General features: G+C 53.4%; 2 protein-coding genes across 3 annotated transcripts; both read right to left on the bottom strand.

Moving 5' to 3' along the window:
• Nucleotides 1–25,532: 25,532 nt before the first annotated feature.
• On the bottom strand, nt 25,533–50,445 carry ISG20 (interferon stimulated exonuclease gene 20). Its single transcript, XM_026510441.4, has 5 exons — nt 50,360–50,445; nt 36,534–36,646; nt 36,048–36,305; nt 27,090–27,290; nt 25,533–25,758 (listed from the first exon to the last, which is right to left on the bottom strand). The coding sequence occupies exons 3-5, from the start codon at nt 36,273–36,275 to the stop codon at nt 25,672–25,674; spliced, it is 516 nt and encodes a 171-aa protein (XP_026366226.1). The 5' UTR covers nt 36,276–36,305; nt 36,534–36,646; nt 50,360–50,445; the 3' UTR covers nt 25,533–25,671.
• Nucleotides 40,282–50,444, bottom strand: AEN (apoptosis enhancing nuclease). Of its 2 annotated transcripts, none has more exons than XM_026510439.4 (4): nt 50,360–50,444; nt 45,607–46,210; nt 42,441–42,641; nt 40,282–42,153 (listed from the first exon to the last, which is right to left on the bottom strand). In XM_026510439.4, the coding sequence occupies exons 2-4, from the start codon at nt 46,144–46,146 to the stop codon at nt 41,917–41,919; spliced, it is 978 nt and encodes a 325-aa protein (XP_026366224.2). In that variant the 5' UTR covers nt 46,147–46,210; nt 50,360–50,444; the 3' UTR covers nt 40,282–41,916. The 2 variants fall into 2 exon arrangements, with proteins under 2 accessions (XP_026366224.2, XP_057159706.1); XM_057303723.1 differs by lacking the exon at nt 50,360–50,444 and adding an exon at nt 46,453–47,469.
• Nucleotides 50,446–69,748: the final 19,303 nt, after the last annotated feature.

The following is a 69,748-nucleotide window of genomic DNA, read 5'->3' as shown; positions in this document are numbered from 1 at the left end:
CGTTTTACTGTGTGGTCATTCACTGGAATTGGCTCGCCTGGCCAAGAATTTTAATTTTTTGAAAAAATTCAAACCATCCTGAAACACACAGGCCAAGTGTCCCAGAGCAGGTAGGGGAAGGATGAATGTCTTCATTTGGGAGGCTTCCCAGGGAGACGGCAGAAGGCAGGAACCCACTCTGCCCCCTCTGAAGCCCTTTCAGACTTCCTACCCAAAGCACCCGGTGTATCAGTGCCCAGGGGATGGAGGTGGGGGGGGGTGGCGGGGGGGGGGAGCGCCCAGGAGGGGGTCCGAGGTGCTTAAGGGAGCAGGAGAGAGAGGGGAGGTCACGGCTGCCCTGGGGAGCATCAGACGTCTGGCATGCTTGGTCCCTACACATCATCAAGACTTGTTGAATGTTTGCTCCCTAAATATTTCATAAATCTGTCCCCACCCTCCACCTCTGAACAGCTTTTGCTCAAGGGCCATCATCACTCACCTGGGCTGGGGAATTTGGGTGCCTCCAAACTGGCCACCCAGCTTCTCGGCTGGCCTCCGTTCTGTTTTATTCCTAGCAGCCAGAGTGACAGTTCCAAAGTGGGCCTCTGATTGAGCGGCCCCTCCTTAGAACACGTCCCCGAGCCGCCATCTCTGACAGCTAAAATCCAAGTTCTTCCCTGGGGCTCAGGCCCTTCCATGCCTGATGCTGCTTGCTGTGTCCTGCCCATCTGCTTCTCCTGCCACACCTCCCTTGCCACTACCCTCTGTCTCATCTTAACACCTACCTGTAGGACCCAGGAGCTTGCAGGGTCCTGCCCACACCATGTTGCTTCACAGTAGGGCAAAGCCTCAGAGTGTCCTTCTGGGAGCAATGGCAGATGGAGCTGGTACAATCTGGGAAGGCTTCCTGGAGGAGGTGATTGGAAGCTAAGTCTTTAAGGGAAAGTTAGAGTTAACAAGACAAAGAAGAGGGGGAGGAGTTTAAGGATTCAATCCTTTGCTCCAGGATTTCATGGATCTTAAGTGGCAAAGTTGATGTTTCTGCTGCTTGGGTGAGTTTGGGGTGGGGGGGTGCGGAAAACGATGTGCAGAAATGGAAGGGAGAACAGAGCATGGCATGCTGGAGGCCAATCTTTTTGTCCACTAAGGTCGAGAAAGGAGGCTTTGGGCTGGCACAAGGGAAGGAGTTGGAGCCAAGACACTTCCATGAAGCCAGGACCGCATGGTCTGCAGCCTCAGAACAGGGGGAGGCGAGGGAAAACCGTGCCCACCAGCGAGAGGAAAGCACAAGATTGCGTATCTGCCTCCACATGAGTTTTGGATCTTTTTTTTTTTTAAGTCTCCACAGGAGAAATGAAAATGTCAAGTCTGCCCTTCTTGTGGCTTGAGGCCCAAAGATACGTGATCTCGGAGGTGCAGCTGCTCCTAGCCTAAGAAATCATCAGAATTAGTGCCCAGCAGTCGACTGGCCTGGAGGGCCTTCAGCAGTGGGGAACAGATGCAGTTATTCTAGGCAAATGCTCCCCCAACCCAGGCAGTCGGGGGTTCTCACGGGAAAAAGGAGGCCTGCCAAAACGGGGTTTGATGATAAGATACGATTCACCCTGAGTGACGCCAAGGGACCGGGGCCACAAGAACACCAACGAGCAGACACCAACCTGAAAGAGACAGCAAACAAATACACTTAGCAGATTTACACGCTGGATAAAGACACTGTTAAAAAAAAAAAAAAAAAAAAGGAAGATTTGGAAGAGAACCATTGTGGGTTGAAGAGCACCCCCCCAAATTCATACCTACTCTGAACCTCAAAAAGGGACCTTATTTGGAAAGAGGGCCTCTGCAGAGGTAAGGAGTTAAGGATCTCGAGATGGAAATCACCCTGGATTGAGGGTGGGCCCTAAATCCGACAGGGGCAGGGAGGAGAAATCTGGACGCACAGATGGAGGCAGAAACCGGGGTTCGGCAGCCACAAGCCAAGGGCTGCCAGGAGCTACAAGAGGCAAGGCAGGGCCCCCTACTGCCTGCAGAGAGAGCCCACCTTGCCATCTCCTTGATTCAGACCTGCAGTCCCAGAACTAGAAGAGAAGACGTTCTGGTTGTCTTAAACCACTGCGTTCATGGTAATTTGTGGCAGTTGCTTTAGGAAGCCGAGATGAAAAAGCAGAAAGGAAAAGTCTAGTCTTTATCGAATTTTTTAAAGTTTAGAGAAAAGTTCGCAGATCCCTGCTCTAGCGTATGGCGGTCACCTGGACCCGAGAGCCCCTCGTGCTAACCCGTAGTGCCCGGTGGGTGAGATCCACTGATCTAGAAAATGGAGAGTCAGTGGAGATGCCTACAGGAGCCGCTGAGGGAATGAAATTAGCAAAAGGCACTGAGGGACCGAGGCCAACTTGGGGGGACAGGCTGCACCTGTGGGGGGGACGGTCGAAAAGCTAGTTGCAGAAATGCCTCCATAACATAACCTCATATTTATGAAACGGGGAAAAAAATCTACAGATCCCCCCTACAGACCTGTGCGTCTATACGGACACGTAGGTCAAAACGTGACTTCAGAGCATGTGGAATGGGATGAAGGCTGCGTAGTAGGTGCATGGCGGGGGCGTTACCTGGATGGAGGCGGGCGGGCGCTCCTGCGAGCGGGCGGGAAGGCGAGCCCGCCGAAGGGGAAACGGAGCATATGTGATATGATCATATTCCTGTTTTATGCCCAATTATGCATGTGAAGAAGGAAAATACAGAAAAACAAGCCAAGATGAAGAATGGCAAGCAACATAAGGTAAAGGCACAGAGAAGCTGCTCGGCTCCAGCCAGCCGCCGTCCTAAGGGAATGCGGGCCCGTGTTAGCCAATCTCCCGATGCTGCAAAAGAGGCTGGAAATTGGGATTTGCGTGTGAAATTGAAGCATTGAGCAGCTACCAAACACTTAAGGAGAAAATAACGCCAACGCTACATCATCTGTTCTGCAGAACACCGTGGAGGAGAACCAGACACATCTGGGGCCACCCCCAGCACACATAGGTTTGCACCCCCTGACCTGGAGCAGAGCCAGCCTGCACGTGCCTTGGACCAGAGCGGGGCCGGGGCCTTCTGATTCGTCTTTGAGAAGTGAGGGGGAGCAGGAGGGACATGTACTAAGTGCGCCATATGCTAGGCTCTCCGATAAGCCCTTTACATGCTTTAATTGATGTAATTGACACCAAGTAGGTATTAAGCCCATTGCACAGATGGGGAAACTGAGGTTCTGTTGAGTAACTTGCCCCGGATCATTCAGGTAGTAAGTGTCTCCTCCATGCCCCATGGTCTCCTTGTAACTCAGAGTGTCCCACCTCACCTTCCCCCTCTCCTTGCACCTCTTCTGTTCTCCCCCCCCCCCCATTAGGTCCCAGCTCACTTCTTCCAGATCCAACAGGCAGGGCAGCTGGCAGGCAGGGCTTAGCCAAACCCAGGATGTGCCTTGATGGGGGCGCCATTCACCGACTCATAGATAAGCATGGACAAGGGGCTGCTCTGGAAACTCAGGCAAACCTCTTGCTTTTTGGTTGGGAGAGTTAAAGCCCAGAGGGGGCGCATGCCTTGCCCAGGGTCACACAGCTGGAAATCCCATGCCTCTCCTTCCCCAAGCCCTCCCTCTGGGGCATTATTAAATGGATCCAGAGCTGTCTTTAAGCCTCAGCTGGAAGTCACAGGGTGAATCCAGGGACGTTGGTAGGGAAGAGACTGGGGGACAGACAGGGTGACCACCCCCCACCTCTGTCACAGATAGCCCCCTGCACGCCACCCCTGCCAGTGCCCACTAGAAGGCCAGGCGGCTCTAGGCCTCCACTAGCAACTGGGGGCTGAAGGAAATCTGTGAGGCCCAGGCAGATTCTCAGGATTTGTTCTGTGTTTCTCTTTCCAGCCGCAGCTTTTCCCCAGGGTTTATTATTAGCAAAAATGACAAAGCCCCAAATGGCTGGAGGCTGGCTGCTGGCTTGGAGTGCTGGCCCTTAAGCCCTGCAGGCGCCTCTCGGCAAATAGTTCCCTTGGAACCGGGCAGCTCTTCCTGAGGAGGGAGCAGGGCTGGGGGAGGTGCTCCCGTCCCCCCGCCCCTTGGAGAAGGTCCCCTGTGTGAGGCCCAGCTCCACCCCGGGCTGGTGGACTTTCTTGGGCAAATGGTCTCAGCAATGCCATGGAGTCTCCTGTCATGACTTAGAAACCCGGCAGGCCCCTGGTTCTTCTCTCAGTTACGTTCCAGGCCCACTCAGAGCACTGGGGAAGTTGGCTACATTCCTGCATCATAAGGACGATATGCATTCATTCCTGCACCATCCCTCCTGGATGATGAGACTGATCTGCTGGGCTGACTCAGGGCCACTAGGACCCCAGAATCTACCCAGCCATCTCCACTCTGCTGCCCCCTCCTAGCCCCGTCCTGGCTACATCCTCGGGGCTACCACCTCGTGGAGGTCCAGCTACAGGTGTCCTCCTCTTTCAGATCCTGCCCTTAAAGGTGTGTGTGGGGGGGGCTATGGTCACTCCATGCACTCCCCATTTCCTGGGATGCCCTGGAAGGGCCTCCCACATCAGCATCTGGGCACCACCTCATTTTTCACGTCCATCCCCCTCCTTCTCCCTGGATTGGAAGCTACTCATCAGTCTCCTGGGCCAGAAAAATCTTCACCCACATGAGCACCGCTCCTAGCCCTTTCCAGACTAGCACCCAGATGACAGCTTTGAAACTTAACATCAAGCATTTATAGTCTTTTATCCTGTGCTTCCTCCATGACACTCCCCCCGGGGGTAACGCTGGCTTTGTGTCTCCCTCCCCAGAGGAGTCAAGGTCATAAGGCAAAATGAGGGGGAAGTTTTCGGGTTACTACTTCACATAGCATCTTGTCACCGCTGGGTTGCTTTCACTTGGTGGCGTAACCCCGCTCACCCTTGAGCCTGTCCTCCTCCAGGTGGGGCTGTATCACCTCAGATGGCTGCTTTTTCTGCTGCTGGCTGTAGGGAGGAAAGGCTCAGACACACGTGTCTTCAGATCGATGTGGAAGAAGGCCGTGGGCTGAAGGCCGTGGGCTCTGCAGCGTGTCCTGGGTCCCCACGCACCGGGCCTGCTGAAATGCTGGGTTCAGGGCCACAGCTCTGAGCTTGTTGTCTGGTGTTCCCACATCCTAGCCGTGCACTCTCAGGGAAGGCACTTACATTCCCCGAGCCTTCGTTTTCTCATCTGTAAAATGGAGCTAGCAGTACAATCCCCGTTTCTGAAACCCCTCGAGGTCAGATGTGTTTCAAAAATCCGAATGTTCCAGCTCCACACAGGGAGTACGGTGCACGTGCTCTATATTATGTTAACGCCCGACAGGGTCTGAAAGCACTTTCTCATCAAACACTTAAGTATTTCTTCAGCTGAACGTTTGAACATTCGCACTAAGTGAGATAAAGAAAGACTCTACGTTGCCCTGCATCCGTTCAGGTCACATTTTGTTACCAAATGAATGTGTTCAAAGTTCATTTTCAGCTTTCAGAGCCTTGCAGGTTTGGGGTTGTCGATAAGGATCGTACCACGCCGTGTCTCCGGGGATAGTGGCACACAGCATAAAGAGATAAAACACGTCCGTGGCTTTGAGGCCACGACGGACCCAGCTGTGAGGTTTGGGATAAAATAAGTCTCTTGAGAAGGCCGAGGGCAATGAGTGGGGAGCCTAATTCAGGAACGGCTGCGCCATTCGCCCAGTGTCTAAGCCATTGATTCAAAATCAACGGATCCTGATTGCCCCAAATTTGCCTTGAGCTCGGAAGCTGCCAAGCAGATGTTCGGCATTTCTGTTCCTCACCCACACTGGCATCTCCGTGAGCCCCTGCCGCACCAATCGCACCTGCCCCACCAGCCCACACCCAACATCCTGTCCCTGGGCTCTGAAAGGGCCCTGCCAGCCCCCGTAGCCTCCCTTTAAAGGTGTCTGCCTCGGGGCGCCTGGGTGGCTCAGGCAGTTGGGCATCCAACTCTTGATTTTGGATCAGATCATGATCTCGGGGTCGTAAGGGGGAGCCCCCCACGTGGGGCTCTGCGCTCAGCATGGAGTCAGCTTGAGATTCTCTCTCTCCCTCTGCCCCTCCCCTGCCTCTCCCTCTCTAAAAAAAAAATAGATAAGTACAATAAAGATGTGTGCTTGCATGCATGCACAGTGTGTGTGTGTGTGTGTGTGTGTGCATTGCCGTGAGACCAAAGTCCCTGTACAGTAACTGGTAGCCAGGAAAGAACCACAAGCCTCTTCCTCTCTAACTCCCAGCCACAAAGCCTCAGAGCACAGCGTCCTTAACGTCACCAGGGGCAAAGGGGCCCAGCAAGCAGAGCCGTGGGTGAGGGGCCAGGGACGGACCCACGCACTGCCACTCATCTCCATACTGGGATGAGGCATGCGTTCTTCATGTGGGGGCAGGCTGGGCAGATGGGGTGGGGTGGGCAAATTTTTTTAATTTAATTGTTTCTAAAGATTTTATTTATTTGAGAGATAGCATGAGAGAGAGAGCACGAACAAGGGGGAGGAGCAGAGGGAGAGGGAAAAGCAGACTCCCTGCTGAGCAAGGAGCCCAATGCGGGACTCAATCCCAGGACCCCGGGATCATGACCTGGGCGGAAGGTAGACACTTCACCGACTGAGCCACCCAGGCGCCCCATGGTGGGCAAATCTTAAGCAAGACTGTACTGCTTTTTACTACACATTTCGTTCCACAAGTCTGGGAGCAAGCAATCTCACATTCTTCTATTTTCCTAAATCACATTGACTGCAACCCTGGGTCTGGCTTCCCAGGATGATGAGGAATTTCATCTCAGGCCATCCCCGGGTTCAGCAAGAGCACTGTGGAGGAATGCGCTCACGGGAGGTGCTCCCTGTCCAAGGGCTCGTGCTTCGTGGAGGTGGCTCTCCCTCCCTCCCGGGCTGATGGGGATTAAGGGCCATTTGGCACAACTCCAAGGTGAGGTCCAGCCCCCCACTTTGGAGCTCAAAAGAAAGTTTAAAGTTTAAAAAAGCCGCCCCCGTTCAGTCCAACCCTCTGGCCATAGAGAAGATACCACTGGACCCCAGGGAGGTGGCATGGCTTGCCTAGAGTCACCCGGTGTGTGGCAGAGTCAAAGAGAGGACCCGGATTTCCTGGCTCCTAGGCTGGCTCCGTTTCCACGTCCACACCTGCTTACGACAAGGGTGGCAGCAGCATCCTCGGGGCTGGGACTAGGCCACATCCTCCCCAGTTCTGCCACAAACCAGTGCTGGCTGAGTCCGTTTCCTCATCTCCAGGATGGGGGGGGGCTGGTGCCAGAGACCCCCTGGTCCTCTCCAAACCCTGCCTCTTTCCCCGTGTCCTTAGGCTGTGCCCATCTTGGAGACTCAGCCTGGCAGGTGTGACCTGGCCTCCCTCTGCTTCTGTCTACCCTCTCTGCTTGTTTTCCTCTTGGCTTGCTAGGCTCCTGTTGATTGGTTGAATCCTTCCTGGTTCGACAGACCCTCCCTCCCCTCAACATTTGCCTGGCAGTAAATCTATTTCTCTTTCATAAAATATGTTTTCTCGGTCACTTACCAGTAGTCAAACTCTCCAGTGATTCTTTTCAAAGACACAAATTGCTTACATGTGCCTCGGAAGTCGGAAGCCTCCCAGACTTCCTCGCTCAGGCTCTCTCCTGACTTTCCAGTTCAGGGTCCGGGTCAGTAGCCCTGATTCCCTCGTTCTGTTTGGGTAGCTCCTCTTTCGTTTAGCACGTCCAGAGCCCCTTCTGCTGGGGGTGTGAGGGGCTGACCCCAAGCAGTGGGAAAGACAATGGAAAGCGAGGGTAAGAGAGAGGCAGGCCTGGGGTCCACGACTGGGCCCACAGTCGCATCTGCTTCTGACTCCAGTCATGTGGCCCCAGAGCCCTGGTCCATTATCCCTGGAAAAGAAATAGGGCTGGTGTGAATGGCAGAACCCCAGAAACCTGGTTTCGATTTCCAGGTCTGCCGCAGGGTAACTTGTGACCATGGGTCAGCCTCGTCCTAGCGCTGAGCCTGTTTCTCATTTATAAAATAAGCAGATTAGGGGCGCCTGGGTGGCTCCGTCGGTGAAGCACCTGCCTTGGCTCGGGTCATGATCCTGGGGTCCTGGGATCGAGCCCCGCATTGGACTCCCTGCTCAGTGGGGAGTCTGCTTCTCCCTCTACCCTTCTCCCCTGCTCGTGATCTCATACTCTCTCAAATGAATAAATAAAAATCTTTTTTAAAAATAAAAAATGTAAGCAGATTGGGATTCTGAAGCTGTGGTTCTTACGTGGTGTTCCCTCGAGTGCTGGGTCCTGGTGAGGTTCTCCTAAGGCCTGGCGGGGGTCGTGGAGGTTGCCAGGAGGGTGTTAGCCTCACCTACCCCTTCTCCAGCCAGAGCAGCCTGGCGTGAATCAAGCTCCCACCCAAGATCTCCTTTGAAAATAAGGTTGGAAAGACTGGGAACAACCCCTGTGCTCCTCTTTACGAGGCTGGTTAAGGAACTACGGAAGAGCCACGAGATGGAATACGACACAGCTGGACAAAATGAGGACACCGGCAGAAGATCTCCAGGATACATCAAGTAAAACCAGGAAGATACAGAAGGATATAGAGTATGCTGGGTTTTTTTTTAAGATTTTATTTATTTATTTGATAGACAGCTAGCCAGAGAGGGAACACAAGCAGGGGGAGTGGGAGAGGAAGAAGCAGGCTCCCAGCAGAGCAGGGAGCCCGATGTGGGAACGCTGGGATCACGCCCTGAGCCGAAGGCAGACGCTTAACAACTGAGCCACCCAGGCGCCCTGAGTATGCTGTTTTTAATATCATTAAAGGAGGAGGAAAGAAGTAGATCTGCATATGCTTGATTTGCATAAAGAAGCACCAGTAGGACTCACGTGGATCAAATGGAACAGTCACCTGGTGTTGAGGAGGAAGGGGAGGGGGAGAGTAGATGCAGCCACAGGTAGAAGTGATATTCTTTTTTGTTTTTTTTTAAGATTTATTTATTTCAGAGAGAAAGAGAGTGGGGGAGGGGCGGAGGGAGAGGGAGAACTCAACCAGACTCCCTGCTGAGCGTGGAGCCCAAGGTGGGGCTCACCTCACGACCCAGAGATCACGACCCGAGCCGAAATCAAGAGTCAGACGCTTGACCGACTGAGCCCCGCAGGCACCCTGGAGAAGTGATTTTCTTCAAGCATGGGTACGATCCTCTCTCCTGATGCTGGGCAGCAGCGACCCGCAGCTCCCAGCCAGCCGCGCAGCCGCAAGGGTGAGCAGCCGATACACTGAGAACCCTTCAATGCCCATACAGCCATGCTGGTTTTCACTCTTAGGACACTGTTCAGTAAACTGCATGAGCTCGTCCACACTTCATTATAAAATAGGCTTTGTGTTAGATGACCTTGCCTAACTGTAGACTGATAATGTAAGCGTTCTGAGCATGTGTAAGGTAGGCAAGGCTAAGCTATGGTGTTCAGTGGGTTAAGTGTATTAAATGCATTTTCGTTATATGGTATTTTCAATTTATGATGGGTTTATCAGAATGTAACTCCATTGAAAGTTGGGGAAGATCTGCATAGCTTTTTATAGCATTTTGACTTTGAGCCATGTAAATATATTACATTTTCAAGAAAATATCATTTAAATTTTAAAAATATACCAAGTGAGAAAAAAGAGTTAGAAGAAGATTCAGTTGGCCAGATAATTTCTACACTTCCTTGCAGCCTTGACTGAGTGGGCGGATGGAAGAGCTAAGAGGTGCCCACAAATGCCTGTCTCGAAAGGCAAAGGGGGAAGGGAGGGGCCTTGGGTCTAGAGGCCTGGGGAGGAGCCGTGGCCCCAGGTCCACCTGCTAGAATGCCATGGCCTCCCCCCAGCCCTTTTGCACAAACAGTCAGTGGAGAAGGCCCCTGACACCCAAGCCTTCCGCCCTATCCTTGCTCGCCTGCCTGGCCTGGGCTCCCTGTCTCCCGGGGTGGAGGCCAGCGGCTGCCCTCATCAGCTGGCCAGCCAGACCGGCCCCACCCGCCGGCCAGCAAGCCAGAAGCTCCTCCATGCAGGGCTGTCTCCAGCTGAGGCCAGCCCCAGACTGCGGCCTGAGCCGCGTCCAGAACAGAGAGCAGGGCACAGATGTTCCCATTCTCTGGCTCTGGACGAGCTTCTTGGAAAAATCACGGAGCCAGCCTTCCTCAATCCACCTTTGAGTGGCGAGAAGAGGGGCCCTTCTCTCCTGCGGCTGTGGGCACCTGGCTGCCCGCCCTGGGGGCCGGCCGCCGGCTGCCGATCCATGCGGCCCTTGTGTGCGGCTGGCTCCTGTCCGAAGGTCCCTGTAAGGAGGCGGGTGGGCTGAGAGGGGGCAGCAGAGGCTCCAATCAGCCCCTGTCTAAGGTCTGCGTTCCTTCTGGCTTTTTCTGGCTGGCTCACCGACAGGAAGTGGTCTGGCTGAGATGGGGCCGCTGTGCAGGACCCCTGGGTGGGGCACTGCAGCGAGACTGGGACAGACATGGGTCCGGGACAGACTCCTGGACTCAGAGAAGAGGGGAGGGGCTCAGCGTTTATTGAGGCGCTATTATGTGTGGAGATTTGCAGTGAGACAGACTTGTGTTCAGATCCCTAATTTGTCAGGGTGTAACCGTATGACCCTGAGCAAGTTCCATGATATACCCTCTGAGCCTCAGTTTCATCATCTATAAATGCGGGTGACAATAGTGATACCCCTGAAGATAAAATGAATGGGGTAATAAATCACCTAGTCAGATAGTTAGTGCCCTCTTCCTCTTGAGAAAAAGTGCAAGACCAATGCCAGGCAAGGTTTAAGCTCCTGAACCCAACTGCCTGGGTTCAAAGCCCAACTCTGCCCACCTACTACTAGCTCTGTGATCTTGGGCCAGTTACTTAACCTCTCTGTGCCTGTGAAAACGGGGACAATGCATATGCCATCCAGAGGACTGCGGGGAGGAACAATGAGTCCCCAGGAGTGCCTGGCGTGCCGTGAACACGGTACATGTTACCTCCCGTCGCTCTTTTGTCCACAACTGCCACACCGTGGCAAGTCCACGGGGACGCTGTTTTCGCTCTGGAGCTCTGACCTGAGGGTCTCTCCTGGAGCCAGGCTGGGCTGGTGAGGGTTCACCCCAGTTGGTCTTTCGTGGGTCTGCTACTCACCTGGGGTGGGAGGGGAGGGAAAGCTCAGTTCAACCCCAATCCCCTCACCCCGCGCCAACCACCATCTGTTTTTCATAAATCTCTCCAGTGGTTTGTCTGGGAAGGGCAGTGAGTTTCCTTAGGCCACAAAGCCCTCCAAAACCACCCATCTGGGCAACCAGGCTGCTCGTGGGGTGGGCGGGTCCCTCTGGGCCTCCTTCCCACCCTCCATCTGGCCCTGACAAACCTTAGGGCCACCGCCACTCTCTTCGCACTCCTGCCAAGGGAGGTCACTCCCCTTGTCTTGGCTGTAGCCTGCCCGCCCCTCGGGCTCCGGGCTGCCCACTGCTGCCCACAGCCCACCATCCCCCGGGGCCGCCTGATGACCGCGGTGGTCCAAGTCCATGCTGATCCAGGGGCCAGCAGCCCGTCAGCCCCGAACCACTGGCCCACAAGAGCACTCTCGTTGCCAGCCTGGGACTGTTCTTTATGTGAACCCCTTACAAGGAAAAGTGTGTGGTTCTTTCTGGTGCCTCAGGCAGACGGAGGGGCTTCCAGATGATTTTTGGACCCCGGCAGAGGCTGGCGAGGCCCCAGATCCCTCGAGCATCTCTCTCACCCTCTGCCCCACTCCAATGGGGCGTGGGCTCCCCGGCTTCCCTTCCCTCCCCCCCACAAACTTGGTTTAAGCTTTGTTCTTGGTATCAACCAGAACTTACCCAAACACAGGCACATAAAGACACAGTTTTCTGTATCTTCAAGCAAATAGCAGGGCCGCCACCATTACTATATTTCTATATTGAAATAAGCCCTGTATGTTATGCGTGTATTATTATGGTCCCGTTACAAAACAGAATGCAAAAGTCTGCGCTCACTTTCAAGTAAGATACAAGGCTTCAAAGACAAACACTAAAATATAGATCCACTAAGTAAGAGTTTTGTCTCTTCTGTTCAGTGATGTGTTTCCCATAACTGAGAAGAGGGCCCAGCTCCACGGCAAGTGTTTGTTGAATGAATATAACACAAGCAGGCAGCCCGAGGCTCCAGGCTGGACCTCCTGACCAGGACACCTTCCATCCCTTCTGCCTTTAGGGGAAATATTGGAGAATCACTGGGTCATGCATTATCTCATTTAATCCTCCTTACAACCCTCTGGCATTGTGCAATGGACATCTTGATTGAGGGAAAACCTGGAGCACCTGAACTGCCCCGCCCCCATATTTGAGGATGTCCCCACTATGTGAGTCTTGGTGGGAAACGGGGCCTCACTCTCCATCAGAAGCTAAAAACCCAGGTCAGTGTTTGAGTTGCCCCCAAAAGTGGGACTGGACACACCTAAGCGGCAGGTGGCACGCAAATACAAGATCAGAGCAGAACGCCCTCTGCTGGGACCTGCCGTAGCGTCCAGCGTGAGCCGGTACCCCGGTGCCTGGACCAGCCTGCCCTTGGTTGAGCCCTGGCTGCCCCTCCTTCCCGGTCGGAGCCCGAGCTGAGCCTGGTCCCTCCCTGGCAATTCTCCAAGCTACCCAGCATCCTTCTAGCATCCATGCTTAAGAGATGTCTTCTGCAGGTTGTAAGCAAGAATCTTGGTGTCAGGGCGCCTGGGTGTCTCAGTCGGTTACGCATCTGCCTTTGGCTCAGGACATGATTTCAGGGTCCTGGGATCAAGTCTGGAGTCAGGCTCCCTGCTCAAGGGGAAGTCTGCTTCTCCCTCTCCCTCTGCCCCTGCCCCCCGTCCCGATTGTGCTCTCTCTCTCTCAAAATCTCTTTTAAAATCTAAAAAAAAAACCAAAAAACCTTGGTGTCATTATCCCCATTTGGGGGATGAGGAGCCAGGCTTAGAGGGGCACTGACTGAGCATAGTACTTACTGTGTGCCAGGCTGTGCTTAGTCCCACTTTGGAGGGCTAGACACATAAGGGAGCAGTTTCAGTAAAACGTGATGGGGGGTACCAGCCCCCCCCCCACCGGAAGGTGGAGTGCCTGGGGCAGCAGGGGAGGCTTCACGGAGGAAGTGGCAAAGTTGAGACTCAAAGGGGGAGAAGAGGAGGAAATTTTCTAGGTGTGGGGTGTTCGGGGTATGGCATGTTACTCTGCAGGCTGGAGCAAACGGTGCAGGGGGACCGTGGCAGAAGGGGAAGCAGGGGAAGGTGGAGGCCACTCACTGCCTTATGAATGAGTCTGGATTTTAGAGCCATCTTCCCAGTTCTAAGTAACAGAAATAGATTTGGGCTAATTTTAACAGAAAAGGGACTCCTTTGAAGAATATCAGGTAACTCACAGACCTGAAAGAAAAAAAAAAAGAGAAAAAAGAAAAAGCCTTATGAATGAGATCTGGAAAAGAACAGGAACTAGGAAGTGCCAGGAGTCTAGGTAGTGAGAGCTTCCGGGTCATCAGGGGCTACCGCTGTTGCTGTTGCTGGAACCTGTGAGCAGTACCCCTGCAGCCTTGAGTCAAGCCACACGAGATTCAAAGCTTTTGGAGTGGGGCGGCTGGGTGGCTCATTGGTTTAGTGTCTGACTTCTGCTCCAGTCATGATCCCGGAGTTCTGGGATCAAGCTCCGTGTCGGGCTCTACACTCAGCGGGGAGTCTGCTTGTCCCTCTGCCTCTGCCCTTCCCCTCCCCTCTACTCCTGCTCTCTTTCTCCCTCCTTCTCTCAAATATATACATAAAATCTTAAAAAAAAAAAAAGTAGAAAGGAGTGAAGCTAAGTGAGACTATGGGGAAGGGCCCAGTGGAAGAAAATTTACATAGCCCAGGAGAGTGATGGTGTGGTCACGAGCTAAGGCAATGAAGATGCCAGTGAATGCAGGAGATGTTTGGAAAATGGAATCTTTAGGATTTGGAGAATGTTTGGACGTGGAAGTGAAAGAGAGAAGGAGGGGCCAAGGTAAGCCCTGGTTTCTGGCTTACGCGACTGGATGGATGGATGGATGGATGGAATCATGAAGCCAAGATAAAAATACACGAGAAAGGTAAAAGTAAAATCACCCAGGGAGTCTAAGGAGAGTGAGAAGTGGGCATGGCTGAGGAGGGAGAGCTGAAGGAAACACGGCTGTTGAAAGGGTGGGCAGAGAAAGAACCTCAGAGAAGTAGGTAGCAGGCTGGAAAGAATCAGGAGAGGCTCGTGTCCTAAAAAATCAGAGTTCCAGGATGGGATGGCCAACACTGTCAAATGTTGCAGAGGATAAGCCCTGAAAATCAATCAGTCCATTGGATTTGACCATTTGAAGGCCATAGAGAGAGTTGGTTAGAGCTCTTCCAGCAAAGTCCTTAGGACAGAAGCCAGTGCTTTGGAGAGGGAGAAGGAGAAGACAGTAAATCACGCTTCTCTGGGGGTAAGTCCTGGCTGGGAGGGGAAGGTGGGGTGTGGCAGTAGCTGGAGAGAAGCCCAGGGTCAAGGGACCATAGATGATGAGTGTGCAGGGGCCCTTTACTACGTCTTGCCTTCTATCCAATGGATCACCCAAATATTGACCCTGAGTTCCAAAGGTGAGAAATGGTTTTTAACACCCAACACAGGAATCATGATGACAGGGGATGACATCAGTCAGGTACATCGTAGAATATGTCTATTTGTTATCAGACAGTGTGAACAATCCAACTTGGGGGGGGGCTCAAAACAAGAAATAGAGACAAAAATGGTAAAGGGTCTTACGACCACCTGCACTCCCTGCGGCTTCATCAGCCCATGGCCGAGAGGAATACATTCATAGTCCAACTATTGCCATAGCTTGACTGGTTTCTCCTCCTCATTCTTTCAGTGGTTTTTTAATTTTATCTGCGTTGTCTGCTGCAGGAGCTGTAGTCGGGAAACACGAGTGGCTCTCTCATTTTTAACAAATTAAACCTAAATAGAATTTAACAACTCAGTCCCTCAGGCCCACGGGCCACATTCCAAGTACTCGGACGCAGCATGCCGTGAGCGGGAACTGTATCAGATGGTGCAGAACGTTCCCATCACTGCAGGAATGAACTGGAGACGCGCAACACGCGGGTGAATCTCTAAAATACTGAGCTGCGCGAAGGGCCGTCTCCTGTTTGCTTCCAGTTACAGGACATTCTAGAACCGGCAAAACTACTCACGGAGGTAGACGTTAGCACAGTGGTTGCTGGAGAGGGGGTCTTCCTGGGGAGGGAGGATGAGGGAATTTTCTGGAACACTGAAAACGTTCACATGTCCAGAGGAGTGGGTTATCTGGATATATATGGGTATACGGGCGTTTGTCAAAACTTCAGAGTAGAGTATTCCTGTGGAGAAGTCAGAGAGAAAAAAGGCAAATACTGGATGATCTCACTTCTCTGTGGAATCTAAAAAAAAAGCCAAACTCACAGAATCAGAGACAGAAACGGTGGGGACCAGAGACCGAGGTGGGGAGGAGGTAGGAGGGAGGGAGGAGATGTTGGTCAAAGGGAGAAGGAAGGAAACACCTCCGGTGATAAGTAAGTTCTGCAGATCCACCGTATAGCATGGCGGCTATTGGTCATGACACTGTATTAAATACTGGATAGCTGCTCAGAGAGCGAGTCTGAAATGTTCTTGCCACAAAAGGTAACTATGGGAGGTGATGGATGTGTGTTAACTCGCCTTCTTGTGGTAATCACTTTGCAACACGCACCTGTATCAAATCATCACGTTGTACACTTTACAACTTACACAATGTCGTGTGCTAATTAGATCTCAGTAAGGCTGGGAAAAATAACATAAAATATTGTTCTTTACTTTGGGGATGCAATGCCTTCTCTTAGTTTTCTGAGAATGTTAATTACTTTTTTTTTTAAGTTTCCTTCTTGTATTGTGGTCTTTTTGTTTTGTGTTTTAAAAAATTTATTTTTAAGTCCTCTCTACACCCAACATGGGACTCGAACTCACACCCCTGAGATCAAGAGTCACGTGCTCTTGAGCCAGCCAGGCGTCCCTCCTTGGGTTGTGGTTTATTCCTTCTTGCTTCTCACCTTCTGTTCGTTTGGGCAACTTTCAGGTAGACACCCTTTGTTCAAAGGCCTAGTGACCCGTCCTTTGCGGGCTCCTCAGATTGCTGAGCGAGACGCTAAAGGCCTCACTGGGATTGCTTTCTGGGAGTGGGAAGGGCTTGTTTGCTGACTGTGGGCCTCACTGTGGGGTAACGAGTCAGGGATCCAGCTGGGTCACTGCGAGCCCCGACGGTAATATCCGTAGGTCTTTGCCATTGGCTCGGTCAGTTTCCTCAGAGAGAAATCCTGACTGAAAGCATTTTGGGGGTGGAGTACGGAAAGATGGACAGACGTGAGCGGTGTCACTCTTCAGAATCTTCCCAGTCCAGAGCGTCTCTGGGTGCGCCTCCCTGGAGCCGAAGCCTCCCGTTTTCCACTGGGGCGAGTGCCTCGGGCAGGTGCTAGGGATTTCACTGCTCCGTGCTCAGATTTCCAGGCTACTCTCCAATTTGCCACATCCTGTTCCCTCCTGCCCATTGCTTCTCTACTCTTGTTCTCTTTTTTCCCTAACAGCTCTGTTGGGGTACACGACAAACTTCGGCATAAAGGGTGCGATTTGATCAAGTTGGGCATATCTGTTGCTATGGACTGAGTGTTTGTGTCTCCCAGAATTCCTGGCTGGAAACCTCCCATCCCCAATATGACAGTATCTGGAGGTGCGGCTTTCGGGAGGGGATTAGGTCATGAATGGGGAGCCCACCAGAATGGGGTTAGCGCCCTCATAAGATAGGCCACAGAGAGCAGGCTCACCCCTTCTGCCACGTGAGGATACCGTGAGAACACTGCTGTCCCCGAACCAGAGCCTGAATCTGCTGGCGTCTTCATCTTGGGCTTCCCAGCCTCCCGAACCATGAGACACAGATTTCGGTTGTTACAAGCCGCTCCATAGACTAGAACCTGTATCAGTGAGACCCTCACCACAGCTGAGATAATGAACATATCTATCACCCCTAGAAGCTCCTCCATGTCCCTTTTAATTCCTGCTTGTCACTTCTGCTTCCTCCTGTGCCCCGTCCTTAGGTGACCCCTGCTGTGTTGCTGTTACCATCAATTTAGTTTGCGCTTTCTAGAACTTTATGTGATCAGAACCATGCAGTGTGGACTCTTTCCTCGTCTGACTTCATCTGTTCAACATACTCATTCTGAGATTTATTTCGGTCCTGTGTCCTCACAGTTCGTTCATGTTTCTTGTAGCTGTAAACCACACTTCGTTCACCCACTCACACGCTGATGGACATTTGGGTTGTTTCCAGGTTGGGGCTGTTACAAATAAAGCTGCTATGAATGTTTGCGTACAAGTGTTTATTTTTCTTTTAAAGATTTTATTTATTTATTTGAGAGAGAGAGCAAAGCAGGGGGAGCAGCAGAGGGAGAAGCAGACTCCCTGCTGAGCAGGGAGCCGGATGTGGGGCTCTGGGACCAGGACCCTGGGATCATGACCTGAGCCGAAGGCAGACACTTCACTGATGGAGCCACCCAGGCACCCCTGCATTCAAGTCTTTATATGGACAGAGACTTTCACTTCTCCCGGGTAAAGTCCTAGAAGGAGAATGACTGGGTCAAATGGTAGACGTGCACCTCTCAAAAGAACTTGCCAGACTGTTTTCCTCAAGGGGTCGTACCACTTGGTTTCCCCATCAGTAGAGTACGAGACTTTGTGCTGCATCCTCTCCAACACTTGGGACGGTCAGACTTTTACATCTCAGGCATTTTAATGGCTGTGTCGTGGTATCCTGTGTTTTTAATTTGCATTTCCCTGCTGACTGATAACATTGTATGCTTCATGGTCTCATTGGCCATTTTTGTATCTTGGTGGGGAAAGGGGAAAGCATTCATTCCAATCTTGCCCGTTTTAAAATTGGGCTTTTAATAAGAATAAAATTCTGGGGTGCCTGGCTGGCTCAGTCAGTGGAGTGTGCAACTCTTCATCTCGGGGTTGCGAGTTTGAACCCCATGTTGGGTGTAGAGAGGACTTAAAAGTAAAATCTTTAAAAGAAATAAAATTCTTCTTGAGTTGCAAACGTTCTTTATATATTCTAGATACAAGTCCTTCGTCTGATATGTGTGTTGTTATTGTCTCTGGTAGATCTTTATTATGATTAAAGTTCCTGTTTGGTCTTTTCCCATTAGGTGAGTTTTGCAGCCTTTGGCACAGGAGTGAATTTCCTCGGGTATCTCCGTGTTCTTCCCTGCAAGCTCACGGTTGTCTTTCTTGGGAGCCATCAGCTGCCCTGGCCAGCTCTGTCTTTCTGGGGACAGGACACCAGTCCCCCTCACATACTCCTTCAGGTGAGCCGAGAGGGGGGCCCACCTCGGAATGGAGTTTGCAGCAGCGCTGGGGTCATTACTCGCTGTCCCCTTGGGTCTACCCACCTCCCTGCAACCCTGAGCCCTTACGGTTACGTTTCTATCTGATGAGCGGCAACCATCCTCTTTCATAAAAAGCCCCTCCCCAGCTGGGGTTGGGGTGATACCCCTGGCTCATTCTGTTCTCCTGCCTTCTAACAATGATGGGATGAGCAATACTCCACCTCCGATCTGTGAGAGAAGGAAGACACAGCTAAAAAATCCTCTCTTGGCCCATGTGAGGCCACCATCTTATCTGAAACTTAAGCCCCTCCATGTTATTAATCCGCCCCCATCTCTTCAACAGTGTATGTAAGTGAAGTTATCGCCGGCTGACATGATATTATATATTTATTTGCATTTTATCCATTTCCTGTACTAGAATGTAAGTTCCAGGAGGGCAGGAACCAAATGTTTTGTTTTTTCTTCTCTCCAGTGCCTAGAACAGTGCCTGGCACATACCAGGTACATACTAAATAATTGTTGACTGGAGTCTTAAAGCCGTCAGACTGACCGAGAGAGAGAAAGTGCACGGGGACAAGATGGTCGAGGCCCACGCCCTGAGGAACCGCAGAGGAGGAGAGAGGAAACTCGCTCTAGAGAAGTTGAATTATGTGGAGAGATCTAATACGATGAGAACCTAAAGGTATCCTGCAGTCGCCGATATGGAGCTCACTGGTGACCTGTTGAGAACAGTTTCCAGGGAGAGGTGGGAAGAGACGGCAGACTTGGGGTTTAGAGCAAATGAGAGGGGAGAAAAAGGAAAGAGGGGGTGGGGTACCGATGGTGTTCAAGATGCTTGCGGCAGGAAGCGTGCCTAGGACGATAGCTGGGAAGGCACAGAAGCAAGGGTTTCCTTTTGTTGGCTTTTAAACTGAGGGATGCTACAGCGAGGCGTGAAAATGCAAGTAATATTAGTTAAATTCCATTTTCCACTGCCTGGCGCTGAAGGCCAGGACCCCTGAGGCCTGACCCCGCTCTCCCCTTGGCCTGGGACACTCTTGCTCTCCACATCAGCACAGGGCTTGTGCTGCCCCAGAAGGAGAAGAGATCGGGTGTGTCGTTCCCCTCCACGGGTGATGAATCCCAAGCATCTTTTCCCCTAAGATGAATTCAAGTCTCGAACCTAGTCCTGCATCCCTGCATGACTCTGGCCAAGTACCTTCACATCCCTGTGCCTCAGCTTCCTCGTCAGGGCCCTTCACCTCATCCCCAGTGCCAAGGCGTTTGGAGGTGGGGCCTGTAGGAGGGAGTCAGGTCATGAGTGTGGCGCCTCAGGAAGCGGATCTGTGTCCTTAAAAGAGACACCAGAGAGGTGGCCTCGGTCTCCACCATGCGAGGACGCAACAAGAAGATGGCTGTCTGCACACCGGAAGAGAGCCCTCACCAGATGTGAGATCGGCTGCCACCTGGAGCTTGGGCTTCCCAGCCTGAAGACCCGTGAGAAATAAAAGTCTGCTGTTTCAGCCACCTGGTCTGCGGGGTTCTGTCACAGCGGCCCAGACTGCGAAGACCCTGGAAGGACCCCACGAGGCTCCGTGGATTGCGTTGGAACTTTTCATAGCTTAGGGGGCAGACCCCACAGGGCTGGACAGAAGGTGCCTCGTTCTTGGAGGACTCAGAGCCCCCCACACACCCTCGCCAGCACCCCCAGCCCCGCTCAGAGCCCTAGTGCCTCTTTGTTCGAGGCGATCTTTCATGGAGCACCTGTCTGTGCTCGGCACTTGGCGTCCTTGACTCTGACCCTCACACTAGGCCCAGGGACAGATCGGGAACCAGACCCTCGGAGGGGCCCGGAAACAGGCGAGCCGGGACTGGCCTCCAGCCCGCTGCCCGCCAGGTCCTGCCCTTCCGGTGGCTGCACTGCGGTCCAGGCTCCTGGGCTTTCCTCACTGCAGAACAGTGCCAGCCTTGGTCTCTTGCTTCCAGCCTTTTCCCGTCCCTTAGAGGAAAGATGCTAGCTCACATCGAAAGAATTTTTATTTTAATTCTGCCCCTGCTTTCTTTAGACTCCAGCTCATCCTGAGTGCGATGAGATCTGAACAGCCAGGCCCTACTGCTCCCGCTTGGCCTGAGCTCTTCCTTCAGACCGAGGGTCTCGGGCGGGGGTCAGCCAAGCAAAGCTGCTGTAGCCCCCATTGGAGGACACAGTGGCAGGCAGCCGGTCGCTGAGCTGGAACTGGCTGGCAGAGCTGAGGCTGTGTCCCACTCCCTCTGTCTGAGCCCTAAACCCTGGAGGACAGAACAAGAAAAATGATGAGGACATCCAGCCCTGAGCAAGGGACTAGCTCAGGGTCCTAAAACCGAGGTCCCGACCCGCATCCCCTGGGCCTCCTCCCCTTGCACCCGGGAACAGAGGCCAAGGGGTTCTGCCACCGAACACACAGCACATGGCTCGAAATCAGGGTGCTGGGGCCAGGCCAACGTTTGCCTGTTCCTACACGTCTCGGCAAAGCTACTCCAAACCCTCTCTTTCCCCAGCAGGAAAAGCATATGTTCTTTCCATATAGAGGAGAAATTGTTCCACGAGTGAGTAAGCCTCTTGGCGGCCGAGCCCGGCCCAGCTCACAGCACGCCCGGCAGGAAGCGGGCAGCCTTCTTACTGCTCTTGGAACCAGACCGGGCTGGCTCCTGACCCCCCAAGACAGCAGGCCTTTGGACGGGGCTGTGGTGGGGAGCAGAGGCTGGGCAAGTGCCCGAAGACAGCAGGCCAGGCCAGAGAAGCCTTTCCCTGAACAGAAGCACTTTCCTCCATCAGGCTGGGCCGGGCCAGGCTGGACGAAGGAGGGCAGGAAGGCTAGGGGTCTGAGAAGGGCCGGAGAGCTCTCCAATCCCTTCAGTCCAGCAGCAAACAGGCCTGAGTCGAGGTGACTCAGGTATGCCCAGTGAGCGGGGCTTTCCGAGACCGTCTTTCCCAGCCACCTCCAAAATGCTCCTTGATGCCTCGGGGTTAGGTGGCAAGAAGTGACCCCATCCTCGGTGTCTCTGTGCATTCTGCCAGATCTGTGTGAACGTACAGGTCTTTCCCAAGTCAGCCCTGGGCTGGAGGATGCCACTTGTTCCCTTGTCCCAGTGGAGCCCTGGTTCCCTTCCCACATTTTCCCCATCTAAGAATCCACTGAGAATGGGGCTGAGGGGAGTGGGCAGAGAAGGGATAGGCAGGCTGGGGGGTGGGTGCGTGGGAGGTACAGAGGGGAAATAGGAGGGGCTCCACAGAAGGGAAACCATTGAAGAGATTGGGGGTGTATAACCTGGAAAGTCAAAGACTCGGGGTAGAGGTGAGAAACATAGCAATAATGTGAAGGTGGGTGACAGGTCACCACGTACAAGCAAGATTGGCTTTATTCTGGGTGGGAGTTTGTGGGGCAAGCCTGCACTTATAAATCAGGCGCCCCACCCCACCGAGCAGTGCTTTCGAGACAGTGAAGTCTCTGTCTTGGGACGTATCCAGGGCCCTGGTTGAAAGGAGTCGGGTGGGAGGTGGACTAGAGCTTAGGTCTCAAACTGGTGGCCCGTGGGCCAGACACAGTCCTGAAGATGCTGGCACTGGGCAGCATTTCTGCATGGCCACAATCAGCTGATGCCGAGTGTCACCTGCCCCGTGCAGCTGGGCATGCGTTTCCAGTACTGCACGGCCCATCAGGCCCGAGTCAGTCCTTTATTTCCTGCACTGGTCCCTTAGGCATTTAGGCCTGTGAGCTTTGGAGAAGATGCCCTGCCCACACTCACCCTTCTTCTTCTCTAGGCTCACCCTATAAGCCCACCTGGGGCAGGAGGAGGCAGCAGGACCTTCCCGTGGGCTCAGGTGAGACTACATGTCATGGGCCAGGTAGCGCTTTCACCTGCTAGAAACCGCCACCACTCCAAGCTCCTTGTCTGCCCTCCTCGAGCGGCCATTATGCTGGGATCTATCATGGTCTCTGGGGACTGGACCTTCCCACCCAGGACAGCGGAGTCCCTCTCCTGGCCTTCCTGCCCTGCAGCACAGATAACACCCCCCCCCCGAGTATTTAGGGTCTGGGAAGGGCACCCAGGGCAGGTGCACTGTGAACTGAGAAGGGACAAAGTGAGGAAGGGTGCCCCCCAACCCCCAGCCCAGGAGGGCAGCGCAGGAGACAATGCCAGCAGCAGTGGGTCTGAAGGAAGGTGGGGCAGGGTTGGGGAGGTGGGGATTGGAAACTAACGGGGGGAGCAAAGCAGGGCAGCCAAAGGGCTCCAGAAGGAGAGAACAGAAGACAAGGCGATGCTAAGCCCAGCTCTGCCTTCTCCCTGTGTGCCTGGGGTGGAGTCCGACCTGCCCTTGCCAGGACTGAGGGCCGGAAAGCAGGAGGGAGAGGCCTCCCCGGGCAAGGAGATTCCATCTGAAGCCTGTATAGGCTGGGGCAGATTGCCGGGCGGTTTCACTTGCCTGGCCCAATCTGCTCCCACGGTAGCTATGGGAATTGGGACCAATATTCCCATTTGACAGATGAGGAGACTGAGGCAGAAGTTGTGCAAGGCCGAGTCTAGCCCCTGGGTAAGAGCGGGGCTCCTGGGCATTCACCAGGCCCAGGCTGCTGGGAGAGGGTCTGCTGTGGACGACAGAACTCGTCTGTCCCAAAGCAGCCGCTCAGCAAACATTACCTTCCTCTCCTCCGTGCTTTACAAACTCATCGAATGACACCAACACTTGCAGGCACAACTCCAGTTGCACTGGGACCCAGGGGGGTTGGGAGTCCAGTGGTGCAGCCCAGGGGCGGGCCTTTATTTTTATTATGATCAGTAGTTGGTGGGTCCCTACCCCCGACCAGCTGGGGCTGGGCATCTCTACCCTCTTCTCTGCCCACTTGAAGGAAGGGGCACCTGCTCTCTCAGAGGTGAGACCTGTGAGCCAAGTCAGCCTGACTCTGAAGCTGGTGCTCTCTACTGGCTGTGCAGAAGGTGGGGGGTCTCGCCAGTGGGGCCAGGGCGCACAGCACACGCCCCCCCCCCGACCTGACCCACACCTCACCGCCCACCCGGGAGGTGGGGTGGGTGCCTCCCCACTGGCAGCATCCGTGCACCCAGAGCCAGGAGGAAGCCGAAAGCTGGGTTAGAGCCTTCCTTGGGGGACTCCTTTGCTCTGGGAATCCTGGAATCACCCCTCCTTTTCAACGTGGAAGAGCCCTTGGCCTGGGAGTCCGAGAGTCGGACCTCACCTTCCAGGCCGGTCTGGAATTCACTCTAGCTCAGTGGCTGAGGGAGGGTGGCCTACAGGGTCCCTGCTGCAGCGCCCTGGCCATTTTTAAGGACACAGCCCCTCACACCTCATGCCCCCTAAATGTTCCCCGGGCGGGCTCTGCCTTCGAGGCCCCCCGGGACAGACAGACGGCCCAAGGGCACCACCTGGTGGCCAGTCTAAGCCAAGCAAGCAGCCGCGGAGGGCCAGGTCACAGCTCGGCAAGTCCAACGCCGGCAATGGGGCAGGAGAGAACTGAGGGAGCACCTCTCCACTCTCCCAGAAGTGGGAGGGAGTCCCCCGGGGTTCCCAGAGGTCAGTGTGCAAATGGGAGGCCCTGCCATTATAATGCAGTTTGAGTGAACAGCTCTCGAGTTTAGGGTCAGAGGGGCCTGGACTTGAATCCCTTGGGTCCTTAACCTCACCTCGAGTCCCTCATCTATGTAGTGGGGCTATTTAGAACCCGTTTTCCGGGGCTGTGGACATCTCTCTGCATGAGCAGGCAGCCCGGGGAGATGGCAGGGGGCAAGGCTGGACCGGCAGCAGGAGTCTACCCTGGCAGTACTCGGACCGTAAGCCAGGGGCTCTCAACTGTGGCCGCACCTTATAATGCCCTGATGCTTCGCTGTGGCTCTCTGAGCCTGGTCCTGGACCAGCAGCAGCAGGATCCCGGGGAACCTGTGAGAAATGCAGATTCTGGGGCTCCAGCCCAGACCTGCTGAGCTGGCAATTCTGGGGGTGGGGTCCAGCACCCTCAAGGTGATGTTGATGCTCCGAGTGCGAGAACACTGTGCTTAGGGACGGGGGTTGCTTAAAAAGCATCTCAGGTGATCCCAATGTCCAGGCGCCGGAATCACTTGCGGAGGTCCCGACTGGAATCCGCTGCCTCCCCCTCGTGTAACTCTGGTTTAGAGGTACCCGGGCCCGGATTAACATGACTACACTACAGCTGAGACTAATGAGCAGTCACTGCTCTAATGTGGACCCCTCCCCACACTCGACTCCTGCCCCCCCTCGGAGGCCGGGCTCCCGCAGCGGAGTGCTCTCCCCGGGCCTCCTCGTCAGGGCCTCCTCGTCAGTGAGCGATGCAGACAGTAACCACGCGTTACTGGCATCGGCTGGGGGCTTGCGCTCTGACAGGCGTGGTGCTGCGGGCTTTGTGTGCGACATCTCGCAAGAACCCTATAAATTGTTAGAATTCCCCCATTTTAGGGGACGTCTGGGTGGCTCAGTAGGTTAAGCGTCTGCCTTCGGCTCAGGTCATGACCCCAGGGTCCTGGGTTGGAGCCCCACTTCGGGCTCCCTGCTCAGGGGAGAGCCTGCTTCTCCCTCTCCCTCTGCTGCTCCCCCTGCTTGCTCTCTCTCTGTCAAATAAATAAAATCCTTAAAAAGAAAATTTTCCATTTTACAGATGGAGAAACTGAGGTACAGAGAAGTTAAAGAGAAGCTGAGTAACTCAACTCTAGCTACTAAATGGCAGAACCAAGACTCCAACCTAGTTCTGACTTCAAAATCCACTACCTTTGCTTCCTCATTTTATAAGAGGAGGGATGACTTGTCACCATGCTCTGTACCTCGGCTTCAGGGCTCCCCAGAGCCATGACACCCGTTTCAAGCCGGCACGAATGGACCTCTGAGCCAGAGCGCCACTCCCGTGCGCGTAAATGCAACAGGAAAAGGGAGGCAGAGGCAAGGGTTTAGTTATGTGCCACCTAGGTTCCTCCAGCTTCTTCTTGGATGCACAGGATTCAAGATTATTCAGGAAACCACCACCCCCCAACCCCCCAGCCCACCCCCGTTCCAGCTCAGTCTTGATTGTCCACTAAGCTTCACACAGACCGGCGCCCATCACCCTTACCCGGCTCCGAGAAAGGCAAGAGGAGTATCCAACGATGGAGTAGAAAAAATATAGAGCTATTTTACTACTAGAGACGCATTTTCCAAAAGCAAGGGGGTCTTGAAGGGACAAAGACTTTGGGGACATTCCTGCGAAAGTGGCCACCGGGAGCTCCAGTCCCGCTCGGCCAGGTGGGCAGCCCTCAGCGGGCTCGAATTCGCTGGGAAAGCAGGTAGAGCTCCATCGTCGCCCTGGCGTCCTCCACCGAGCTGTGTCCAAAGCGGCTGTTCTGCAGACACAGGTACAGGGTGGGGCTGAATGCAGAGACCCCGTGTGGCCCGGGCCTTCCCCGCTCACACCCCGGGTTCCAGGGCCCCGAGGTGGGTCAGTGGTGAGTCTCCCCAGGCTTCTGATGGCCGGCACTCGGCAGGTGGCTGGGGCCGGCCTGGCTTCCGCTGTCCGCCCCGGAGCCGGGGCCCTAGGCGCAGGCGTGGCCAGGCACAACTTCCAGCCTCTGGAGCACCGGGCTGTGCCCTCCAGGTGGGGACAGGGGGCGCTGCAGACCTGCTGTCAGACACAGGGAGCTCCAGGGCACCGGGCACATATTTAAAAAAAAGGTCAAAACGATGTTTCTGAAGTGCAACCTCAGTGAATCCAGGTGCTGACCATTCTGTCCTGGGTCCTGTGTGCCACGAGGCTGACAGAGGGACCCAAATTTGGCCCCTTCCCTGAGACCCACACAACTTCCGGTAGCCCGGCCAAGGGGTGCCTCATACCTCAGGCTGGGGCTCCTGCTCTCCCCTCCCCGTCCCCCTCCACAAAGACCCACCCTTCGGACTCATGCACACCTGCCCTCCTCCCCGCCCCCCTGTTCTTCATTCCTTCGGGCTGATACGCCACCGTCCCTTCCGCCAAGAGTTGCTCAGGCACAGGGCCCAGCCCTGCTCAGCCATGCGTCTCCAGCACCCCGTCCAGCCTGGCGCAGAGTACGTGCTGATAAATAGCTGTTGACCGGGAAGGCCCCCACATGGAGCTGCGACTGCTAGTGTCAGGCCCACCGCCCTCAGTCCTGCCACGTCGGTGATCTCCCAAGCGCCAGCACCTGGGTGCCCTCGCCTGGGGCTTGCTGGAGATGACAGGTGCTGAGGAGTGGGGGGCCCCGGGAGCGACAGCAGCCACGCCTGATGGGAGCTGTCAATACCTCCACTCCCGGCATAAATCTGGGGTCTGTGGGATTGCCCAGAGGCCCGCAGTGGGGTTCAACTCCAGTTATCCATGGAGTAACTGCCTTGAGTTTAAAAGCACACACAAGAAATCTTCATTGGGTGCCTTCCCTTCCCTGCCTCTCATCCTCGCTCTCCCAGCGCGTCCTGGGGTCACCTCTTGAATAAGCCTCCTGCACTCTGGTCCTTGTCCCAGGCCGGGGGCCAGGGAAGCCCAAAGACAGCACCCCTCCTTGCCGGCAAGCCCATGGCCTCTCAGGACTGGGGGGGGGGGGCAGGTGGAAGGCAGAGCATCTTTGGGGCCCAATGTGGGGGTTCTGGAGCCCCTGGGGGATGTGAGAGCCTTGTGGTGGTAAGGGGGCCCCCCCGGAGCCCAGGGAAGGCAGGGGGTGCTCACCTGGATGCGGCGGCCGAGGAGGCGCTCGCTGAGCACCCGGAGGGACACCTGCTTGCGGGACAGCAGGTTGGCTTCCCACTGCAGCAGCTTGTCGGTGGACGTGTCGTAGACGGAGTAGTGGCTCATGTTCTCTTTCAGCGCCTGGAAGTCGTGCTTCAGGTCGTGGCCCACCACCAGCTTGCCTCTCAGCAGCTGCAGGATCTGGCCGGAAAGACACGCAGCCCACGCCTCACGCAGGGTCCTCCGCGCGGGTCTGGGGCAACCGCAGGAGGCAGCCGCTCCTCCACTTGCTGCGTGACTTTGAGCAAACTGTCCCCCCCCGGGCTTCCCACCTGTCCTCGAGAAAATGAGGAGACTAGACCGGGCCCCTCCTCACGCTCAGTGGTTTAGGTATGTGCCAAAGGCGCGTCCCTGACTCCTTCCGTGGCTTCCACGTGTGACAGGAGTGGCTGCTGCTGAGCGTGTTCCACGTGCCACGCTAAGTACGTCACATATATTAGGTCACCTCGTCCTTTCAACAACCCTCCTGCGGCGAGCGCAACCCCGACCTCGCACAGATGCCCACGCCCTAAGCCCCAGAATCCACGGCCGCGTTGCCGGGCAGGGGGGAGTTCAAGTTGCTGACGGGCTTCAGGTAGAAGACGACCTCCCGACAAGGGCCGTCACCTGGATTACCCACGTGGGCCCAACATAATCGCAAGGGCCCTTCTATGTGGGGGTCAGTGATTTGCCCTGAGGACTTGACAAGCAGCTGCTGGCCTGGATGAGGGAGGAAGGGGCCGGGCGTCAAGGAACAGGGCGGCCTCTAGAAGCTGGAAAAGGCAACGAAACGCACCCTTCCACAGAGCTTCCAGAAAGGAACGCAGCCCTGGCCACACCTCGATTTCAGCCGTTGAGGCCCGTGGCAGACTTCTGAACTGTGGAACGGCGAGCACGTGTGGTGCCTTCAACCACCCAGCTTATGGTTTGATTACGGCGGCCATAGAAATCGAGCGGATTTCAAAACAAGTTTGTGGATCCCTTGGCACCTCCGCTCTCCAAAGATGGAGCCCAATCCCCCTCGCCTCCAGTGAACGTGGGCCAGCCTGTGTGACTTCTGACTTCTCTGGGGGCCAGTCCCCCAGCAGCCCTGAGCTACCCCGAAGCCACCTGCTGGAGACCCCGCAGGGAGGCGGACAGCCATGCCTGAGGGGCCCCGGCGCCAGCCACTGGATGGCTGGGCAAGCGGACCTCCCAATGATTCCGGCTCCGGGCCTGCGGGACGCCCGAGCCACCCAGCAGGCCCCACCGGCCAAGCCCCGTCCAGATTGCAGGTGCACGAGCAAAGTAAATATTGACCTTGTTTGAACCACTATGTTTGGAGGTGATTTGCTAAGCACCATTAGATAAGTGGGGCAGTCACAGAGCTAGTGAGTGACAGTGGCAGAGCCAGCCTTCAAAACCAGCAGCAAAGCCACACTCAGGAGCAGGCCTGCTCTGGGCCTCCACCAGCCACGCAGCCGAGCTTTGGGGAGCAAGCCCTAAAGTACCCTCACGAGTGCCCAAGCCCACCGTCTTGCCTCTATCCTGACTCCTTTCCCACGGTGGCCCTGTGGACAGCGTCCTACCTTGGGCCACATGGGCCACTCCCCCTTTTATACCTTGGCTGCCATTGGAGAGGATGCGAGGGGGATCTTGGGCGGAGCTGCGTCAGGCCCTTGCCGGAGGGGCAGCTTGGCGCTCAGGCGCCCCTTTGGACAGGTCTCTAACAGTTTCTGCCCTGTCTTCTGTGCCTGGGGGAGACTTCTGACATGGCTAACACCCTCCCGTGTCTGCTTCTGCATCTAGTGGCCTCCTGGGACATCACGTGGGGCATTACGCACTCTCCCTTGGCCACCACAGGATCACTGCAGCCACTCTACAGAAGGGGAAGCCAAGGCTCAGAGACATGAGGCGACTTGTCTGGGGGGTCTGTCCATCTCCCGTCAGCAGGCAGTGTCACCAGCCTGCCCATCACCTCCTCCCCCGTTCCCGTGGTTTTGTCAGTGTGTCGGGGCCACCGCTGGACAGAGCCCACAGTCAGCCTGGGGACTAGGGACGCTCACTTGAGGAATGGAGCTGGGCTGGTCGGATGGACACGGGCTGCTCACACTTGGGCTGCGGCATCCCCCCGTGAAGCCCCAGACATCTGGGATTCTGGATTCCGCATTTCTACGGCTGGTGCCGCCGCTGCTGCTCAGGGCTCACGAGTGGTGAGGGCACAAGGCCTCAGCAGCAGCTTGAGTCCTGTGTGTGGAGGAAAGCACGGTGGCCAGCACAGGGCCGAGCTGGGCAGCCGGCGGTCACGCACCTTTCTTGCTGACATCCTTTCACGTTCCCGAACAATGTGGCCTGTTTTCCCCCAACGAGGAGCTGGCTCGGGCCCAGTTCACACAGAGCCCTTGAGGGACTGTCTGCCATTCCAGAAAGGGCAGCCACGGGTCCCAGGCTCAAGAAGGCCGAGTCACTGGGAGGTGGATTCCTGGGAACTTAATCACTTCTGGAGCCCAAGGGTCCGGGGGCGGGGGGTGGGGGTAGGGGGCCTATTGTCAGCACCATGGGACTCATGATGAGACAAATAAAATACGAGGAGTGGACAAGCAGAAGGAAGAGGAAGCCGGGAAAAGAGAAGAATCTATTTGGCGGAGAGGTGCCAGCAACTTTTCAGACCAAGGATGCTGGGCCCTGGGCAGGAAGAGACTGCTGGTCCTCGCTGCGTGCTCTCAGACAGGTCCAAAACCACATGTGGACTTCGGTTCCCCATGTGTAAGGTGAAGGCTGGGAGAGGTGAGGCTCCAGCGGCCCCTTCGCAGCCAGGGCACCACCGGCTTCCTGAGGCAGGGCTGGGAGGGAAGTGGGGGGCCTGCTGAACCCCAGGGACGGGGAGAAGGCGCCAGCTGGCGGGACCTCAGGGCTGCGTGACCTGCTTTGGCTGCGGGACCTGCCCTGAGTCAGTGTCAGGAGGCAGGTGTGTCAAACACAGGGGGCAGAGTCTCAAATTCCTGGAGAGGGCAGAGTGGGGAGGTGGAGGGGCAGTCACCCATCTGCTCTCATCACTGGCCCCGGGCCAGGGACTTTCCTCACCTCACCTGGGCACCCCTCAGCATGAGGATTCCAATTTCCCTGCCACAGAGGGGGGACTGGGGGCCAGAGAGGTGGAGAGGCTTGCCCAGGGGACACAGCTGGTGACTTAAGAGCTGCAGTGAGGTGTCCGGATCTGCCTGACCCCGTCCCTATCACTACAGTTGTCCTTGTCACCACCTGCTGAGAACCTAGTTCAGCATTAGTAATGTCAGAGTGGAGAGCGATGCTGGACCCCGGTCAGCTCTCAGTGAGGATTTCCTGAAGCAGGAATGGGGCCCCTATGAGGCCAGAATCATCAGACCATCTTACCAACAGGCAAAGGGGGACACAGAGTGGCGTGTACCCGTGTCCCATGGCAGAGGGGTGATGGCCAATGGCAGGTGTCAGCCTCTAGCCTCCTTCCACTGCATTCCTGCTCTTGTTCCAAGTATTCCTGAGATGTGTCTGATCAGAAAAATCACCTGGGGTCCTTGTTAAAAATCCAGAGGGCCAGGCCCTCCTGTCACCTTCCTGAGTGGCCCCAGTGCCCTTCTTCCTCCGGCCCCCCGCCCTGCTCTGCAGGTGCGCCCGCCCTGTCTGTATCCCACAAGGCTGCTTCTGCTGGGGGAAACCTGGATGGTGACATCATCCTCCTCCATCTGGCCAGGCCCCACAGACACCGGCCCAGTGGCGGGGCCTCCACAGGGCACTTGGCCCAGGCAAGGGCAGCTGTACGGGAAACAGCTGTAGGAGGCCTCACTTCTGCTGCGTTTCCCTCCTAAATCGGGAGGCTTCATAGTATTCAGTTGGTTTGTTTGCCAACTAAAAATGTAATTATCCCTCCCCGAGGCCGGTCATGGGTAGGTGCTACTCAACAGACTGGGTTAACATTAAAAGAGCATTAACTTACAAAAATAAACTATAAGCAATTAAAAATTACTGTTAGAAAAAAAAACACCAAAAACCCAGCATTAACCCACCAGGTGAGAGCCCTGAATCTGAACACCGAGTTGTAAGGACACTGTATGTCCTTAAGCAAGTCGCTGCCCCTCTCTGGACCTGTCTCCTCATGGGTTCTCTCCCGCACTGACAGCCTGATTTGTGGGGCTCAACGTGGGCACTATCGATACTTCTTCAGTGTGTGTGTGGCCAGGGGAGGGGCTGTGTTGTGCATTATAGGATGGTTTAGCAACATCCCTGTCCTCTCCTTACTGGATGTCAGGACCCCTGCCCCATTTATGACAACCAGAAATGTCTCCAGATACCGCTAAATGTCCCTTGGGGGGCAAATCACTCCACATTAGGAACTGCTGCTCTGGATGACGCTCAGACCTAGAGGTTTCAGAAGGTAACAGGCAGTAACTTCCCGCTATAAAAGTAATGTAACCACATTACAAAAAATAAGAGAGAAAGGAGTGGCGGGATCCCATGCACAATCTCAGTGCCCTACGGCAGCAACCCTCCTGGGTGGATGGGGTGGGGCTTGGTGGCTCCCCAGAGCCCTGCTGGCTGCCATGGGCTGGTCTATGGCTCACCACGACCAGGGCCCACTCGCCGCTCCGGTCGGAGGAAGAGACAGGTGGGTGAGCAGCGTTTGAAAGTTGCCTGCGTGAAACCAAGGCCAGGTGAGCCCTAGACTCACCTGAGAGGGGTCACACAGCCCTGGGGAGTCGGATAAATGGCTGACAGGCTTCTTCCCTTTGAGAGCCCCCCCAACACATGTGGGGACCCGTGAGCCCAGTTTCTGACTTGGGGATTAGAACATATGGGTGATAGAGTGGATCGAGCTGCATCTGTGTCCTTGGTCGTGAACACATGACAGCTATTGCCTGTACCACATCTTCACGCACAGGCTGTGCCCGACACTGTCCCTTACACACACTGGACACTTAGCACTCAGCGAGCACTTTTATACACGTCGATCATGGGATCTCACGATCCCAGAGCAAATTCTGGAGCCCGAATTTGGATCTCTGCTACCCCTTCCTTGGACAGCTTGCTCAGCCTTGCGCCTCAGTGTGCTCATCTGTAAAATGGGGTAGTGATGCTGGTTAACCACCTCCCAGGACTCTTGTGGGAGCAACGGCAGCGGTGCGTGGAAAGTGCTGAGGACAGAGCCAGGACACGGTGCTGGGTATACGCGCACTGCTTCCCCCACCCTGTGTCACAGAAGCTCCTACCGAAGGGCACAGAGAAGTTTAGCCACAAGCCAGAGGACACAGACCCACGTCCACACACGTCTGATGACAGGGCACTTGCCCTCCGGCCTCAGGCTGCGTGTGTACCACCGCCTCTCGGCAGCAAAGGCCGGCAGGAGGACAGGGGCGGTTTGTTCCACCCAGCTGCCAGAACGCCTGTATTTTGTGAAAATCAAGTCAACTCCAACCCCACAAACATTCTCAGGGTACCCTCCGTGCGCAAAGCACACCATCCAGTCTGGGGGCAGGATAAATCACACCGCACCACGTGGCACTAGGCGGACCATGCGTGCGGACAGGCAAGCTTTAAGTACAGAGGCCATAGCAAGAACTAGAGGTGCCCACACGGGGAGGTGCGGATGGCGGGCAGGGTGGGGAAGGGCATCACAGAGGACTCCTCTGGCCGGGGCCTGCCAGCGTGGTAGCAGATCGAGGGGCAGGGATGGGGGACAGGGGGAGAGTCGGGGTGTGGCTGGATGGTGGCTGAGCTAGGAGGGAAGGCAGGAAGGGCAGGTCGGGAGGGTTTGGAGGTCCGAGAGTGTTGTGCTGGGGGACCTTGGGCAATGGGGAGCCATGGGAGGTATTTGAACAGTGGAATGGGGAGGCTGTGATCTGAGCCAGGCCTGGGGAAGTTTCGCTGGCACCAGGTGGGAGAGATTGAGAGCAGGCATACCTGCTGTTCAGGCAGAAAACGAGAGCCGGAATCTAAGACCATGGTTCTCAAGGGAAGTCAGAAAGGGGACTCGGACCTATCATCTGGGGTCTGCCCTTCTTTCTCCATGGGCACAGCAGCCATGGGCCCGGCACTGTGCTTCGGGCTACAGGCCACATCACGACAAGGCCAGGGAGGAGGCATTAGCACCCCCTGTCACTGATGAGCAAACAGGTTCAGAAAGATTCGAAAACTTGCCAAAGGTCACACAAACCACTGAGTGACGGAGCAGGAGCAGGAAATGTAAACCCCAGATGTGGTTCAAAGGTCTGCCTGGTCTATAGATTCTTGGTTCCCTCTCTGAGTGGTTTCTCAGTGCCTGCTCTGGGCAGGGCTCCGAGCTACACGCGGGAAGCCTGGGGCCTGGCATAATCTCCTGCTGAGATCCAAAGCTTCTGCGCTGAACCTGGATGGGGACCTAGGCGGCGCGACGCCCAGGCCAGCGGATGTGAGCAGCATCTCCCTGCTGCCTCCTCTCCCCCTGCTCTGGGCTCTCCTGCCCTTTCTGCCGCTCTGCCAGCGAGGGGGTGGGAGGCCGGGGAGAGAAGGAGCAGGAAGGACGGAGACACACAGTCCACCTGACTGCTCAGTGGGGATCTGAATGTGGGGGCTCCCGCCGTGTCCCTGGGCCTCCTGCTGACCCCTGAACAGCCAACCCACCTCTTCCTTATGTGCCTTCCCCTACTTGGTGACTCCCCTTTGGCCACCTCCATCCTAACATTTTTTCCGTCCCAGTCCTCTGTTTGCTGATACCCCCCAGGGGACTCTGACTCGCCCCCTATTGACATCTCTTTCCTCACTACCATCTAGCCTCCCCAGCACCCCCCATTCCAGTCTTCTCGAGACTTGGGTTTGATCCTGCCATGCTCTTGCTCAAGAATCTTCCATGGCTCTCTGTGGCCCACTGGGTTGCGGACACAGGCTCCGCCCACCCCTTGCAAATACCACCAGCCTCATGGAGTCTTTCCAGTGCCATGCAGATGTACTGCACCCCCAGCTCAGGGCTCCCCGGCCTCCTCTTACTACCTATAGGACAGTGCTGTCCAGTAGACAATACCATGAGCCACATATGTAATTTTTAAATCATCTAATCACCATATTTGAAAAGGTAAAAATAGGGGAAGTTAGTTTTAATATGCTTTATTGAACCTAATATTCCAAAATACTATCATCTTACCATGTAATTGATATAAAAAACTATTGAGGTATTTTATGAATTTTTTAATACAAGTCTTTGCAATCCCGTGTGCGTTTTAACTTACAGCACATCACGGTTCGGACCAGCCACTTCTGGGGTGCTCACAGCTGCATGTGGCTCGGCGGGCCCCTACTGGATGCACAGCCCTAGAGATCTGAGGCTGAGCTCCGAGTCCTGACCACCTTTGGTTATGGGAACCTTCGCGAGTCACTTAGTGTTACTGGTTGAATTGTGTGTGCCCTCCCCCAATTTATATGTTGAAATCCTAACCCCCAGCACCTCAAAACGTGACTTATTGGGAAATAAGGTCATTGCAGATGCAATTAGTGGAGGCCATCAGGGCCCTAAAACAACAGGACCGCTGTCCTTACAAACGAGCAACGGGGGCACAAAACACGCACACGACGAGAATACCATGCGAACAAGAAGGCAGAGATTGGGGTGATGCTTCTACGAGCCAAGACACACTCAGGACTGCCACGACCCCCGGACGCTGGGGGAGAGACGCAGCACGGACTCTCCGGCACAGCTGCGGAAGGAAGCAAGCCTGCCGACACCCTGAGCTCGGACTTCCAGCCTCCACGACCACGGGACTTCTGTTGCTGGAGCCCCCAGTCTGCGGTACTTCAGTACAGTGGCCCCAGCAAACAACACACTCAGTTCAAGCAGGCCTTCGTTTGCGCATCTGTGATATGGGGCTAACAGACAATCGTGAACAGCTAACCTTTCTGGAGTCCTCATCTAGGCACTCTCTCTAGACACTTGCTCAATCCTCACGATAATCCTGTGAAATTGCTACTGTTCTTACACCCAGTTTCTGTTCCAGAGGCCACCCGAGCAACTTGCCCGAGGTAACTCAGCTGAGTCACCAGCCAGGATTCAAGACTGGCCCTCTTAACTCTGGGTTCACAGCTCCCGAGAACCCTCCTGGCGGCTGTCCCGGCAGGTGGGAGCGAGCCCCAGAGCGCCTGTGCTCAGGAAGCAGGAGGCATTGTTGTTTATGTTCTGCGTGTATCTCCAGCGGCCGGAGCCCGGCACGCATGCAGTGTGTGCCGCTGAGACAAACCACGGTCCTCTGTGCTCCTCTGGGACTCCCCCCAAGCCCCAGCAGCCCAGACACTGATGAATTTACTTGTGTTTCTCAACTTTCCCAGAAGTGACTAACGCTGGTGCAAGAAGAGGTTGAGTTTGCTTTCCATCCTGTGACTCAGAGAAACAGAAACAGAAACTGGGGCCTGAACAAGTCATCACAATTAGGTGAGCCAGGAGGGTAGGAAATCTTGGGGCCACAAACTGATCTCAAGCAGATGGAAGCCCTACCGTGGGTCTGGATGCAAGCTCTCCCCTCGGCCCAGGGGCTCCGGCCTGTTCTCCAAGACCGGGAGCCCCCCACCAAGGGCCCAGCCAGTGAGAGCCCGTTTCCTCATTTCCTCCTGGGGCTGACCAGGGGCAGCCAGGGTAGAGAAAAGAATCCCACCATGGGGAACATCAGGTGGGACCCAGTTCCCCCATCACAAGGCCACCAAGGTGGACCGGATGCCTTGAAGCCTGCTCCCAGGTGTGAGTCTAGGCTGAGGGCAGGAGGCCTTTGCACAGATGCCCTCGTGCTCCCTCGTGCAGAGGTGGGGGGAATCTGCCACATCTGGGGTCACAGGTCACAGATCTGGCACCTGCGGAAGGTGCCAGGGAAGTGTGCACCTGTATGTGTGTGTGGGGGTCCGCGGCCTCCCCGCCACCCCAGCCTGGCCGGTGGACGGCCCTCCACTCACCTCCCGCCTGGCCACGGCGAATGGCCTGGCCGCCTCCATGTGCCAAGGCGTGATCCCGCTGACCGGGGTCCTGTAATCAGTGATCTCCCCCTCCGGCCGGATGAACTCGTCGTAGAGCACGGTGCCGTGGACGTCCACGAGGCTGCAGCGAGCTAAGCCGCTCTCCCGGCCGGGCCCCAGCCCCACCATCTCGCAGTCCATGGCCACCACCTCCAGGTTGCTTGCCATGCTTCACCGGGACCCGGACCCTCAGACGTGCTGGAGAGGGCAGGCAGGCAGGGCATCGCTCAAGGGCCAGCCACGGGGCCAACACCCCGCCAGCCTGTGCCCTCTGCCCTGTTTGTCATGAACACCACCCGGCAACAGGCAAAGCCGGCCTCTTCCCACCCCGCCCGGCTTCCTGAGCCTAGCGGTCCTGGGGCCTCAGGACCAGCAGGCCCCCTGCTTCCACGCCCCCCAACCCCCACCGCCCCAGCTCCCACTCACCTGCCTGCCTCTGCTGCCTTCGGCTCACGTCTGCCTCTCTGGTGCCACTTCTCCGCTACTGCAGTCACTCTGAGCTGTGACTCATCTCTGACTTCACGCCGGGAATCCCGACCCTGTTTCAGTTTCTGGTTTGTTATCAGGTGAAGTCAGGGGCGCGGGAGGCCGGGCACATGGGCTGGGCTGCTGGCAGCCTCCCCGTCCTCGCCGCTCGCCTTTACCCCTGTCCCCCGCCCCGCCAAGCGCTTGTGCTTGGAGCCCTCCCCTTCTCTGATAAGGCGGCTGATGAGAATCGAGTGGATTGCCACACCTTCCTTCCCTTTCTCACCCTCCGCCTGCCCCGAGAATAAACATTCCCAGGATTGGAGACCACAGAATGTCCCACAACTTCCGGGGCCACTACCAACCTGACACTCAGTGACATCTCTTATGGGGGCAGCAGGAGCCGGCTCTTGGGACATTGAGGCTATTAATAGGGAGGCATGAGAAGGTTGGGTGTGAGTGGGGCTACCCGCCCCCCACTCAGGGAAGTCGAGGAGGTCGGGAGGGAGCCCCTAGAGTCTCCAGTGCTTCGGGGTGTCTCAGAATCCACCATCTGTCTGCCGTCAAAGGGCTCCGCCTCCAGCCAGGCTGAGGACTAGGAAAAGAAAGCCTGGAAGGAGCCCCCCACCAGTCTGGCCACACACTCCACCCGCTCCCAGGCTGTACTCTGACCTCTTACAATGGTGCCTGACACATGGAGAGCACTCGGTATTTATTGAATAGATGAATGAGTTACAGCTACGATAAAAACAGAGCGAGCTTTCAGGGAGAAGCCGTCAGCACGGACTGCAGTGAGGCTCTTGCCTCCTGCCGCAGACCCACAAGGGCTAAGCTTCGAGCTGTGGGATCTGATTGCCCCCAGATGTCACCAAGACTTGTGGCTTGGAAAGGAATTTCCCCAGGTCCCTGGTGCTCTCACCAAGTGATGTCTCACTGTAACAGACCTCAAACATAACATCAAGTCCTGAAATATGTCTAAAGGATAAGGCATTGTTTGTTGATTGTCGTTCAATTGGTTTGACTTTGAGATATGAGATTATTTGGGGTTCCCATCCCAAATGAGCAACTTTTGCTTGAATTCAGACTGTTTGGGGACTTTTTGTGGCTCAAATGCATAAAGGATTATGACTCTGATTTAGGGAGATGAAGCAAAATGTGTTTACGTGAATATCCATTGAAAAAGTAACCCCTGAAAGACCCAATGGAGACGTTTCTGCTTCTACAACCCCCATAGGGACCCCACGGATCTCACCCCTTCACATTGCTGGCCTCCTCGGGTCTCAGACAGAACATATGCCCACCCGTCCTGTTCTGTGCCCCGGAGTCCTGCTCTGTAGTCACCAGCCCCACATTTCCCCTTTGCCCTGTCCCACCTGTGCATCAGCTCCCGGGCCTTCCTGCCTCCACCTTATGCCCTGCTCCACACTGTCCTTCAAATCTGAAAAGATTTCGTTTCCCCACATCTATCTCTTGCACTGTTTGGGACAGCAGTTGGCTCCAGAACCTACAGTCATTTCCTGTTGTCCAAAAATAAAAAGCAAACCTCAACTCCCATGCAGTTTCCGAGACCCCGTCACCTGCTCCAGTGGCCTTTCCAATCGCATCTTGCATCACTGTGCACACCTAAATCCGGGGCCTTTGTGATTCACGCAGTGCCTCCTACAGACACGCCCCCACCCCACCCCCGGGGTCCTCCCATTCCGGGCCCTAGGGCCAGCAGGGCAGGATCGGGTCTCTGGTCTCTGTCTTCGGTCCTGCTGCAAAGGCCAGCCCCTCTCCACACCTTCACCACCCCTCCTTCCCTCCTCCCACTGCACTGGCTGTCTGTTCCCCAGGGCCTGGGCATGTGCTAGCCCAGCTCGAAAGCTCTGCTTCCAGGTTATCTACCCAGTTTGCTCCCTCTCCCTCAGGCCTCCCACCAAGGCCTTTTCTGACTTCTATTCAAAACTGTACCTCCTCTCGCTTCTGGATTTCTTCTGTAGGAATAATCAGCGCCATCTGAAATACTGTGTATCTCACTTGTTCATTCACTGTTCCTGCTCCCACTTGTTTGGTTTGCTGCAAGGCCCCCAGCCCCTGGAGCCCTGCCTGGGTCCTGCTGAATTTTTTCCAAGGTATTGTGTGCACTGAGGTTAGACACAGGCACTGTGCAAGCCCAGGGGAGGAATCCCTGACCCAAGCCAGGGAGGGGCTGCTCCTAGATTGGATGCTCCCCCCGGCCCCCCACCCCAGGTGCCCAGACCCAGCCGGCAAATCTTAGGTCGGGTGACCGAAGGAAAATGAGTCACTCAGGGCAAACCTCTCAGCCTTACAAGACACACGTCCTATCTCACATGGCCCGCCTGTGGCCGCACAAGGTACAGAGGCTGCCACTGTGTGGCCCCAGGTACAGGGCACAGGCCAGGAGGATGATTCATAACAGTGGGTCAGACACCACTCCCTGCAGGTACCCTGACCTTTGAATTCCTGTTCAACCATCTGTCTCAGCGGGGCCTGTGCTCCAAAAGGCGCATGTGTGAATTTCTCAATCCCGTGTGGCAGGTAGAAGCGTCTCCATCGAATGTCAGCAATTTCATGTGGGTCATGCAAAAGTGCTAATGGGATACATTTTTAAAAAGACATAAAAAGTGAAAAATGAACTATATATCAATAAACACGCAAAAGAGGTTCAAAATCTCTACTCGTTAGGGAAATGCAAATTAAAACCAAATTAAAACCCCACGCCCACTAGGATACCCTACCAAAAAAAACCCCAAACAGAACAGAACAAAACAAACAAACAAAAATAACAAGTGTGGGTGAGGATGTGGAGAAATGGGAAAGCCTCTGGGCTGTGGGTGGGGATGCAAACTGGTACAGCCGCGGTGTCAGACAGCACGGCGGGTCCTCCAACACTCCCAACACAGATCCACCAGAGACGATCCAGCAATCTCACTTCTGGGTCTGCACCCATGGGAACCGAAAGCAGAATCCCAAAAATACTGCACACCCACGTTCACAGCAACATTATTCACAACCAAGCGGGGAAGTCACCCAAGTGTTCACTGAGGGCTGACTAGGGTCAACAGAATGCGGTCTATGCGTCCAAATGATTATTCAGCCTTAAAAGGGAGGGAAATTCTGACACATACTACACATGGATGAACTGCGAGGGCCGTACGCTAAGTGAAATGAGCTAATCACAAAGACAAAGACTGTATGATGCTACTTATATGGGCACCTGGTCAGATTCAGAGAAACAGAAAGTGGAAGGGTGGTGGTCCGGGGCTGGAGGGAGGGGGGAGTCAGGAGTTCGTGTTTAATGGGCAGTTTTTGTTTTGCTCGATGGCAAAGCTCAGACTGGCTGTACGACAATGTAAATATTCTCAACGCCACGGAACTACACCCTTAGAAACGGTCAAGTTGGTAACTTGCATGTTAGGTGTATTTTATCACAATTAGAACTAAACATTTTCTTGGCAAGTGAGTACATAGCCTCAGAAGAAACAAACTTTGTGCTCTACAATAAGGCAGTTATAAAATTAAAAAAACCAAAACCACGTAAATTCTGTAGCTCTAGAATGTTGTCACATCCCAAAGCATCACTTGAAAGCTCCCACCTCAACGGCCGAAGCGCCCAGCAAGACTCAGTGCCCCAGCACCCCCGATCCCTCCACCAAGCCGCGCTCCCACTCCAGCCTGACAGTTCAGAAAAGGGCCCTTCACCCCCTTTTCTAATTGAGTTTTATTCCAGAACAAATGGTTTTACAACAAAGCTGATTTTAAACCCGGTACATTTCCCCACTGGTAACAGCTCCATCTTCCTTCAACCCAGAGCCCAAAGAATCAAAACTGCGGCCTCGCCGGGCTGTGAGTCTGGCGCCAGCTACAGACTTGGAAGGAGTCCAGAACAAAGCGCTGGAGCAGGCCAGCCGAGGTCGATGCCTCCGCCGGCTCCCTGCTCCGCAGACGGGGAAGGAGCTGGGGACAGACACCTTGGAAGTGGTGTGGTTTCAGCAGTGTCTCTCAGTTCCCCGCCCTGCTGCTTGGGTCAGACTGACATAAAACCACTGTCATTTCCTGCACGCAGAGGAGGGACACCGAGTGTACACAGGTCACCCAGCCGCAGGGAGCAGTGAGGACCCGGCTCCCCAGCACCTCCATGCTGTGTCCTTGGACACTGTGCTGAGCAGTCAGCACTGATCCCCACGACAACCCTGTGAGGTAGGCTGTGGCATCGTCCGCATTTTACAGAGGAGGAAACGGGCTCAAGAGTGAGGTCACCTCCTTGCTCAAGGTCTCACAGCTATTAAGTGGCAAGCAAAGATGGGGCGCAAAGGTCTGTGCGGACCTGAGCTCTTGGTTAACCTCAATACTCCCAAACTGCCCCTTGGGAAACACGGAAAGAGGGGTGGCAGATGAGATCCTGACAGAGAAGTATCTAGAGAGTTGGAGAAAACCCAAGAACCACGATGACTGTGGATCCAAGTGACTGAGGGGACACCAGCCCGAGTGTGGACACACTGCACGGCTGCCCCTGCCTGGCCCTCACCCCATGGACACGCACTCTGCCCCCCTACACACTGGGGGCCTTGCTCTTAATAAAGAAGGTCCCTTGGCGGTAGCTCTGCACAGGGTTCCAGAAGTCAAACTGCTGTCTTGTTTCTCAGGCTTGTGCTTAAGAGCCTAGTGCCCGAGCTGGGTCAAAATTAATACGCCAGGGTCTCCCCCCGAAGCTTAGCCGCTCTCCCTCCTCTCAGAACTGTGCCTGGTGACTCCTGGTGCCAGCTCCCCACGAGCTTGTGGGCTCCGCCAGTCCGTCGCAGCCGAGCACTGAGTTCCCACGATGGCGACAGCCAGAGTTCTAGTTCAGAGAGAAAGGACAGGAATGTCCCGTAGAGTGGCCTTAATTCCGTAGGTTCAGGGCACATTCGTTCTGAACCTGACAATGCCCGTGGAGGAAGGGGAGGGCAGTAAGAGAGGAGAGCTTTACCCCAAGTCACTGAGCTAACACCCCAGGGAGGAGACGTCACCCCTCAGGTAGCACAGCGTGGGGGTGGGGAAGGCCAGTGACAGCTGGGCTGGTCGGCCGGCACACGCCCTCCTCCGGCTGGGTCCTCAGAGCCTGCCCACCTGACGTTTCCACAGTGTCTATAAAGTGCCATTAGCAAACCCCAGGAGTCGGGGGTGAGTGCCCACAACAGCCCTGGGAGAGGGAGCCAAGAGGACAGATGGTCCCAACTGCCCGGACGCTGACAGCAGGCGAGCCACATCCCGCCCTGCGCGGATGACACACCCAGGGCCCTCCTGGCCCCCCTGCACCCGACTCGCTCCAGCCGGAGGCCGCCTAAGAGCCTCTCCTGCCTCACTCCCTTCGGTCCTGGGCCTCCCCCGTTCCTCCGCGGGGGCCCTGGGCCAGGTCCTCGGGCCAGTACTGGTCCTCCATGTACTGCTCCATGTCCGTGCTGCTGTCGGGCTCTCCGTCCTCGGGCCGGGGCGGGAGGCTGCGGGCCTCCTGTTCCTCCCACCGCACCTCCACCAGCCGGTAGAGCTCCATGGCCGTGACGGCGTCTTCCACCGACGAGTGCCCGTGCTGGCCGGCCTGCGGACGACAGCCCTCGTCACCCACCGCCCGAGGTCCCAGCTCTGGTGTGTCCTCTCGGGACGGGTGTGAGGGGCTCGGGAAAGGGGGGGGGGGGCGCAGGTCTGGAAGAGCCCAGCCCGCAAGCCTGTGGCTGGCTGTCACAACGCGCTGGGGACGAAGGAAGTGCGGGACACCGTGCTTTCCCCAGGTCCCCCGGACGGGGAAGGAAGGAAACGACAGCAGCCGGAGGCGCAGCCCGCCGCCCCGACGGGCCGTCCTCGCCCCGCCCGCTCCGGCCCGCGCACCTGGATCTTCTTGCGCAGCAGCTGCAGGGCCAGGTCCTTCAGGGAGACCCGGGCGCGCGTGTGGAGGCCGGGCTGGTGGAGGAGGCTGGGCACGTAAGTGGTGTCCCGGGTCTGGCTCCGAGGGTGGACGTACTTGAGGGCCTGGAAGTCGTTGTGGAGCGCGTGCCCCACCACCACCTTGCCCTTCAGGAGCTTGAGGATCTGGGGGCGGACAAAGGCGCGGGAGGCCCCGCCGTCAAGGAGGCCCAGGACACGTGCTGCCGCCCCGACCGCTGGGGCGTGGAGCCCTGCGAAGGGTGGCAGCCCGGAGCGGGGAGCCTCGAGCCCCACACTCAGCCACGCTGCCTCAAGTCCGAAGCCTGGCCCTGCGACTTGCTGCGACCCGGGGCGCGCGTCAGCTCTCTAACCCACCAGAGTGCACTCTCCTCGGGCTGGTTTCGAGCGTTCGGGGAAGCCACGCGCGGAGAACGTCTCCTAGTTCATCAGTACAAGCAACCGTGTCCTGCTCGCCGTCCTGTCTCAGCCTGGAAATCCTCACCGGCCTCCCCCACCCCACCCAGCTCTCCTGCCAACTCCTCTTGAGGCCCGTCTCGGCTGACACGTCAGGAGGCCTCCCCCACGACTGCCCCAGCGACGTGAGGACCCTGTGGTGGAATGCATTCGTCACATGTGCTAAGTACACCTTTAGCTCTGGCGCGGTCTACACACCAACCGTCCATGTCAGCTCAGCGTGAACACCAGGGACCATGTCTGACTTGACTAGCGGTGCTCCCTGGAAGCTCCGCACACAGGAGCTGATGGACAAAGACCCACTGGCTGACGTCCAGAGAACCGGGCCGGCCCCAGAGATGAGCCCAGAACAGCAGCCTTTGTGAGCCCCAGCAGACACGGCCCCTCCTCGGTGTCCTGTCCCTCTGCCCCTCTGCTGCAGGCTCCACTTCCCACCCTGGAAGCCTCGGCTCTCGGGCTCAGCACTCACCATGTGCACAGCGTGTGCCCTGCCTTCCATGCTCCTCGGGCCCCAGGGAGGCCGCGTCCAGGGCCACAGGCCTGCAATGCCCTCCAGCCCTCGGCGCTGAGCCTGGCTCTCCTGGTCACCGCCGCGGACCCCCGCAGCTCGCTTCTGTTGGCCGTGTCCAGCTCATCATGAAACCCAGCTTTCACAGCAGATGGAGGAGGTGCCATTTAGACTTCCGTGGGGGCACATGCCACCACACTTCAGTCGCACGCCGCACAGCACGGGGCGGGAAGGGATCAAACACACTCCATACTGGCTGAGTCGGAGCAGACAAGAAACGGTCCTGTTCCCGGAGCCCCACCAACCAGGCCAAGGGAAGCACCGAGGAGTTGGAGGCTTTGCCGCAGGCCTCCCTTCCTGTTGCTGCTAATCCCGAGCAACGCGCTTCGTAAATCATCCCCAACTTTCTGAAAGACATGCTTAGGCCTTATCTCATGTGAAAAAGGGGGACTCGAGACCACTTGTACCAGCGTTTCCCAAATTTACCTAATCCCGAGAATAACCCAGAAACATGAAGCAGTTCTGCTATCATGCTTATTAGGAACATGCATATTCCAACATGATTGCTATATTAGGACACTATTGGAGAATAATGCAAAATTTCACCTTCACCTATGCATGATTTTGCCCTTGAGAAACATTTAAGTGAACGAAGCATCCAGGGGCACCTGGGTGGCTTAGCTGGTTAAGCATCTGCCCTCAGCTCAGGTCATGGTCCCAGGGTCTTGGGATCGAGCCCCACATCAGGCTCCTTGCTCAGCGGGGAGCCTGCTGCTCCCCCTGCTTGTGCTTTCTCCCTCCCTCCCTCTCTAATAAATACATAAAATCTTATTTAAGAAAGAAAGAAAGAAAGAAAGAAAGAAAGAAAGAAAGAAAGAAAGAAAGAAAGAAAGAAAAAACGAAAGAGAAAAAGCTGCACGCAGCTAACCTGAGGCACATGGGAACATACAAAACGCACACGCCTCCAACAGCCCCCAGGCAGCTCCCAGTTCACCTGTGGGATGGGCCACCGCCACCTGCACCTGACGCCTCCACTGTCTCATTTCCAGGAATGCCTGCGACCGCGCCACCATCATAGAAACCGCAACTTTCCTGACACCCACTTCACAAGCAGACACCAGGATGTTTTCAGGTCAAGTGCCCCCTTACTGAAGTACTGACGCACGTCTTAACCACCTAGCACGTGCAGAACGGGGCTAGCGCCGTCATTTGGTTTCTAGCTTTTTATCTCGGGGGTTCTTATTAGGAGGTGCTTTGACTGTTATGTTCCTAATGCCACATTCCCCATAAGCTCCGAGGTTTTCGTCGTGCAAGTTGGCACAGCGTGATGATTTCCAGGACCACACACATCAGAGCTGTCCCCAAGCCCACAGGGGTACGAGATGAGAATCTCCATGGAAGGATCTGGGGACAAAGATCTGAGATTGTTAACAAGGCTTTAGGGGCTTCCTACGGTCAAGCACCACTGGGGATTCCAGGTACATTAGTGCAGTTCCAACCACTAATTTATCTTTTTCAAAGCACCAAAAAACTAAGAAAATACAAGGAAACATTAACGCCTGAAGGTGACAGGACTGTGGGCCTTACAAATTCTAAACAGATACGTAGTACTCTTACAACAGAAGGGAAAATGTAGGGGCGCCTGCCTGGCTGGCTCAGTCGGTTAAGCGTCTGCCGTCGGCTCAGGTCCTGGGATGGAGCCCCACATCGGCTCCCTGCTCGGTGGGGAGTCTGCTTCTCCCTCTCCCTCTGCCTGCCGCGCCCCCTGCTTGTGCTCTCTCACTCGCTCTCCCTCAAATATTTAAAATATTAAGAAAAGAAAGAAAGAAAGAAAGAAAGAAAGAAAGAAAGAAAGAAAGAAAGAAAGGAAAGGAAAGAAAAGAAGATGTAACATGTGAGCGGTTCTACACCTTACAAGCATGGCACGGTCTTTCCGTAAACATTATCACGTTGGACCACCGCAATCCTTACACGGAGATGGGTCCAGATTTTAGGCACCCTTGCCTACAGAGAAGGAAGCCACAGTTTAAAGAATTTAAGTAACTTTCCCAAAGTCTCTCGTTTCCTGTGACTAAGTGGCAACTCAAACCCAGGGCTGCCCTTCCCTGGCCGTCACCCACCCACACAAGCCCCCACTTCCGCCCTCACCTCTTTCTGGGCCACCTGGAAGGGGATGGCCTTGCGCATGTGCTGCCGAGTGATGCCACTCCAGCGGGTGCGGTAGTCCACGATGGGCAACTCAGGCCGGATGTACTTGTCATAGAGGACGTCGCCATGGTAACTCACCACAGAGCAGCGGGCCAGCTCGCTCACCCGCCCTCTGGGTCCCGTGCCCACCATCTCGCAGTCGATAGCCACGCACTTGCTGGGCGAGGGCCCCGCAGAGTCCGTGGGGGTGGGCTTTCTGCTCCATGAGGCACCTCCGGATTCATTCCTCGGACGCTGCGTCCCGCTGCTGGTGGCTTCAGGGCCAGGCAGCGCCCCCGACGGCGCGGGCAGCGGGGAGGATCGCAGCTCTGGGGACATGCTCAGCAGCCCCTGCTCCTGCAGCAGCGCCTTCCGGGCCATGAATCGCTGGTGCTGTCGGCTCCTCCTCTTGTGCTTTCTCCGAAGCACATCCTTGGCATGCAGGCTAGCCAGGGAAGGGCAGAGGCACTGCGCAGACTCAGGGCCTTCCCGGGGAACCATCCCAATCAGCTCACCGCTCGGGGAAAGCGTGACCCGGGGGCTGCTCTGCCAGCAGGGCGGCGCTCTGCAGAGAGAACACACAGCGCAGAGGGGCCCCGTGAGAGGTGTGCCGCCCCTGCCCCCACGCTCACCGCCGGGCCGCCTGGGAGCCCTAGGCTTGTCTCGGCCTCCCACACTGAGTCCATCCAGGACCTTGTGGAATCATCACGGCACTGAGTCAAGCCCACGTGCAAATCACCGTTCTAAGTACTTTACACGGAATCGCTAAGTATTCCCAACAACCCGAACAAGTATGATTATCCTCACCTCACAGGTGAGAAAACTGAGCACAGAGGTTAAGTAACCTGCCCACGCAGTAAGACGGGAGAGCTGATTCGCACCCAGGATCCACGGTCTCAGCCTCCAAGCCACAGCTGACCTCCAGGAGCATCAGCAGCAACAAGTTGTAGAGAGGCACAGATGCGGGAAAATCCAGGCTACAGCAGCAGTGTGTGTGTGTCTGTGTGTATATACAGACACACACATACACACACACACACACACACACACACACACAAAATCCCATTTTTAAATTTTAAAATTTATTTTAAGTAATCTCTACACCCAGCGTGGGGCTCAAACTCATGACCCCGAGATCAAGAGTCCTGTGCTCCTCTTGACTGAGCCAGCCAGGCAACCCAATTCCAGTTTTTTAAAAAACAAAGAATCCTTTGTGAAAGCACAGACCCTCAGAAACTGGAGGGAAAAAAATTCACAAGAGGCTCACGACGGCCGTATTTTCGGTACGTGTTACCAGAATAAGGGAGTTTATTAAGCGACTTCCTACTTCACCCACCGCAAGAGCATCCACACAGTTCTCAATAGCCGGGCACGCTGCTAAGTCACCACTGACTGCGGCAGGGGTGTGGTCAGGCTCGGCTCACGGGAAGGACAAACAGAAAAGGCAGTGCCTGCAGGTCCCTCCATCCCGAGCACCTGGAAATGTCTGAAGTTCATGGGGGTTTGCAAATCGCACGCACAAGGCCAGCAGCTGCCCAAGAGCGAGGGGCCTGCCTGGAAAGCTTCACTCGCTCGCTCAGTCAGCAGGCACATTTTCAACAGACCAGAAAACCAGGGCTTTCAAGTCGGCAGAGCAGAGTTTTAACTCGGCTCTTTAGAAGTTACCCGAACTGCTTAGCTTCTGGTCCCCTGCATGCGAAATGGCCCTACTACCACCTTTCCTGAACACGAGATGACACGACACACGTGTGCTGGCTTTGCACACATGACATCCAGTAAGCGCTCAATTACCTCCTGCTCCCCCTCCCCCAGACAGGCTGAGACTCTCCTCAGGCTGGCAGCCAGCTCTTCCCAGGCCAAAGCTGCCTCGGCCCCGACTCCCCGCCCCTCCCAACCCACAGGCCTTTCCCTTACCTGTCTTCCCACTCGCACACCTCCTCTCCTGTCTACACCTTCCAGGAAGCCCTGTGGGACAATCCCTGATCCCACTGGGTTGCAGAGCCGCCCTGGGGCTCCCTGGGGTCCCAACCGTGCCAGGTGCTGAGCACAGAGGAACAAAGGCGGACCCTAGACTCCAAGAAGCTTAGCCTCAGCGCAGAGACAGAAACAAAGCACAAGGCGTGTGCGCGGCTGGGTCAGAAGTGCTAGGGAAACAACAGGCTGGAGGATGATTCTGGGAGCCTTGCTGGAAGAGATTAAATCTCTGTGAAGAGGAAACAGTAACCCTCCAAATGACAGGGAGATGAACTGGTGGCCGCGGCAAAGGCCTGAAAGAGAAGGAACCTAGGGCTGAGGAAGAGGGGTCCGCAAGTAGCCTGATGCCAAGGGGACGCAAAGCACGAGGTGAGTCATGGCTGGAGGAACTGTCCCCTCTTCCCTTTTTACCACTTCACCTTCTGTCCCCACTCTGGGAAGGCCACCACACGCCATGGTGGTCCCACCCTACACCCGTAAGCCGGTGTCCCCAGACCACTCTCTGCTGATCAACTGAGGGAGGCCCAGAGCACCCGGGGAAGTCACTGACTTCCTGACCCCAGACATTTGCAATCTAGCCGGGGAACAAAGAAATTCACCCCTCCATGCCTGCCAGCACAACCGCAGAAGAATTTACTACACTTTAAGACAAGAGTTAAACAGCGTCTACCTCAAAGGCTCTGAAGGCCGGGATAGAGAAGTGTGTCTCTGCCCCTCCCCCAACAGCCAGCCCGGGGCCTGGCATCAAGCAGGTCCTCCTCGGAAGTGTGTGAAGGGAGCTGAGGCCGGGCTTGCCACCTGCCAGACTGTGGGGCTCGCAGGGCTGGAGGTGACGGGGAATTCAGGGAACTCCACATTTGGCAAGGAGGCTGTCAGACTCTCACCACGGTGTGTGCTCGGGACGGGAGCAGTGAACGAAGGACAGACTCACCAGGCCGAGCACTGGACAGACGGAAACGCCGGGTTAGTGCAGCGTGGCAGTGGAGGGACATGTTGAAGGGTTTCAGGAAGGTCTGCCAGGAGCACAGAAAGGGAAGAGCATCCAGAGAAAAGGCAGATACAAAGTCCAGGAGGCAAAGCGCCTCCACTGTGAGAGGGGAAGGAGGCCCGTGGAACAATGGAAAAGGAGGTTGTGGGTGAGGAGACGGGGTGGAGGGAACAGCGAGGGACCACTGTTTCTGGAAGGGGGATGAAAGTTTGGGCATGATGCGGGGATTGATGGGGAACAGGATCCCTACTGCCTTATAGCAGGAGTTCTGGAGAAGAATCTGAACAGCGGCAGAGTTTAAGAGGCGTGGGGAGGAGTGCTGCTTGGTGATGCCAGGGCGAGGCATGGTGACCCATCCTGACTCATCCTCCCTCCGGCTGGCTCATCCACTCCCCAAGAAGCCGTCTCCTTTCAAAAGTGCACGTAACTAACATCAACATCCTCACCTCGACAAGTCACAAATTCGAGCTGACGAACACAGAAGCTCCATTGGCCCCAGGCCAGCAATGGGGAGAACTGGGCCCTTTCCCTTCTCTGAGAGGGCTCCGGGCCCTGCAGGTCAGGAGCTGAGCCTGAGAGCAGGGTCAGCGCCCTTCCTTGACCCTGCCGGCAAGGTTTCAAAGAAGCCAGAAATGAAGTTCCCTGAGAAAAAGTGGCCTTGTGTTTCCAGAGCTGAAAGCAAGTGCTCTTACTCCAGGCCCTGACCCTGCTGACCTGTCAGAACCAACAATTAATTATCTAGGACATGCCTCACCCATCCTGGGCCCCAGATAGGAGCTCAGCAAGGTCGGAGAGAAGTGTGGCTCAAATAACACAACAGTTTCGGTAAGGACACATCTCCCACCAGCCGGAACTATCTCTTTGGGGATCAGCAGCCATCTGGCCTCCGGGCAGGGTTTGTGGCCTAAGGCAAGGACCTCAGCAGCATAATCCCCAGAGCAAAGGCCCCAAAGGAGCCACGAAGTCACAGTCTCCAGCGGTGGCAGGGTTACGGACCAGCTGGCTGATGGGGAAGGCGGCAGGCGGTTGTAGGCCCACTCCTTGCTGCCCTGGTCCTAAAAGCTAGATGGCCTGGACCAAGTCACCAACCCCTGACCACAAAACGAGGGTTTATTAAAACCGAGGGTGGTACTAGGTTTGGGGCTTCCCCCAAAGCAGTTAGAACGTCTGTTTAAAACGCCGATCCTCAGGCCTACCCCCCACGCTGTCCTAACTGCCATTTTGGGGAACGGGATCTGAGAAGCTGTATTTTGCAGAGCGCGCGACCCCACGCCCGAGCCGTGGTACCAATTATCGCCCGAATTTGAGAAAACCGGGCTCGCTGAGATCCCCCCGTGCTCCTCAAAGTTCCTAGCAAGGCAAGGAGAGCCGGGAGCCCCGCACCATCTCCCCCGGCAGCCCGCGTTTCCCGAGGGGCGCCGCGGAGGAGGCCCGGCCTCAGCCAGGGAGGGACTCGGGCGGTGGTCACTCGCTGGCCGCAGCGGCGGGGCCGAGCGGGCCAGGCCGAGCCCCAGCGCCCAGCTCCCAGCGCCACCCCCGCAGGCCCCAGAGCCCGGAGCAGGGCTGGGACGCGGCACAGGCGGCACCCGGGACCGGGCCTGCACAGCCGCGGGCCCCGAGAGCCGCTTGGCCGGGTCCCGGGCGTCCCTCACCGCAGGCCGGAGACGGACACCGGGCGCGGCCTCCGGGGCCGGGGAGACGCCGCGCCAGCCCGCCCGAGCCCGCCGACCCCAGCAGGGTCCCCGAGATCACCTGAAGCGCGGCGCTTGCCCTCCGGCCCGCACGTGGTGTCCAAGCAGCCCGCAGCTCCCACATGCCCGGGCAAGCCCCGCTCCGGCTGCCTGCCTATTGGCTCGCCGAACTGCAGCGCCCGCCTAACGCATCTTCTGATTGGCCGGTAGCCTGGCTCGCGGCGGATAGGTGCAGGGCAGCAGAGGGGGCGGGGATTCCTAAAGGGGTGTGGTTTGTGCCGGGAGCCGGGTATTCCCCCGAGAAATTTTAAACCAACCCGAGGGGAGGGGTGGCTCCCGTGTCCCGTTTCCCTGTGTGTCCCCCAACCCCAATCCACCCCTCTCCCTGGGTCGGGATGTGGCCCCCTACGAGCTGCGTGCCACTAAACGCGGAATGGCTTACGGACACACCCACGTTTGCAGAATGGGAATGAATAGCCTCTACGTCCTCTATGTCAAGGGGATTCAGTGAAATAATAAACATGAGGGGCACTAAAAAAAGATTTTTAAAGTCAGGTTTGCTCCTTCGGCGCTAGTCTTTCATTTATCCCTTTGTAATACTTTCTTCCTAAGTGGTGAGTTCCTACTGTTGGCTCAGCCCTGGGATACGCAGGAAAAGTACAGTCCTTCAATCTCCAGTTGCTCGAGGTCTGGCTGGGTGACTGATAATTCTCTGCGACGTTAATACTAACGAGAACAATAATAAACAGTTCACATTTATTATGTGAACACCACTGTGTGTCGGGCAACCTACATATATAATCTGCACAAGGACTCCGTGAAATATGTACTATTATTTCTGTTTTACAGTTAAGGAAATTGACACTAAAAGAAATTAAGAGGAAACAGCTAAGGTCCAAAGACCCTTACCGAAGCTCCCTCTTGCAAGCAGAGGGCATTGCAAAGGTACCCAGAAGGCCAGGGCTACCTGTGTCCAGGAATCTGCCACTTCTGACTGGAATATAGATTTGAGGGAAGCAGGACAAAAGACAAGGCCACTAGAGAGAGGAAGCCCTTCTACTCAGCCTTCTGGTGGCTTTGGGGAGCTAGGAGGAGTTTAATCCAGAGCTCCCTCTGGGGAAGCCCCCTCTGACTGCACAGCAGGGAGGAATTGATTAGGTCTGGAGAAAGAGGGGTTGAGGGTGACTGTGGACATTCAGGCAAGATAAGATCCCTGGGGCCAGCGTGGTGGAGAGGATGAAGAACTTGGTATGGATTCCAGAGCTTCTTAGGAGGAAACAGCGATAGGACAGAGAGTGGTAGGGAAGAGGACATAAGGTCTTCAGACACGGACATTTTGTGAGAGCTGTAATTCTGGGGGCAAAGAGGGTTTTCAGGGACTCAGTATCCAGATCCTCTACTCCCACAGAGCTGGGCCTGAGCACAAGCCTGGAGTCCTTGAAGTTTAGCCTCCTTCTTCCATTTTATAATGAGCTCCCCTTTTATAACGAGCTCCCCTTTTATAAGGAGTCTCCAGCTTTACAAAGGAAAGTCTCATGCCCACACTCGTGTTGAATCTTGTCCCTGCTGCTTTACCCTGGGAAATAAAAGTCTCCAGGGAGGAAAAACAATAAGGCAGTTCTAAATATGGGTTATTACTGAGGAGTGGGCAAGAAACCCACTCCTAAATATGGGTTATTACTGAGGAGTGAGCAAGAAACCCACTCCTAAATATGGGTTATTACTGAGGAGTGGGCAAGTCAGATGGTTTCTGATTCTCTTTCGCTGTGATCCAAGGAGGATTTAATCATGATGTCAGCTAATAGTTTGTTTAAAATATATATTTTTGAGAATAAGTAATTATCAGGAATTAAAAGAACTGAGAGACACTGACAGAATAAACAACCTCTTTCCACTTCTATCTGCTTTTTATGTGAACAATGCTTATCAGGGCTTACAAAAGGCCCAAACGCTGTCTCGTTCTTGGAAAAGTTAATATTCACCCCTGGATCTACAAACTTACTGAAAAAATAACTGGCTCAACCTACCTCCTTAAGAGACATATGTTCAATAGCCTTCTAATGAAAACTTACTTTGTATGTTTAAAGAGGATCTCTCCTGTAATGAAAGGCTATGTATTTGTTATTTGATCACTTGTGCTGAAAACACTTGCAACAATATCTCATTTAAAAGGGAAAAACAAACACCTGGAACTCTATGGGTCACTTTTTTAGAGTGAACGAGATCAAATTTATGTACATAATTTTGTAACAGAAAGATATGATTGGTGGCTCCAGAAAATACTGCCAGGCATGAAATATATTATGCTGGGATTTACTCCATAGCAGCTGAATGGAAATAGAAGCTCAAGAAGGAAAAAGAATGGGCATGTAAGGTAAAAGAAAAACAACTCCGGATTTAGTAAAGAGAGACGTTATTACAAAGGGTTACTGGGGGCGGGTGGGGGAGGGGAGAGCTATAGTCATAGGGGGAGGGCTCTGACCATAAGGTTCCCTAGGTTAGGCAGAAAAGGTTTTCTTTTATGGGGAGGAGTAAACAAGGCTAGAAAGAATGGGGATGGGGACGAGGGATGAACAGGAGTGACCTAGTCCAATATCCAGATCGTAGGTTGTAGAGCAGTTGGGAGATTGTTTTACCCTGACACCTGTTCTCTGGAGGGGTCATTAAGGAGAAATTGGAAACTGGCTCTGACCGAGGGTGGGCCGTAGTTGAGGAACCTAGGGGAAGAAGAGAAGCTTAGCCAAAGTTTGGTTAACAGGCATTCTGTTCTGATTGATCAGTGTGTCCAGAAGTTCAGCTGGCCGCTGATAGTCAAGGGATGGGCATTTGGAGTGTCTGTGCCATGCCTCATTAGAGGTAAACTAAGGGTCTATTCATGAGTCTTATCTCAGTCAAACGGGACAGGGTGTTTCTTTGAAGTACGTCATTTCCAGAACACAAAAAGATTTGAGAATTTCTTAGCCATTGCTTTTTTCCAGGAGCACAGGGCTCAGGTAAAATTCAACATTGTCGGTAAGAGTTTGTCATTTATTTTTAAAATAGTAACGTTGTTATCAAATTGCTATGATATTTAAACTTCATTGCATTCATTTAAGGACACTTTTTTTTTTAAGATATCAGTATTTACAATACATCCTTTATAACTACGTACACTTATGATTAAAAATATTATCAGGCAGGGGTGCTTGGGTGGCTCGGTCATTAAGAGTCTGCCTTTGGCTCAGGTCATGATCCCAGGGTCCTGGGATCGAGACCCACATCAGCCTCCCTGCTCAGCAAGAAGCCTGCTTCTCCCTCTCCCACTTCCCCTGCTTGTGTTCCCTCTTTTGCTGTCTCTCCTTCTGTGTCAAATGAATAAAATCTTAAAAAAAAAAAAAAAAAGATTATCAGGCTGGGGGGGGCACGTCGGTGGCTTAGTCGGTTGAGAATCAAATCTTGATTTTGACTCAGGTCATGATCTCAGGGTTGTGAGATTAGCCCTGCTTAGGGCTCCATGCTGGGCCCGGAGCCTGCTTAAGATTCTCTCTTTCCTTCTCCCTCTGCCCTTCCCCACTTGTGCGCTCTCTCTCAAAAATAAAAAATAAATAAATAAAATTTAAAATATATATATTATCAAGCAGGGGCACCTGGCTGGCTCAGTCAGTGGAGCATGCGACTCTTGATCTTGGGGGGTTGTGAGTTCAAGCCCCGTGTTGGGTGTAGAGATGACTTTAAAAAAAATAAAATCTTAAAAAATATATTATCAAGCAAAAAAGTTGAAGGTCCCCCGGTGTATAATACAGATGGCCCATTACTGGCATCTTGACTGTGGATGGCAGTATACCCAACCCCACCCTTAGGGACTTCACCCTCCCATTTCTGGAGTGTAAATATCAAGGGGTGAAAAGTCCCAGAGGCTGGGGCTTCTATATAGCAGAACTCCTTTGAGCTGGGCTTGGTGGGAGAAAACCCATAACCCCAGTCCTGTCATGATGGACCCCACCCTTTCCCCCTCTACCTTGCAATCCCGAAGCATTTGAGACATAGGACTTGATCGGCATTGCGCTTACAAATCATCATCACCATGGTCAAAGCACAGTTCTGCCTGCCCGTGTACCTGTTTTGAGGACTATTTGGATGCTACGGGATTCTCATGCCACTGGGCCAGGTGCAGACTTGAAACGGGCTGTCAATCTGGTCATTTTTTAGACCAGTGGTTGTCTAAGTGTGGTCCTAGGTCAGCATCCCAGGCATCACCTGAGAACTGGTTGGACCTACTGAGGCAGAAATCCAGAGGGTTGGGGCTCAGCAATCTGTTTTAATGAGCTGATTGACCGCTTTTGTGTTCACGTGTAAGTTTCAGAGTCCTTGTTTAGAGCATATGAAGCTGACAAAATTCTGGGAGCCAAATGAGAATAATTTACTCATTTTATTCAAGCAGATTCCCTCTGTATAGCACTCTTGATCCAACAGTGACTTTGGACTTACCCAGACACAGCCTGTCGCCAAGACACTCAGGGCACCTTTATACCTTCCCTCAACTTCTGAGAACTTCCAGCATTCTTAAACACAGGTTAAGTCTCACGGGACTGACTTTTTTTTTTAAATGGAAAATGGAGGGGAAATGATCCAGGGGGAATTTTAGCCTCCACCGATTGCTGGTTCCTAGAACGACCAGGAGATTTCTTCATATATTAAATTAACAGTGGGGCGCCTGGATGGCTCAGGTCATTATTCCGGGGTCCTGGGATCGAGCCCTGTGTCGGGCTCCCTGTTCAGCGGGGAGTCTGCTTCTCCCTCTTCTTCTCCCTCTGTGTGTGCACCTCTCTCTCTCTCTCTCAAATAAATAAAATCTTTAAAAGAAAAATTAACCCTTACATTTGTGGTCCTCAGTCTCGGCTGAACATTGGAATCGCCTGCAGAGCGTTAAGTAATACTGATGCTCGGTCACACCCCAAGATTCTAATTTAACTGTTCTAGAAAGAGGCCTGAACACGCAGGTTTTTTTTAAAGCTCACCAGGGGGTTCCAGTTCGCAGCCAAGACAGAGAATCTCCGCTAAAGCGCAGCTACCTACAGAACCCAGCAGAGGGCGCTGCGTCCCCGCTCATCCAGGGAACCAGATGTGCGCGCTGGAAACCAGGCTACTGGTCGCACAAATCCGGTACAGGCAGTTAAGAAAAGGGACCCAGATGTCCTGACCCTTGGGTCACCAACCCTTTTGTGTTCTGAGACACCTAGAAAGTTACATTAAGAAGTAGTAAGCTATTTTGCTGAATGACCTAGAGGTAAGTCACACACCCTCTCTGATCCTTGGTTTCTACTTTTTTTTTTTTTTTTTTTTTAAAGAGGGTGGTGGCGCTGAGGGAGGGGGGATCTATGGCCTAAATTCATTCTTTCAATATATACTGAGCCTCCTGAAATGGACAAGATACTGATCTGGGGAGGGAAAAGATAAACATCTGAATGGGATAAAACTCCTACCTGATAGGGGAGACTATGTGAGAGCCATGGTAGTTCTCACATGTTCCTACTTCAGGGAAGGGGAACCTGTGGGTGCCCCAGGTCAGGGAAGAGAAAAGTCATGAAAGAGGAGGCAAAGAGACAACTATTGAGTATTTACATTCGCCATTATGTATTACGACACTTCCCTTGCTTATTTATCATTAACAACCTAGCAGGTAGTTGAGATAAATTTCATTTTACAAGTGAGGAGTTCGAGGCTCAGAGATGTTAAGTGGCTGGCTCAAAGTCTCACAGCCAGTAAGTGATGGAGCCAGGGTTAGAACTGGGGTGTCTGACTTCAAAGCCCAAATTCCATTCCTACTCCCCAGGGAGTGCCTAGCTCCCTGTTTTACATTCTGCTACATACCAGCAAGGGCTCTCTGACCCATCTCTCAACCCAGAAGTGCACCCCACTTCCCTCCCCAGATGTTCGGTTCACTAAGGCAGAATCTCTTCCCCCTCTGTCTCTACACCAGGCCTGGAGGCTGAGGGCTGTCAGGGAGAGATTTGACTTCCTTCCTCTCTTGTTCCCCAGCCTGAGCCCCAACGAAAGGCAGACACCCGCTGAGTGACACCAATTTGCAGCCTCCTCAAGTGTGAATGAGATTTCTAATAGGACCGGTTGCCCACTGGCTTCAGGCAGGGTCAGGTCAGGAATAAAGAGAAATTTAAGAGGCAGGAAATGGGGGAGAAGTGAGCGGGTTTGGAGGAGCTGAAGGAACAGCTGATGCAGTGACAGCAGCAGCATCTGGTGGGAGTGAAGGCCTGACTCCTTCAGAGAGGTTAAGTTCTTTGCCAAAGGTCACACAGCTGGCAAGTGGTAGAAGCAGGGTGAGCTCAACTAACGGTTGCACTTTTAGCATTCCCTAAAGGAGTACAACTCCCAACCCAACTTAAGTTGGTAAGGTGCTTTAGTGCTAAGATTTTTCCAGCCTTTGTGCCCCCCAAGGCTGCTGACCAGTCCTTCCCTTCTTTGGCTGGAGGGTCCCAGGGTACCTTGTGCCTGCCTGCTGTGTGGGTGAAGAAGAAGGATGGGAATATACTTGGAAAGGGCCGGGGAGGACATTTGGGATTATTGCTTGAAAAATGTGTCCCCGCTGAAGGTCTCATCACAGGGGCTTGGCGACCACCTTAGGGCCAGTTGCCCCAGGCAGAGCCATGTAGAGAGAGTGGGAAATGGTTTGTATGATAACTGCTTCCGTCACAGTGGGGGTGGGGGGTGGCCCTCAAACACAGCTACCCTGCCCCAGTTTTCCTCTTGGGATGCTTCTGGACCCAGCAGCACTGAGGCAGATTCTGGGGCTAAGAAGTTGCACACGAGCGAGTCCACTCGAGTCCACTCTCTCAGCCCTGGGGTAGGCAGAGGAAAGGCTCCTGAGGGGGTGCGGGCGGCGTGTTCTCTGCGGGGGCACTAAGCATGGTAGGCACCTCGGCCATGAGCACAGGCTCCTATGGGCCTGCAGACACCGCAGCTCTCTCTGGCCAAACATAACCCAGCAGTGGTGGGGTGAATTCGAGAGTAATGAGAGGGACTGTCTCTCCGTGCCCTTTAGTGATGTGGAAGCAACCGGGTGCCCCGAGGACAGACGCCCCTATCCCCGCATCCCCCTCCATGCTTCTCAGCTCACATTATAGTCTGTCCTTGTTTCTGGAAGAGTCTGCTTGAGGTGTGCTGCCTGGGGGGTGTGCAGAGTGGTTTCCGGATGTGTTTTCCAGGATACAGAGAAAGCACATAAAGAACACTTGGAAGGAGAGCCAAGAAAGGGAAGGTGCGGCCCTGCCCACACCCCGATGCGGTGGCCGGCACCATGCGGCAGACTGGGACTTGTTGTTGGACGCAGTGAGACAACAACAAAATCACTAGTCTTCCAGATGGGGCGAGCCCGTCCAAGCCCGCACCCCTGGCCTCTCCAGCAGGTGACTCCCGGCGCCTGCACACTCAGCCTACGCGCGCTCCTGCGGGGCCCCACGCAGCTCCCCTCGCCCACCGCGGAACCCAGTGCCCTCCCAGCACTCCCAGACCTCCGAAGTCTCCTTCCCGACCTCCGAAGTCTCCGCAGCCTCGGCTCAGAATGGAGAGGGAGGGGGATGTCTTCTTTTCCTGTTCTTGCCTCCGGAGTGTTTCATTTTCTGTAATGAACATACTTCTTTAATAATGAGGTCTTATTTTTAAAGGGAGGCAGGCGGGCAGCTCACTTCTCTACCTTTCTTCATTAATCATAAACCAATGTATTATCATGGGGATGAGGAAAAAGGAAGGACTCTGGGTAATGGTGACCCCCCTCTCTACCAGGTCCCCCCCCCCTCCTCAAGCCCCGCAACTCCGCAGTCATGGTCCGGGTGAAAATCCTCCCAGTGCTGACTGAGCCACAGCCCAGAATGAAGTGCGGGGGTGAGGGCAAGCAGAATAGAAAGGAGAGGAAAAGGGAACCAGTTGTGAGCAGGGGGACAGTGGCCTTCCAGCCCCAGAGGCCCCCTTTCCCTACTCCCCCCCCCCCCCCCCCCCCCCCCCCCCCCGCGCGCTGGGCTCCCCAGGGAATTGCCCCAGCCCAGGTCACCGATGGAGGAGAGGCAAGCCCCCCCCCCCCCCCCCCCGCGCCCCTTGCCTTACCCAGCCTCTAATTGCACTGGCAGGACATATCTGCTTCTTAATTGGCAAAAGCCACAATATCCTGGTGGCTCAGAGAGCTCGGTCCTAATTTTATTTCTGCAGCAGCTGAAGGATAATTACCCTTCCCTATTGGTGCTGCTTTTAATTCTTTCTCTTTTTGACTGAGAATTCTCCCCCTATAGGCCAGCTCTCCAACCTTGGGTTTGTTATCTCCACCCAGAGTGGGGCAGGGCTTGCTGGGAGACACAGAAAGGGGACATGGAGAAGACTGGCAGTGCCCAGCTCTGAGGCCCAGTGCCTCCCAGCTGTTAGCCATCCCCATGAAAGCAGGGGCTCTTTTGCTCATTATTATATTCCAGTGCCTACCACGGAGCCTGGCTCCTGAAACTGGTTAGCAAAGAGGCAGAATTCAGAGACAGTTTGATCATGAGGTGTGAATACAATAGATTCAGTTTCATTAGCTTTTTCCTGGCAGGACCAATGAAAATGAATATGAGCCCCAATTCTCTTAAATTCTTTAACTCTGGGCTTTTTCTGGATTGGGTGAAGATGCAAATAGAGGGGTGCCTGGCTGGCTCAGTCCATGGAGCATGCAACTCTTGATCTCTGGGTCAGAGCTTACTTTTTTTTTTTTTAGATTATTTATTTATTTAACAGGGAGAGAGAGAGAGAGCATGAGAGAGCACAGGCTGGGGGAGCAGCAGACAGAGGGGGAGGGAGAAGCAGGCTCCCTGCTGAGCAAGGAGCCTGATGTGGGGCTGGATCCCAGGACCCTGTAATCATGACTTGAGCCGAAGGCAGATGCTTAACCGTCTGTGCCACCCAGGTGTCCCAGGCTTAGAGCTTACTTAAAAAAATAATAATAAAATAAAATAATACTTTATTTAAAAAAAAGATACAGTAGCAAAGGAGGCCATTACAGTCTCAGAGAAAAGTACCTTGAAAAGATGACCTGCCCTTGAGCCCAGCACCTCCCTCTCCCCACTTCTAGTTTCTTTCCTCTGAATTTAGAGTCATCCCCTTGGCAATGCTTGTTTCCATGGTTTCCTCCTTGACAATGATCCCCAATCCCCTCCTCTCTTTTTCCTCCAGACAGTAATGGGTGATAGGGATCCTCAGTGTGGCCACTCCATGTAACCATAGTAACTATGAACTGAGCCTTCATTTATCTTTTGTGAAGAGAGCTAGGGAATAGAAGCTTTTGGAAGGAAGAGATGGGGGAGGGTCCAGGGCTAGAGTTGCCATTGTCGTAAAAAGGAAGTTAAGCGACTTGTCTTGATACTAGCCTGTAGGATTCAGTTCAAACATTTGTTGAGCCCCTATTTTAAGCATGACTGAGTTCCAGGGAATCAAAAGTGTACAAGATATGGCCCCTATATTGAAGGGCTTATAGTCTAGTGCTGGGGATCCTGGTGCCACTGAAACCCTGGCATTAAGAGAGTTGGCCCTTGAGAACACCACCATGATCAAACACCTGTCCACTGCAAGCACTCCCTCCAGCCAAGAACCAAGAAAAGACTGACCAGGGGGATCTGTGCTCACGTTAAACCTGCTTTCAAGCTGTGTCAGAGTTTCTATCTTGGAAGGGGAGGAACTTTAATGCCTCTGTCTTTTACAGAAGTGTAGGCTAATGGCAGAATCCCCAAATAGGACTATTTGGTGTAGGGAGAAAGAAAAAGAAAAAACATACCTGCCCAACTCCAGTGCCACAAGGGGCTGGGGTGATCTCCAGTTTCAGAGGTCACCATCGCCTACCTGCCACAAGCCTTCCTGGGAGGGGATGGATCTGCTCTTACACTGAACTCGAGGGTCATCAGCTCCATCCATTCACATAATTTATTTCTCACTGAAAATGCGAGCCAAAGGAGCAGCTATGAAGAATTAAAGTGGAAAAACAAAGCTGCCAACGACCCCAAAGTGGACAGAATCAATCCAAGAGCTGAAATACATGTTCATCACAGGGAACACCAATCTTCTGTCTTCTAGTTTCCCCTCCTCACCCCCAACAGTTTTCACTAAATCCCTAGGGGTGGAAACCAATTCGAACTTCCAGGAGAAATCACAAAGATGCCCTGGACCTTCCTTTTATTTTTAAAATATTTTATTTATTTATTTATTTATTTATTTATTTATTTATTTATTTGACAGAGAGAGAGAGCAAGCACAAGCAGGGGGAGCAGCAGAGGAAGAGGGAGCAGGGAGCCCGATGTGGGGCTCGATGTGGGACCCTGGGATCATGACCTGAGCCAAAGGCGGACGCTTAACCAACTGAGCCACCCGGGTGCCTGGTCCCTGGACCTTTCATATGCTGATACCAATAGCATGCACTGACTTGGAAAGATGATCAAGATATGTTTTTAAATGAAAAGAAAAATCTATAGAACAACGTATTTTTTGTTCAAGAAAGCTACAAATAATTAGGCAGCAAAATTCGTTCTGGCAAGTCAAATGCAATCTGGATTAGTCAAAGTTTCTGGTTCCTAGAACTCTTGAGTTCCATCCTTTGCTACTGGATGAAACTAAGGCAGATTCAAACATTCTGGGCACCCTGTTCGCTCAGCTAGTCAGAAAAGGATAAATGGCATCCTCTGATTGGTTGACAAGGGAATACAAACTAACCAATGAAATAAAGCTTCTCCTTTTCTGACCAATAAGATCTCAGTTCTCTTCTTGAAAGGGAAGTAGACCTTTTGTCCATAAAGAAAATGAGCAGAAAGGGAATAAAAAAAAAGAAAAACCCACTGTTGCTATGGGGCTATGGGACATTATTGATGTGATCAATGATAGCTGCCCCAGAGAATTCATAAAGGAGGCACTTCTTTGGGAAGAAAAGTACAAAAAGCAGAGCAGCTGTCTGGTCTGTATTAAAAAGAAGTTTCTATAGTAACACGTGAGAGAAAAGGATTTTAATGTTAATCTTCCCAAAACTAGTCAGTCAATGGAAAGTAATTTTGACCTTCAACTTAGACTGAAGTTATAAGGATTATTTTTTTTTTACATTAGCAATATGTAAAGGAAAAGGTGAGGAAGAGAAAATGAAATGTGTGTTTACTGACACAGATAATGATGTGATGGTTACTGCCTGAAACAGATATTTCCCTGTTGTAAGTCATAGCTCGGTTTAGAACAAGGTTTCATTTTGGAAAGGGAAGGTTCATGGCTCTTAAGGAAAAGTATTCTAGGTGAAATAGTGCACAGAACACAAGCTGTCCTATTAACTTACCAGTGTTGTCCCTTGGAATCATTCTGAGACTGTTACAAATGCCTTTGGGAAATGATGGGTAACATGATTTCCCTCAGACACTACAAATGAACACAGGTGGATAAGGCTGACAGGTGAAAAATGGAGTCAGTGTCTGTCAAGGGAAAGGAAGAAGATCAAGGGATTAGAAGCGGTAAGTGCTGGGTTTGCTAGGAAGGCAGGCTGGAGAGGAAATGAAGAGAGGAGAATCTCGGGGAATCAAAGGCAGGTGATGCCAGGGGCAATTTGCTAAGGAAGCAGCATTTCTACTGACCTGTGCTGTGTGGTCTGTGGGGAGAGGTGAGAAGAGGGGATGATCTAGAATTCAGCCCCCTTCCCATGGCGAGTGTTATTTAGGGAGGGAGGAACCACTGCCAAACCAAGGAGAAACACTCTCTGTGCCAGAGACACCTTTGGACAATTTCCCTGGCTTCCTGCCATTCATCCATGAAGAACAAATATGTTTTTCTCATTTAAAGGGAAAAAAAGAGGGGGGAAGAAGATCAGTCCCTCCGTCTAAGGGACTACATGAAAAAATGATTTTTAAAAAAGCCCTAATTGTAAATCCCAGAGAAAGGGCAGAGTAGGATATGATTACCTCACTGAAGGGGGCGGAGAAGAGTGGGAAGGGTTGCCTTAGTGGAAAGGTAGCTGCTTCGACTTTGAACCTTGACTTAAAAAGAAAAATTCACATTCCAGGATTTCCTTTTAAACCCCTAGGATTTTACAGTGACTCCCATCCAGCCCAGGGAAGGCAGGGGTTTCCCGGCAGATAATTTAAAGAATCAAGGTGCTCACAGATAACCAGTGGCCAAAACCCCTCCACTCACTGTAACCAAGGCAACAAGAGGCTGGGGCTGGTTGCCTGGTAACCACACTCTAGGGCCCGGGTCCTGTCCCCTCTCCTCCTCCCCCACCTCCGTTAGCCCTTTTGTGATATCGTCTTCCCCTCCGTGGCTTTTCTCTTTTCTGGCAAAAAAGTCATTCTGCTCCTCGTGTAAAGGGCACACTTCGGGCTCCCTTGGCTAAAACTGAGGACCTTGATATTCATTTTGGACAGATTTCACCTACACCCAGATATTCTGACCCCAGATAAAATGTGCTTCTTACCTCGGCCTCAATATCTTCTCCCTCTATCCCGTCCTTCATCCGCGTTAGGGCGTTCGGAGATTGCGGGGAGAGAGGGAGAGAAGGAAGAAGTGGGGGTGGGCGAGAGCGCGGGAGAGAACACGGCTTGGATGTGGTGATATTTTACAGCACAGCAGGGTCTGGTGCTCCCGGCAGATCCACTGTCCAGCTTGCCCCTAAACTCACCTTTTCCAGGAGCGCCTCTTCTCTCTTCGGCACCCTCGGGCACTTTGCACCAAGTTATTCCAATTGGTCTTAGCGAACGGAGACATAGGATGCCCTCCTAGAATCCGATACCTAGGCTCCTGGAGAAATGGGGAAGATGAGCCCCCCGCCCGCAGCCCTCGGCGAGCCCTGCCTCACCTCCTGGCCTCCACCGCGTGGGGGTTGAGGAATTTAGCGCAAGCGGAGTCGGGGCGCTCTCGGGTCCGGGCGCTGTCCAGCCTCTGGTGCTGAAGCTGGAGCCTCGGATTCGCCGTGGACGGGTTCTGGGGACCTCCAGCTGCCGGTTTCTGGCCCCCGAGGTCGGGACCCGAAAAGCAGGCGCCCTTTGCCCGGGATAAAGGCGAGGCTAGGACGTATCTGCTTTTTCGGCAGACCGGGTTCCCTCCGGGGCGTGATCCCCTGAGCCTCTCCGTTCCCTTCCCCGAATTGTGTAATTATTTGCCACAGTCGCGGCGTGTAGAAAAGAGCCTCTTGCACTGGGATGATTATCCAGTGGCTTCCCGGCACTCCCCCACGTCTCCTCCCTCCGCGCTGGGCGTCCGCAGGCAGAATCCCGGGACTCCTGGCGCACAGATCTGGTGGCGGGCAAGGTTGGGAAAGGAAGCCTGGAACACCGAACCCCACCGCTTTTCTACGTGCAACAGGTCTGCCGCACCTGGACTCTGAAGGACGAGCAGAGCGGAGACCTGGTTGGGGTGGTAGGCTTAGGGAGACTGGGTCCGGAGAGCGCGCACTCCCGAGGCTGGTGCTGCCCGTCGCCGAGCGGGCGCCTGACCCAGTCAGACAAACTGCAAGCCCGGTGTCTGCGTCGCCGGGCTGGTGGGTGCGAAAACGAAACGCCCCCAGAACTCGAGCCGGCCGGAACACCCGGTAGGAGCTCTCAGCTGCGGGGCTACGGAGCCGCCTCCAGCTTCCCAGGCGCCCTCACTGCCTTCCCACCCCCTTGTGAATTTGTCAGCGGGCAAGCCACCTTCGGTAGGTGCTGAGCCCAACCGCCCCCCTCCTCCCGCCCTCCGAAGCGGCCCCGGGCTCAGTCTCGCGAATCTCAGCTGGAGTTGGCTGCTCCGCCAGTCCCGAGTCCTTACCCTGCTGAGGAGGACTGGACGCGGACCGTCGGGGTTTTACCGGCCCGGGTCGCCACGGCCAGGAAGAAGACAGCTGCCCTTCACTTCTTTCTCGAAGAAAGCCCCCTTACCATCCCACCTTGGGCTCTTCCCTTCTCCACCAATAACTGCAGAGCAAGGGCGGGATGTGGGTTGGTGTGTGTGTGGGGGGGTAGTTGGTATTTGAGGAAGGTATTTTGTGAAGAACTCCTTGAATACTTGCCTCTCTCGGGCAATCTGTTCTGTCCCAAGCGGTGGCCGCGCCGCCAGGGCCGGAGGCAGGTCCAGAGTCGCGTGGTGCTCCGGGTGCAGACACAGTCGCCACGGCTGCGGGGGCCAGGGGAGAACAGCTGCTTTAAAGCCGAGACCAGCCCACAGGTGGCCTGTCAGGGCCACGGACGTCCATGACGTCATCCAGAGGACAAGTGGAGAAGGGAAGTTGGTGGTGCGGGGGGTGAGGGGAGTGGTCACCAAGCTTCACATCAAAAGTCCCCTGTGGCCATGGCAACAGCTCGCGGCGCCGTCTTTTCTCTCTCCTGCGGCGTGGTTGGGCTCGGGGATCCCGCGCTCTGCTGCGGTAGAACACTGGAGGGAGTGGAGGGGGCCCGGCTTTAGTGCCGAAGCCAACCTTACCCGCACCGGACGAAGCCCTAGAGCCAACCCCGGGTCCATCTCTCCGTCCTCGCCCTCGTTCCGCTGTCCTGGCTGAACTGGGGAGGAGAGGGGCTGCCCGGCAGCAGGGAGACTTCCAGAGGGCGATCAGGCAGAAACCTTCATTTCCACGGGGACATTCCACAGCCTTCCCCTTCCCTCCCACCGCCCCACCTCGGTAGGTCGGACCCTGGGTCGCCTGACCACACACAGACTGTCCTTCCTGAATTCAAGAATGTGAAGGCTCACCCTTCTCACCCGCTCTTCACCGACCACCGCCCTCCCCCCCACCCCATGCCCGAGTGAGCACACCCAGGGAACGCCCACACAGAACCACCTACCCCAATCTTCACTTGTGTACGCGGATAAACCGAGGCTCCCCTGCTTCAAAAGCAGCCCAACGGATGAGAGAAGAGCAACCCACCACGGATTTAGCGTGCATCTAGGGTTTCCATACTGGTGGCCAGGGAGCCACATGGGGCACAGAAGTGTGAACTGGGGGTCTCATCATTTTTTTTTTTTAATGAAGTTCTTGTCAACAAGCTTGAAAATGTTCACACAGACACCTGGGTATTCCATGTCCCCTGAAGGTGGGGCTGGGGTTCTGCAAGAGGTGGAGTAGCATTGACCCCTATAGAAAGGGCTGGGGTCCGGTCCAACGGAAGCCTTCCTCTCCTTTTTGTCAGTGTCGCCAAGGCCATTCATCATCAACGATTTCCCCCTTTTTTTTTAATAGTAAAGAGGAATGTGAAATATTTTTGTCTTCATCTCACTTGCTCACTTCCTTAATATCATCTATCATGCCCCATAATCATGTAGATTTTCTGCGCACCCCCCCCCCCCCCCCCCAATCAGGAGCTGGTAAGGGCTTCACTCAGGCTGAAATTCTTCCTTCCCTACTGGCTGGCTGGTGCCCTGCAGGTCCAACCTTTGACTGACACACAGACATCTGTGTTGCCCATATTCTGACAGCACAGGGAGCAGGATATTTCCTGCTAATAAGGCTGGGGTTTTGGGGTTTTTTTTTTTCCCCTCTTCCATTTTCACATTTCAAAATATGCAGGTGTTTGGAAACATTTAAAAATTTATATTTTTCACTGACCACCATCCAGTCACAAAAAGACAAAAATACTGGATGATTCTACTCATACAAGGTACCCAGAGTGGTCAAGTTCATAGACACAGAAACTAGAACGGTAGTTGCCAGGGGCTGGGGGAGGGGGGATGAGGAATTCCTGTTTAATGGGTGCAGTTTCAGTTTTGCAAGATGAAAGAGTTCTGTGCATGGGCGGTGGTTATAGTAGCAGAACAATGTGAATATGTTTCTTGTCACTGAACTCTAAACCTGAAGTGCTTAAGATGGTAAATTTCATATTATATGCATTTCACCAAAATTAAAAACTTTTTAAAGGAGGTGGTTATCATTATAATGTCTAGCAAACCTTGAATTGTTCTGTTTGGAGGCCAAAAAAAAAAAAAATTATCAGAAGGACAAATGCTAAGCATTGCTACATTTTTTCTTTTTTCTTTTTTTGAGATTTTGTTATGTAATCTCTACACTCAACATGGGGCTTGAACTTACAACCCTGAGATCGAGAGTCCCACACTCTACTGACTGAGCCTGAGCCAGGTGCCCCTGCTGCATTTTTTTCAATGATTTGTTCAACAAATATTTATGGAGTACATGGTATAGGCCAGGTATTACACTGGAGCCTCAAACACAAAGATAGTGGGACAAGCAGTAAAGTCTAAAAATAAATATACATAAATTTTTGTAAGTTATTAAAAAGGAGGAATAAAGGGGTACCTGGGTGACTCAGTCAGGTAAGTGACAGACTCTTGATCTCAGACTCTTGATCTCAGCTCTCACCTCAGGGTTGTGAGTTCAAGCCTTGGTTGTGGATTCCACGCTGGAGCCTACTTGAATAAATACATTTTCAAAAACAGCTAAAATGATAGAAATTCTAAGTTTAACTTCCAGACCAGCAGAGGAAAGAGGAGGAATGAGGAAGACCAGATCAATCAAGTGGAAGGTTAGAAAGAAAAAAAGAAGAAGAAGAAATACCAAGGTACACAGAAAACAACGAGGATGGTAGAAATAGTCTTAATATTACTAATCACAATAGGGGCGCCTGAGTGGCTCAGTTGTTTAAGTGTCTGCTTTCCGCTCAAGTCATGATCTCAGGGTCCTCGGATAGAGCCTCCCTGGGGCTCCATGCTCGGTGGGGAGTCTGCTTCACCCTCTCTCTCTCTGCCCTGCCCCTCCCCCATTCCCTCCTTGTGCTCTCTTTTTCTCTCTCTCAAATAAATAAATAAAATCCTAAAAAAATTACTAATCACAATAAAATCACAATAAATATAAGTGTACAGTTACAAGTGTCCAGTTAAAAGACAGAACATTTCAGATAGCTTTTTAAAAAAATTTTTTAAATTTATTTGACACAGAGAGAGAGCATGCACAAGTAAGCAGAGTGGCAGAAGGAGAGGGAGAAGCAGACTCCCCACTGAGCAGGGAGCCCAGTGGGGGACTCAATCCCAGGACCCTGAGATCATGACCTGAGCTGAAGGCAGACACCCAAACGCCTGAGCCACCCAGGCACTCCTCAGGTAGCTTTAAAAATCCAGCTATAACCGAATTATAGAAGACATATATAGTCACATGAATATAGAAACTTTGAAAGTCAAGAGTTGAGGAAAAAGTGTATGTAGGCAATATTAACTAAAACAAACCTGGTATGAAAACTAATGTAAAATTTAAAGCAAAAAGCATTAAATGGGGCATGACTTAATATTTTAAGGATTAAAAAAAGTAATTGGCTAGGAAGATATAATCGATTTGCTAAAACTTTAGCAAAACTTTGCTCTGCCCTAAAACACATCTGACATCAAATTCAGATGGTTATACATGCAAATTCTACCATAACTTTGAGGAACAAAATATCTCTGTATTACAGAACCAACCTGGCCAGGAAAAAAGAAAGGGAAAAAGAAAGGAAAGGAAAGGAGAAAGAAACAACAACAAATCACAAAAACTAGGGGAAATAAATGTATAGAGCAAATGAATTTATAAACATAGGTGTAGAAAATAAATTTTTAGTAAGCCAAATTTCTATAATAACCAAGTAAAGTTTATTCTATGAATGTAAGAATTTTTAACATTTAGAAAATCTATTTATGTAAATTAATTCAACTTTAATAGATTAAAAGAAAAAAATCTTATGAACAGCTGAATAAATCTAGAAGCATTTGATAAAATTCAATATTGTTATAAGACAAAACTTTTTAGTCAACCTAGCATGAAGGGAAATTACCACTCCTTAATAAAGGGCATCTACTCACAGCTAGCATCACAGGTAACATTGAAACATTCTCTTTGAAGACAGGAATGTGACTGCTTGTAATCAACACGGTACTGGATTGGATCCTGAAAACACCAAATTGTCCTCATTTCAGAATATGTGTAGAAAATGTAAGAGAATCTACAGGCAAATCCTATGAACTAATAAGATTGTTTGATGTAACGTTGTTGAAAATCAACGGCACAATTGAGAAAAATCAATGAAACTGAAAATTGATTCTTTGAAAAGATCATCAAGATTAATAAATCTTTAGCTAGGCTGACTACAAAAAAGAGAGAGGAGATTCAAATTACTAGAATCAGGAGTGAAAGAGGCAACATTATTATTAATCTTACAGAAATTTAAAAAAATTATAAAATCATAGCATGAACAACTGTATGTTGACAAATGAGATAACACAAATGAGAATGGAGAATTCCTTGGAACACACAAATTGCTGAAACTAACTCAAGAACTAGAAAATCTGAATGGATCATAACAAATAAAGAGATTAAATCAGTAATCAAAAATCTTCTCACAAAGAAAAGCCCAGGGCTGGATGGCTTCACTGTCGAATTCTACCAATTGTTTCAAGAAGTAATAGCAATCCTTTGCAAAGTCTTCCAAAATAAAAAAAGAGAAGAGGAGGGAATGTTTCCACACTCATTCTCTGAGGCTAGTATTACCTGACATTGAAACCAGACAGAGATATTTAAAAACTATAGACCAACAGCCTTTATGAATATAGATGCAAAAATCCTGAACAAAATACTAGAAAACCAAGTCTGGCAACATATTAAAAGGATTATACACCATGATTAAGAGGAATTGATCCCAGGAATGCAAGATGGGTTTAAAATCCAGAAATCAATGTAACAGTCCATATTGATCGAATAATGGATGAAACCCACAAGTTCAACCCGATAGATATGCAAAAGCTTTTGACGAAATTCCACACCATTTCATGATAAAAACTCCCAACAAACTAAGAATAGAAAGGAACTTCCTCAACCTGATAAAAGGCATCTACAAAAAACCCACAGCTAATGTCACATTTAAACGGTGAAAGACTGAAGGTTTTCCTTTTTAGATCAGGAACAAGATGAAGATGTACACTCTCACCACTTATATTCGATATTATACTGAAGTTTCCATTGGAGCTATTCAGCAAGACAAAGAAATAAAAGAATTAGAAAGGAAGAAGTAAAACTTCTTTATTTGCAGATGACATGGTCTTTTATATGGAAAAGTCTGAGGAACCCACATACACACACACCAACCTTAGTGCTAATAAACAAAAGCAGCAAGTTTGCAAAATGTCAATATACAAAATCACTTCTACTTCTAGCAATGAACAACCCGAAAGTGAAGTTAAGAAAGCAATTCTACTTGCAATAGCATCAAAAAGAATAAAATACTTAGGAATAAATTTAATACAAGATGTGTGCAACTCGTACATTGAAAACTACAAAGCATTGTTGAAAGAAATTTAAAAATGTAAATAAACAGAAAAATATCCAATGTCCATGGATTGGAATAATTACTATTGTTAAAATGGCAATTCTCTCCCAGTTGACCAGATGCAAAACAATCCTTACAAAAATTCCAGCTGTGTTTTGTGTTGTTGTTTTTGAGAAAATGACACTCCCATCCTAATTCATATGGAAATA

The sequence above is a fragment of the Ursus arctos genome, unplaced genomic scaffold (assembly GCF_023065955.2).
Source record: "Ursus arctos isolate Adak ecotype North America unplaced genomic scaffold, UrsArc2.0 scaffold_28, whole genome shotgun sequence".
Lineage (NCBI taxonomy): Eukaryota > Metazoa > Chordata > Mammalia > Carnivora > Ursidae > Ursus > Ursus arctos.
Note: the sequence above shows the minus strand (reverse complement) of the source record. Positions and strands in the feature narration are given on the sequence as shown.

What these genes read in the sequence shown, in the direction of transcription:
- ISG20 (XM_026510441.4), bottom strand. Translation starts at nt 36,275, where the DNA reads ATGGCAAGCAACCTGGAGGTGGTGGCCATGGACTGCGAGATGGTGGGG. An exon ending in TCGCCGTGGCCAGGCGGGAG is followed by an intron (nt 27,291 to 36,047) that starts GTGAGTGGAGGG and finishes CTTTCCGGCCAG; the next exon opens with ATCCTGCAGCTGCTGAGAGG. An exon ending in TCCTCGGCCGCCGCATCCAG is followed by an intron (nt 25,759 to 27,089) that starts GTGAGCACCCCC and finishes CTGTGTCTGCAG; the next exon opens with AACAGCCGCTTTGGACACAG.
- AEN (XM_026510439.4), bottom strand. Translation starts at nt 46,146, where the DNA reads ATGGTTCCCCGGGAAGGCCCTGAGTCTGCGCAGTGCCTCTGCCCTTCC. An exon ending in TCCAGGTGGCCCAGAAAGAG is followed by an intron (nt 42,642 to 45,606) that starts GTGAGGGCGGAA and finishes GTCCGCCCCCAG; the next exon opens with ATCCTCAAGCTCCTGAAGGG. An exon ending in TGCTGCGCAAGAAGATCCAG is followed by an intron (nt 42,154 to 42,440) that starts GTGCGCGGGCCG and finishes TGTCGTCCGCAG; the next exon opens with GCCGGCCAGCACGGGCACTC.